The 55537-nt window shown below is 39.3% G+C and overlaps 1 protein-coding gene across 5 annotated transcripts; it reads left to right on the top strand.

Moving 5' to 3' along the window:
- Positions 1-1132: 1132 nt before the first annotated feature.
- Positions 1133-54649, top strand: TMEM241 (transmembrane protein 241). Of its 5 annotated transcripts, none has more exons than XM_079302100.1 (15): positions 1142-1364; positions 4808-4854; positions 6579-6656; positions 11018-11099; positions 14277-14354; positions 15730-15752; positions 17411-17462; positions 18593-18641; positions 20647-20692; positions 21648-21683; positions 26672-26706; positions 27954-28023; positions 30104-30197; positions 50478-50542; positions 53957-54649. In XM_079302100.1, the coding sequence occupies exons 1-15, from the start codon at positions 1293-1295 to the stop codon at positions 54015-54017; spliced, it is 888 nt and encodes a 295-aa protein (XP_079158226.1). In that variant the 5' UTR covers positions 1142-1292; the 3' UTR covers positions 54018-54649. The 5 variants fall into 5 exon arrangements, with proteins under 5 accessions (XP_079158224.1, XP_079158223.1, XP_079158227.1 ...); XM_079302099.1 differs by having other exon boundaries at positions 1144-1364; positions 15727-15752; XM_079302098.1 differs by lacking the exons at positions 50478-50542; positions 53957-54649 and adding an exon at positions 35888-37753 and having other exon boundaries at positions 1133-1364.
- Positions 54650-55537: the final 888 nt, after the last annotated feature.

The following is a 55537-nucleotide window of genomic DNA, read 5'->3' as shown; positions in this document are numbered from 1 at the left end:
GCAGATATTGATGTTGCTCACCCATATCAAGGACCATGGGCAAAATCTCTTTCACTTACTCAACCTTAAGGACTAACTTTGAGGGGTGTCCCCACCAAAAGAAGGAATCTTCACACACACTCCAAGAAGGGATATGTTAGAAGAACCTAACCATATGAAAATGGAGTGGACTTTTACAGTGTAAAGTGACTGAGTGGCGGTCACATATCTCCAGGTCAGCTTAGCAGTTTGTCTGCCAAATCTTTACCTCACTGTCAAGATGTTAATTTGGAGTTGATGTGTTAGACTGGTGTTATCATAATTCAACATCAAAACTAGCTTGATGTCCTCAGTCCACCACTGGACTGATAGCCTTGCAAATAGGGCCTTGTCCAAGTTGCTTTACCACATTCCAGGGCAGAACATCCTGCTAAACCTCTTCAGCTAGATCAGGTTGCTCTGAGCCCCATTCAGCCGGTCCTTGAACACTTCTAGGAATGATGTGCTCACCTCCTGTTCCAGCATCTCACCACCTGCACTGTAAAAAATACCTTCCATGCATCTAGTCTAAATCCAGCCTCTGTTAATAGCTTAAAGCTATTCCCCCTACCACTTCATGCCCATCTAAAAAGTCCCTTTGCAGGTCTCTTGCCGGTCCCCTTAGGTACTAAAAGGCTGGTGTAAGGTGTCTCTGCGGGCTGAACATCCCGAACTCTCCCAGCCTATCTTCACAGGAGAGACGCTCCAGCTCTGTGATGATCTTTGCATCCTCCTCTGGACTCGCTTCAGCAGGTCTTTGCCGTGCCGAGCACCAAGGAGCCGGACGCAGGTCTCGAGGGCAGAGAACGGGCAGTGTGCTCGCTGCCCTGCCGGACAGGGCGCTCCAGGCGGGTCTCTGGAGGCAGAGCAGAGCGGGCAGTGTGCTCGCTGTCCTGCCGGACAGGGCGCTCCAGGCGGGTCTCTGGAGGCAGAGCAGAGCGGGCAGTGTGCTCGCTGTCCTGCCGGACAGGGCGCTCCAGGCGGGTCTCTGGAGGCAGGGGAGAGCGGGCAGTGTCTCGCTGTCCTGCCGGACAGGGCGCTCCAGGCGGGTCTCTGGAGGCAGGGGAGAGCGGGCAGTGTCTCGCTGTCCTGCCGGACAGGGCGCTCCAGGCGGGTCTCTGGAGGCAGGGGAGAGCGGGCAGTGTCTCGCTGCCCTGCCGGGCCCGCACGGCCGCCGGGCGGCAGCAGCGGCCGCGCAGAGGCGGCGCCGCGGAGCCGACGTGTCCCGCCGGGCCGATGGCCGCCGCCCGCCGCGCCGCGCTCCGCGCACACACATGTATTTGAAGAGGCCGGCGGGCGGGCTCGCCTTCTGCCTTTTCTACCTGGCCTCCAGCTTCACCAACAAGGTGGGCGCGGGCGCGGGGAGCCCCGGGCTCGGACGGGCCGGGCGGGGCGCTGGGAGGTGCGGGGGCGCTGGCTGCCGCTCCGCAGCTGCGGGAGCGGGGGGCGAGGGGAGTGCAGCGATCCAGGAGCAGGAGAAAGAGGAGAAGGAGATGGTGGCCTCTGCTTTCCCTGCCCTGCTCAGGGAGAGCCGGAGGACCAGCCCTTCCCGGACAGGAGTATCCCACCAGTGAAGAGTCCGTGTCGCTCCAGCCCGCCGCCCATCCCAGTGCGCTCCCGAAACTGCGGATAGGGCGCCGGTTTCGTTTTGCTCAGTGTGAGACATCTTAGCTTTCCACGGCAGATAAGTTCCATTGTTGTATTGTTTAGGAGAGCAAGGAGGTTGACATCATGTCATTCCGATGAATGAAGTGTTACAGACCCAGAAGTTATGCTGCGCTGAAAGTATCGCTGATGCTGTACACATTTCATTATTGGGTGTCTGGCAACTGCACTCATTCCCAAAAGAAGATCCGTTAACTGGAACAACGATATGAACTGCCCAAGGGAAAAAAAGTGAAATATTCAAAGTATTATTTAAGTTGTGAAACAAATATTAACTTCCACGGCAACTTTGTTCCTTTGACAACTTAATTAACCGAACAATTAAGGACAAGAATTTTGTTTTCCACTGTGTGACAATTTCATATTAGTGTTGCTGAAGTGTCTAAGCAGAAGCAGGCTGAAGAGGGCCACATTGTGAATAAAATTGTATCATTTGAGCATAGTTTGAAAGTAGTTTGTTCACTCCCGGAGGAGAAGATAAGTAACTGCTCTGTGCTATTCTACTTGCCAAGGAGCATGTCTATTTCTGGTGCAGATTTCTGAAAGAAAAATATTGGTGAAACATACAGGGTATGAATATTCTGAGGGAGGAATAGAGAAAAGTAGCATTTCAGAGGTGAAAATCAAATATTTTCTGGGCATTGCCAGCGGTTTCTCTTCTGAGATACATTTGCCATTAAGGATGCCCAGAAGTAGACTGAAGTCCAGACACGAAGCAAAGCTGTAGGGAGAGATAATACACTTGATTTGACAGACTGCTGGCAGCAGGAATTAGTTAAACAGAAAGGGGCTAAAAGAGCTGCCAGGTTGCATCACGGGTTGGGAAGAGTGTTTATTCTGCTTAACTGTGTTTGAGGGGAAGTCATAGAAACATTGACATAGGGCCTCCATTTTCAATCTTGAATGCAGGTTTTAGTGTAATGAAGTTTAAAATAGCCAGTATGTAGACCTTTCAGTTGTTGCAGGTGGTATACAAGTGCAAGCAGGGGTACAGACATGTAGGAAGACTGTCGTGATTTTAAATGCACATGGCAGTTCTGACAGATGTATATGTAAAAGGACCTGTTGTGAATCAACATGCTTTGTCTCTATATACTGATGCCAGCTTCTTAGTGACACCACACAAACCTGAAAAGTGGATCTTGCAGGGTGCTCAGAACTCTTTTCTCTCTGCTGCAAGCTTTCAGCTTCTTCTTTTGCCCTTGACAGCTTCTGCTGGCTCCTGGAAGGAGGCTTTGTTTCATCTGAGAAAGCTTCAATCATTCTTCTTCTTTCAGAAGTGGTATTTATATACTTCATTATGGGAAGTTGTTAGACCTGGAAGACTTTTATTTATGCCTCACATTTGCATATATGTGTATTTAGTGTGAAGAGACACTATCATCCATACATGCAAACTAAAACAATTACACAAATTTTGCTTTTTACCCCCATATATTACATCTGTGATGGGCTTTATGGGCTGCTTAATGTTTTACACAAAATAACGTGTAAGTAGAATGTTAAGTCTGTAAGATATATTAATCATAAGGAGACAATTATGTTAAGATTTATGCTCTTGGTCCTGCCAAAGATTGCCTCTTTGGTACGATATGATTTTAATTGACTGGTGCTTATGGCTTTTTGTTCCTGTTAATCCTTTTCCATCCAGTGTGATGTATGGACTGTGTTCAGAAAATGAAAGTGCAATTCAAATGACAGCCTTCTCCGTTGTTCAGTGTGTCCACTCCATGCCTCATGTACTTTAGTGTCTGTTACCTTCCACAGCGCCTGAGGCAGCATCCAGCAGTTCTGGCATGGGAAGTGTTGTGAATGGGTGTTTCAGGTCACTCAGAGAATCACCAGCAAATGCATGGGCAAAAGCAGATTTTATATTGAAGTGAAATCGTGACAAAGTTTGATGGCAAGGTTCACTCTACTGCCATCAGTGCTACATTATTACATCATTACATCATTATTACATTACTGCATCATTACATCTACAATGTCGTTATTAGATGGTCAAAGCAGACAGAGAATAATCAGAATAAAATTAATAAATCAAGAAATCAATCAACCTAATGTTATCTACATGGAAGTAAGAAGAGGAAAGGGTAAGGATAAAAGGGAATAAGGCACTCAAACTGAATCACAGCATTCATAGTGGACCCGCTTGCCAAACCCCAGATTTGATCAATGGTTTAGTGTAAAGGTTTTAACAGCACTTAAACATAGCAGCTCTTAATCAAAAGCTTAATTTAAACAGTTTAACAAAAGATTCATATAGAATTTAATATGGCATGACAGTGACTCTCAGGCCTATCTTACTTGCAAACCTAACACACTTAACAATCAAAGAGAGCAATATTCATACTGAATTTGCTACAGCAAATCCACATTCGCACACAGACCTAAAGGAACATGTACACGGTGTACCCAGGAAAAATTCCCCTCAAATTCACTGAAGTACTCACTTTGAGTACCTTTGCATCTTCTTCATGGGCAAAGGGTTGAGTTTTGAGGAGTGGATGGTATCAGCCCATGCTCCATCATTGTCCTTCAGAGATATCCAAGTGTAGCACACTCAGGAGTTTGCTGGCTCTGAGAGTTGTCCCACTCAGAGGGAGGTTGCTGTTTGCATCCTGCTGTGGTCTGGGAGAGCTCAAAGGGTCTCACTCATGACTGCTGTTTATAGGGTCACATGAGAGCTGGGTTTAGATGAAATAATCTTCCTTCCTGGCCTCAATGCAAGTCAGTAACTTTATTGGAAGTTCAATAACAAAAATGTTGTTCTACAGGGAAGAAAAAGAAGTCTTCAAAGCTATTTGTTAAAAAGCAGGAGCTCTTTGGGCAACATTAAGTTCCTGAGAGCAGACAGTGTTTCTGATAAGCTCAAGTGGAACTTAGCCCAGATTGTTCATCAAGATTGAGGCCTATCAAGCATTTTAGAGATCATAGTGCAGCCTGATGAAGGAAGAGGAAGGAAACGCACCACAAGTGAAATTGCTAAGTCTTTTTTTTGGTTCTTTCTACCAAAACAAAGCAGAAAGAAAATTTTCTGTGTATGTTTTGTTGCTTGTGATTGTTTGTTGATACTATAAACTGTAGGTGTTTTATGTTCATTAATTTGCTATTTGTTTTCCAGTATGTCCTGTCTGTCCTGCAATTTACCTACCCTACCCTTTTTCAAGGGTAAGTATGGTTTTAAGAATTGTTGTTTGAAAAATGACTTTAGCATCTTGCGGTTCCATGCTGAAGCTAACTTTACTACCTCTTGTCCTTACTGGCTTTTGCTGCCTAGAGATCATGCTTCATGAAGCCTTAATAAAGCATTCATTAAGGTGTCTTTGTTAATTTTTAAGCATCATGGAGGTGATGTAATTGGGATATATAGAATCCATAATTTTTTCCTTAAAGTCCTAAGCTTCAGCATAGAAAAGTAGAAATTACAGTACAACCTCTCTTCTTTGGAAGAGAGGAAAATGTGGAAAATGTGTAGTTAAGGTGCACTCTTTTGCTGTGGTAGAGAAAACCAACCTTAAACCCATCTTTAGGCATTCACAAATACCATGTTGCTTCTTTTCATGCTTAACCTTGGTTGTAATTCTGCATCACAAGTCACTGTCTTAATGAATGTAATGAGAGATTTAATGTTTTAACAAGTGTCCATACATACCATACCAGTACAGTTGATGAGACATTTAGTGAAAATCTTCCCTCTTAAAGCCAAGACTTCCCCTATTTTTGAGATGATGTTAAGACCTGCAAACTCTGGATATCTTTACTTCCTTTTCTGCTGCTTAGCATGACTTACATTTTTGCCTGACTTGCAGTCCCAGGACTGCAATCAACTATAGGAAAAATTACCTTGGAAATCTCTTACTTTGAATGTATTCAGCTCAATTAGATATGCAGTCAGTGCTTTCTTCAGTTCTGGCACACACACAGAGATTGTCTCTTGCACAAGGCTTTTATCATATGGGGAGAGGGTTTTGACTAATTTGTGTAAAATAGATGTGGTAAATCAACAGAAAAGTGTATTTCAATGGCAAACAACTGCCTTACGGCATCTGTGTTACCACAGTTATTTCCTTTTTCTATTATTTGGAAGTGTATTTCAACATCTTAATATTTTTCCATAAATTCTGGCTTTTAAAAGTAACGTTTCCTTGAAATTTTTTAAGTGGCTCAGATGCACTTTCATTTAGACTTATGACAGATGAGCAAAGGGGGATATAATGTGATTTTCAGTTCATGCTGTTACCATTCTATGTCCTTGATTCCCTATAAAATCTAAGACTATATTGCGTAGTCCTAAGCATCTGAAACTGTCACAAACTAATGTTCCTTAAAACCTGAGACAGGAGGAAATTCTTCACAATGAAGTTAATGGGATTTCACCCTGGCTTGGATAGAGTGTAGTCAAACCCGCAGTAAATGTCAGGGAAACATGGCTTTTAACCTCTCATATGGTCTTCATCCAAAAAAAAGTGAAGTGAGCTACAATAGTAACATTGAATATTTACCACATCCACTCTTCTCTGACAGTGTCCAACTGCACTAGTAGTGCACAGAGTGAATATTTGTTTATTTGTGTATGTATGAGAAAGATTTTAAATAATTTCTTAAATGAATTGTAATGAATGGAAATAGTAGATAAACCCACTTCTATACCTATTATGGATGTTAATGTCATTTAACATTGTAATACAATATGTCTGTGCTAGGTGTTCAAGGATTTTCACCCAAGAAACGTGGAACACCTCTCTGAAAACCACTAGCTTAAGGAAAGAGAAAACTGATAACTTATTTTAAAGTCTAAAAGACATCAGTATGCATTAATTGCTACTTATTCCAATTATATGCACATATTCCCTAGGCCTCACATATTATTTCCTAGTGTCATTCTATTTCAGGTGGCAAACATTGGTGGGTGGACTTCTGCTTCACATCTCCTGGAAGCTGGGATGGGTGGAGATAAACTTGTGTTCAAGGTACTGCAGTTTTATTGGTGTCTGCCAAATATTTATTTTCCATATCTAGATTACAACATAGTTAAGTTGGTCATGGATGTTATTAACAGGCTAAAATAGAGTTTAATGTGTGTGAGGGTGTGGGTGTTCTGCTTCACTGATGTAGAAGAGAACTCACATTTTAGTCAAATGGGTGTTCAATGACTCACACTTAAACTAATATAAATTCTACTAATATAAAATTCAATTTAACTACTAATATAAAATTAAATTGGATTTGATTTAACCTTGGTAAGACAACTAAAAAGCCCTTAGTGAAAACAATAAGGATCTTATCCAAACATCTATCCATATCTCTTCCCTGGATTGTTTCCTAGTATTGTAAAAAAATCCTTGGTCATGTTAATTAAGAGCATTTGCACAACCTTCTGCAAAACCCTCAGGGCTGTGAAGTCTGCAAATGTGATCTGCCTTTTTCTGAGAGCTGTGTCTCATAAGTGGGGATCATTCACATTTTCCTAAATGATGTTAACCATGAAACTCCAAATTAAATTGTGCTTTGTAGACAAAGTTCATCTGCTTGAACTGAGTTTGGCATCACAATTCAGAAGAGTCTTCTTGCTGTACTCTGCTCAGGTGGATCCTCCAGCATGAAATACAGCGTATTTTTTATTGTGCAAAATGATATCATTTAGAAGATGTATGCCCACAGCAATCATTGGATCTTCATCTCAGGAGGTACTAAAACCTTCCTGGGCAGTGACCTGAGTAATGTGACTTGACTCTGAAGCTGGGAGAGTTTGGACTAAATGACTACCAGACATCCCTTCTGATGTAACTTTCTCAGTGATTCTGTATTAGCAAGTGACAATTGATGAACTTTCTCTTTGAGATTCAAACAGTTGGCTTGAAAAGTTGAATCTCCTCACTTGGAATGAAATCCTGTGAGTATGTCAGAAAAACCAGGCTGTGTTCTGTTTTCATGTCCATACAAGTGATTACATCACCACGGAAATATAGCTGAGGTTGTAAATGAGAACAGAATTCCGTTTCCTATTTTATAGCTGCAATAAATTGAGGATATTGTAAAAGCTGTCAGTGACTTTGACAGTGGGAGGATTAGGGTCCAAACTTTGCTTTACTGGCAGTTACTGATACAAATATACATTATTATCAAAATTATATTGTTTATGCAGATTTTGTATTCACAAAACAGTCTAGAAATACACAGCCATCAGTAATGTCCTTTTATAGTTCAGCTTTTCATCACTAAAGATTACCTCTGCTTCAAATCAAGAAATTGAAGAAGTTGAATCTTTTTATTTCCCAGCTTTTCAAAACTGGGAAGACATTAAAGAAAATAGAGGACAAGAACTACTCGCTGATGTTGAAGAGGTTGTTCTTATCTAAGAAAGGCTTGGATGAAAAATTAGTTAATATTTTGACCCTGGAGACTTGAGGCCACTAGATGTCAGCACACTGTAGGGAAAGAGGTTGAAATCTCTCTTGAGAAACCTCTTCATTAACATAGTTAATACAGAATACCTGTTCTAGAAGAGACTGAATGGAACAGGCAGAATTAATTTACATGCTTTGGCTATAATTCATCCAGCTATTTAAGCATGAGTTTAAACCTGCCTTTCTCCATAAAGATTAGGCACATGCTTTAAAGCCTTGCAGAGGTGGATTTGTAACCTTTATCTCCTGTATTAAGGAAAAAAACCAATAAACAAATCAAAGTCAAAATGATAAACAGCCTGAAAACCCAAACATAGAAACCCTCTAAACCTCCAAAGCACTACCAACCAAAAAACTCCCCAGCAAACAAACAAACAAACAAACAGAATGTGCAAATGTGATTTTTATGCTACCACTGGGATATGGACATTTCCATCCCCTCTTACAAAATATCTGTCTCTGAACTTGTCAGTTGGTTTGAGGGGAGAGTCTCTGTGTAGGATACTTAGGAATATCATAGCCAGTGTTCAGTCTTGTCATGCTTCAAATAATAAACTGTCATCCATTTGTTTTTTAATGTCCACAAAGTCTCGGTTTTTCTGTCACGTGGACTGATCTCATATTCTTTCTGGGCCACATCAAAGTTATCCCAAAGTGTCTCAGCAGAATTAATTTATTACATAGAAATCATTGCCCTTTTTCTAAAGTCCAGAATACTAACCACATTATAAAGACCAAATAAAAATCTATTATTTAGAGTAATCTCACTCCGGTTTTGTGGATAACCTGCTTTTCGTTTGCTTCCTCCCAGGACATGCTGTAAGGGACTCTCCATCCTTGCCTTTAAACAGCAAGTGTTGACTGTCTGCAAAGCTTTTATCCAAAACAAAGACTCTGTGGAGCACAGAGGAGCATGCAGCATCTGCATGATGCTTCCAATCTGCTGCCCAGCTTCTGCCTAACCCTTGTAGGCACATAAGGCACATAAGTCTGATGTGCTCTGCTTGGCATTTCTTGTAGTGCTGCATTTCCTCCACAGCTGAGCAGCAACTCAGAGCCTTTCTTTAAGTGTTGTTTGGGGGAACCTACCCATTGCCTATTGTGGGATTTGGATTTAGCCCTACAACAACCACATCAGTTCTTTTCCTATTTTGCATATACATCACTGTATTGCCAACATGAGAAGCTGCTAATTGGATTACATACAAGACAGATTGTTGCTGCTGACACGTTATATCAAACATCCGTGCATTCTTTTCCAGTCCTGAAATTCCCACTTGGCAGCATAAAATTCTACCCTTACATCATGGAAAAAGCATCTGAAGTTTTTTTCCACTGCACTTTGCAGAATTGCATTGGAGATGAGGACATATTTGGGATTCCTACAATTTAGTGGTGGGGAACATCAAAGAGTGATATTTTTATGTTCTAAATTAAAATTTGGTTTTCATCATGTGTTGCTTTTATCTTCCCAGACCCACTTTCTTTTCCTCCCTCCCCTTTTCTTCAATTTGTTGCAGTTCCAATAGTGTGGGGATATTTTTGTTGGTGTCTGATGTGAATTCATTGGTAATGAGGTGTGACAGTATTGAATCTTGGTCTTGATGAAATTCCAGTTGAAGTCAATAACCTCAAAAGAAACAGTATTTTCATGAAAATTTATGGTGACTAGTCAAGAAAACCCAGAGCAAATATTTATACCAGTGAAGGAATCTAAAGATTATTTTTATGACTCTGGGTTTTTGATTACCTTGGAAAATTATATCTATATAACAGAGGAAATGTGATATTTATGGTTTTTCTCTTGTCTGTGATTACATAAATCTTTCTGCATGTTTTATCTTCATTCATACTGTTCCAATTTCATTATTTAGTGATCTGTTTTCTTGTGTCCCATGAAATGTGGTGGTTGTGTACCACTATCTATAACTGCATTTCAAGTCTTACATATTAATTGGAAGTGTAATGCAAACTAAGGAACCAGAAACACTCTGGTTTTGTTTTGAGAACCAGCACTGCCCACTAATGTTTTGTCCACTTTAATTCAAGGCTTGGGAAGAGTGAATGGGGCAGTCATGTCTTCAGTCCTGGGAGGGCCTTGATTCAGGCCTTTATCTCACAACTATTTGTTTCTTCCCTTGCCAAAAATTTTACATTATTCTCTCTGAAGTTTACCACCTACCTGATCCCCTTTTTGCCTTCAGTAACAGGATCAAAAATAGGAAAAGTGTAAGTTCTGAAGCCGCTGCTCAGAACTGAAACCTGACTCTACTGCAGGAACCATGGCTAAAAAAAAATTAATCAAATCAATCTGATGACTTCATTCCTCCATTAGTTGTCAAATTGCCTCTAGGAGTTTGGCTTAGTCAAAAGAATATCATTAGGAAATCTCAAGAGATAGGCTCCCACAGAGACAATCTGATCTTTAGGAAGAATCTCTTTGTAAATCTGGCTGAGAAATGAATGTGTGGGTGGCCAAGTGTATTTGTACATAGTGAAAATTTGTGCTGTTTGCTCAGGTGAGCCATTTTCTGCCTTCATTTGTTAGGTTTCTTTCCTGTCACAGAACATCAAGGAAATTAGTTGAAATGTCTCTCCTTTAAAACCAATGGGAATAATTTCTAAGGGAGAGAAAAACACCAAACCCCCACGATTTTGGAGGGAGAGGAGCCAGGGAAAGAGTAAAACAAAACAAAACAAAAAATCTACAGTTAGTTCCTCTCTTGGATTAGACAGAAAGAATAATTTCTGACTTGGACTCCTTAGTAAATGAAAGGAATACTGAGCAATCAGATACTGATGTTAATATGCATGTTTGAAATTAATATAATCTATACATATTATTACATTCCTTGCAAGCAACTGTTGCTTTCTGCATCCGAACAGAATGTGGTGCAATAATGGGGTTTTAATTGTTTTCACAGGTCTGAAATCCTGTCATGGCTTCCTGCATCAGTACTTTTTGTGGGCATTATTTATTCTGGCTCCAGGGCACTGTCCAGATTGGTAAGAAATGAACCAGTAGAAATCAGTTCTTTATTATCTCTACTTAGTAAACAAAGACCATTCCCTTCATACATGATGTGTAATACTGTTCCTGGGTTGAGGGAGAAGGAGGGAGAAGGGATTTAAATAATAGATCCAATGTTAATGGAGGTGATGCAGCAGTCCAAACCTACTTAGTATCAAAAAGCATCTCTGTGACAGTCTGAAGCACTCAGCATCTCTACAGAGTACTCAGTGTTTTGCTGAACAGATCCTCAGTGGTCTGAATTGTACAGGTAGGGATGAAGCTGCAGAAATCAGTAGCTGTAACTTCACAAAAGAAGGAATGGGGTTGTGAGATCTGTGGGAAACCCTTCCAGGAAACTGATGAAGACCATTTCAATGACAAATTTTGATTCTTTGAAGAATTTGAAAAAATAAATAGAAACTTGGAAGAGATTATGGGAAGGGTTAGATTACTCCATTTTATGATTCATTTGCATCACAGTAATTTACCAGAATTTTACAGAATGTCAAATCTGCTTCCACGAAGCTTGAAGGCTTTATGCTTAAATTATATAGCCTTCCTTAAAAAAGTAAAATAAATTAGTGGCATTTATTTTTAAAAAATAACAATATTTTGCTGCTGTTGTGCAGTCTGCAAGCTCAGATCCTGCACTAGTTCCCTTCTGCATTCTGTCAATGCATCTTAATGTAACCCCAGAGCCAGCTTGCTTGTCACCTCCTCAGCCCTAAGGAGGATCAAAAAGGACTTTTTTTCCAAATTCTGATTGTAGTCATCCCTTGAAAATCCCATTAGAGATAAAGAGCAGAAAAGAACAGGAGGTCTCTGTTCTCCTAAGCAAGGTTGGGGGCCTTATCTCAGACATAAATGATCTTGGGAAAGCACAGGCATGTGCTCAGAAGCCTCATGCTCCCAGATCAGTTCTGTCTCTGTGTGATTACATTTGCTTCCTCTTGCTTCCTTGTCAAAGGAAGTTCCACTGGGCTTCTTTGGTGTGAGGCAAGCAAAGTCCCCTAAGGAAAGCCCTGTCTGGAAGCACCAATAAAGCCTTGGCAGCAGCATCCTTTCTGCTTGCTCACCTGGGTGGTGGAGGAGCTAAGAATCTCATCTTCTCTGTTATTTCTTCTCACCTTCTGGTCATCCTGAAAGTTGCTGTATTTACCTCCTGTTCCTGCTCTGGTCATTCATCAGTGAACTGCACTGGAGTGGCTGAAGGGCTGTGAAGAGTTTTGATTTGTATCCCAAATCTTTCTTAAGGTGCATCTCACATTTCTTAATGGCTTTTGTTGTACATGAATGGGGATTTGGAGATCTAATTCTGTGGCCATTTTACAAGGCAAGACAAAAGGACAAGAGGTCTTAGGCCATAATTATTATGTGCTGCCTTGCACTGGAGCTAAATGCAATCCTACGTAGAAGCTTTACTTATAATAACTTTGTGTACAATAATTTTATGACATAGAATGAAACTGGACTCTCCCAAACTCAACAGCTCAACAGCATATTTTAATTAAGTGGGTTTATTCCTAAAGCAGAAATTCTGTGTACTTTTATTACCAAATCCAAGGGGACCCACTTTCCAACACTCCTGTATACTGGCACAACTACAGCTTTAATCTCTGTTTGTGGCTCTTCCCAGAGGTGCTGGCAATCTCCCCAGACCAAGGATTCAGGGCTAGAACTGGAGGAGGACTGCTTAGCTCTGGACTGTGATGATTAAAAAAAAGTATGCAGAGCCATGAGGGGAGATTAGTGCAGAGTCTATTCACCCTGCTGCCCAAACAGTAAACCTTTATTTTCATGAGCATTAAGCCCACTCACAAATTTAAGAAATACTTGCATCAAAGGCAATAGACATATGGAGAAGGTTAAGTGGGCTAGGCAAACTGGAGCCATTGTTGGCTCCAAAACATATTTGGAAGTGCCAAAAGCAGAAGACAGGAAAGAAAACCCTAAAATATTGGCTTTCACAAAGGGAAGAATGTAAATTCTGCTGTCAACTTGTTTATGGGTATTTCTTGTATTTCCCATTACTGTGTCAAGCTCAGAGTACTTTCATGTTAAATACTTCTGAGGTTATGTTCTCAGATATCTAGCAACAGGGTTGGGAATTGGTATTCAGTACCAGTGAAGCTGGGTCCAACAACCTCATACCAGTTGTGTTTCTGTGATTTTCATTCTTATTTTGGTGCAACTCTTGTGGCTGTGGATCCACCCCAGTTGTAATTATGACTTCAAATGTTTAATGAGCAATGCATATCTGGCTTTATGTTAAAGAAAAGAAAATTGCAGAAAATCTGTGAAGTCACATATGAGAGATATTTCCTGCTTATATTACCTGATACTTAAAAGTTTGGACATCACTGAGAAATTAATTAATTCTCTGCTACTATGATTTAAATACCATACATGAGGAGGGAAATACTGCTTCCTAAAATGGCTTAGTCTTTAGATTATCTTAATCAGAGCAGAGAATTGCTTCTGTTTCAGCTGTCTGAGAGACCATGGATCTGATTTGGAGGAAGTACTATGAACCACTATTTCTGGTTGGGTTTGCCTGGGGCAATGGGTGTTTGATTCATTATTATTATCATTGGGGTTTATTTCTTAATGATTTCATGTTGGGATGGTGTCCAGATATCTCAGTGGGTATAATTTCAACATCATTTGTGTATGAATGATTGCAATTCTATCCTAATTTTGGGCAGCTCTTCCTAGCAGCAACTGAAAGCAATCACCTAAAATTGTCTTGCCCACAATTCTGTTGCTAGGAGTCACATTTTATTCTTAGTACCAACAGAGAGAGGTGGGACAATAAATGAGAACTGTTTACTGTGGAAATTGAAGATTCTGGATCAGAGTGGGGTAACTAGAGGCATAAACCTGGAGCAAACCTCATTGGGGTAGCTGAGTACAAACAAACTGACTGAGCACTCAGCAGTAGGAGAGAGATACAGCAAACAGCTCTGCAGCAGGGTCTGCATTTAAAGATGCCTGTGCTCATGTGCCAGTGATTGGAATGGGTTAAGTCTCTTTTGGGTGATGTGGCATGGGTTTCCAGCTTCAAAAACAAAACCCCAAACCACAGGCATGTGTCTTTAGGAGGAGTGCCCCTTGCTATGTGTGTGACAGCTCTGGGGTGATTTGGGTTTTTTGTTCTCTCCCCATGGCAGCCAATCCCGGTGTTCCTCACTGTGCACAATGCAGCAGAAGTCATAACCTGTGGTTTCCAGAAGTTTGTGCAGAAAGAGGTAATTGATCTATCAATCAAGGTAACTCCTGTGGTAGAATTGCCCCAGAGCAAGATACCTAATTTCTCTTAGTACAGGCATTTGTGCCATGTGCTTTTCTAGACTCACTGTAATAGCTACTCATTAATGAGACCCAGAGAGAGTTTTTGCTGTTCACAAGTATCTATACTGATGTTTCCTTTTCACCTTTAGTTGATGAAACACTGAAAATACATATCACCTGCCTGATCTGCATTTTTAAGACTGGCTTGGCCCTGCTTGTTTTTTCCTTTTGAAAATTAATATTCCTTTTCTCTCATGATCCACATAAAAAGCTCATTGTTTTAGCTGGGAGGAACGAGGACTATGTCCTTAGATCTAATCAGTATAATAGGTTTTGTGTATTCTATGATTGCAGATAGATCACATAAAATGCAGGAGGAATGGTGCATTTTTGAATTTGTTTTGAATACCTAAGATTCTGCCCCTATGAAAGTCATGAGAATAACTCCTGTACCCTTTTGTAAGAGCTAGGGGGTTTTTTCTCACAAACTGCATAGTGAGCCTTTTTTTTACACTTTTTTTTTTTTTAATTATTTTTCTAACTGATTACAGTGTTGCTGTGTGAGCTAACACTGGGAAATCATTTATCACAAAGTTTTTTCTACAGTGGCCTCTGGCTTGCTGTGAAAGGCATCTTCCATTCATTATAACTGTTCTCTGTGTAGAAGACAGATAAATGAGTGTTTACTTCATCTAACAAACAGAAGAGATCACTAAGGTTATGCCTAAGGGACATAGAAGTGTGTACCATGGCATATCCCTGTGTCATTGTCCTCTGATTAGTCTCTCTGTCAAACTGTTTCATATTTTTCTTCTATGTCACAAGTTTAAAACTCCTCTTTTTAAAAACAAAAGCACTACAGACAAGGATAATGCAAACACAGGTCTAACTGGAAGCTTCCCAGGAATAATTTCATATCAAAGAACTGGGAAAATTTAATGAGTTTAGATCAAGACTGATTTGTATGAAGTAGTACCTAATTAAGAAAACTCAATATTTAAGTACTTCTGTTACATAGTTTTGGTGTCATTCAAGTCAAGTTTAAAGAGCAGGTATAAAGTTCATGTCTGGTTTTAGGTTTACTTCCTGGTAAGTAATCTGAAAATATAAATCAGGGTGAAATAGGCTGATCAATAATCCTGATTATTCTTTATCAAATAAAATTTGCTAAGCAGTGCTCAAATTTTGAATGCTGCTTGTTGAAGTTTTAGTGTGTGTGGTGCAGTAAGATCAGCTGTCATCACTTTCCAGTTTTTGAAAGGAGAAAACACTATTTAACCATTTTAATAATTAAATTTTAATGTTTTAATCATACTTTCTTTTTTACAGCAGACCTCTCATCTGAAAGTCTGTAGGTAAGCTTTTAAAACTACTCAGATTCCGATTCAGACATGTTTTGGCTCCAGCTTCTGTATTTGCTTCAGATAATGCACACCAAAACAGTGAAGAATGTAAGGCACATTCCTGTGGGTGGTGAGCCTAAATTGCAACATAGGACTAATTAAATTTTTTTTTTTTAACAATTGCTTGAATAGTTTGATATGTTTTTTCTCCTTACAAAAATGAAATTAATGAAAACCAGTACTCATAACAATGCTTTTGAAAAGGTTTGGAACTTCCAGAGGGTAATTGTAAACAGTAAGAGAGAGATAATTAGTGTGTTAGAAAGTTACAGAAAATTCCTTTCCTTAGAAATGAAAGGTACATGCGATCCATTTCTGTTAGAACCATTCATAGTGAGGTGGGGGAGAATCTCTTCTGCCATCTCTCAAATGAAGGGACAAGAGGTAGTGGCCTTTAATAGCATCAGGGGAGATTCAGATTGGATATTAGGAAAAAAAGACACTACAAGAAGTGGTTTGACATTAGAATAAATTGCCCAGGGCTGTGGTGAAGTCACCATCTCTGGAAGTGTTCAGGAGTTGTCTGGATGTACAACTGGGGATATGGTTTAGGGTGATTATGGTTGACAGCTGGACAGATGATCTTGAAGGTCTCTTCCAGCCTTCATAATTTAGTGATTCTGTGATATTAAACTGCACAACTACCAACTCTTGTTGGTTAATTAGGCTTTAAAAAGGAGATGGAAAGGGACAAAGAGTAGTCAACCAGTTGTGTAAAAAATTTGATTCTATGCCCCCACATCCCCTTGAAGAATGGATATTTGTTGTCTTCCACTTCCTGTAAGCAGTACTTCAGAATGGATAATGTTGGGTTATTACTTAGTGTACTTAGAGGAATTATCTTCCTAATTTATTCCTGTTTTTTCCATTATCTGACTTACTGTGGCCTTGTCTTCACCACTGGGTTATTGTCAAGGATACACATTTTTTATAATCTTTATTCTGTCTTTTCCCATGCCCTTACAGAGTAGGAAAATAAGCTGCAAAACCAAGTATGTGTTAATGTTAATAATGACAGTCCACAGAAATTCCACATCAGTGCATTCCATGTCACTTGAAGAAATACTGACCCAGCCACAGGTTAAGAATTTATTTAGCCTAAGTCAGTGGTCTAGCAGAGGATTGTGCTGTCCTTAAAACATTTCTAGTGTAACAACAGTCACTTCCACCTTGCTCTGTGCTCTGGAGTAACAGTGTCACTTGTAATGGAGACACATCTGCTGGAATTGCTGTAACAGGCAATTCATCTTAGTGAAAAAAGTTTTTGGTAGCCATTCAGATAAAAATGGGAGATCCTGACTTTCTGGAAAAGCCTATGGAAGCCAGATGGCTAGTGGAGAAAAATGTTCTATACCAAAACAAATTGTATTTGTCACTTCTGAGGTGTTTTGTGCTTCTTCTCTTCTCACAAAATTTTGCTGTGTACAACTTGTGAAGAATGCATAATGTAGAAGTGTTGATGACAGAAATTACTTTTTAAATATGGAATAAGAAAATTAAACAAGTGAAGTGTCAGTGTAATATTGACTAAATTGCCTCTCCTTTGCTGAGAGTACAAATCCAGGTGGAAAACTTTTGATCTTGGTCTTTTCTCTTTCTTTTCTCCACAGTGTGCTGTTCCTCCTGGCAGCAGCAGTGTGCCTTCCTTTGTGTGACTCACAGGTGAGCTCTGCTTTGTAAAGCAGCTCTAGCTAGGCCTTGATGCTTGACATCTTGTTAGCATATGAGGGATGCAGCTTTTACTGGTAAGCTAGAGTAGGATTCCTGCAAGGGAATTGTAAATGTTTCCTCTTGCTGTGTTGTAGTCTTGCTGGGTTTACTGTGTTTGCATCATGGTAAAACCTCTGAGCAGTGTGGACACACAGCTCTTTGGTGAAGGTGGTGGCTGGGGAAACCACAATTTTACTTCCTAAGAGGGCTTACAGCAAATCACTTAGGTTTGAATTAATTGTGTGTACTTTCAGGAATTTACTGAATTAGTTTTGTATTCACTGTACACACTTTCTGTAGCTACCTGAGAAGGAAAGGAGGCACCTCCAGAGAGTGCTCCATCTAGCAAAGATCTATTCATTGGAGATTCTCTTTTGGAGACTTAGGAAAGCTGCTTCCTTGCTTTAGATACCTCAGTTAATATCAGAAGTCAGATGAGTCTGGAACTTGTCTGGACACATCTGGACAAACGTGGCCATTGGAAGTGTTGCACCTGCACTGCTCTTGTCATGGTCCATGGTGCAGAGCAGGATCTCCTGGTGCATAATTCATCTCACCTGAAAGCAGACATCTAAAATGTGACAGGTGAATTCCACAAAAATGTTCGGTTTTCCCTATTGATTGGGAAGGGGACCTACTTTACTCAGATAAATGTCTGTTTGAAGCCCTCTTTTGGATACTCTGTTTAGCTGGAGCCTTGGGGAGAGGCTGCTGAGTGGCTGCAGAGGCTCAGGGGGGAAAGGAGACAAGACAAAAACCCTTGTGATGGTTCTCTGATTGTCTTGCCCATCCCTGATTGCCAATACAACACTAGATAGGCTGGGGTCCATATGCTCAGACTGCTTAAATTGTTGTACACATCTGAAATAGAATTTTCCTTTCTGAGAGCCTGCATAATTGGCATATGCCAGGTTTCTGAGTGTGACAGGAATAATTTCAGTCTTCCTAGTCTTCTTTAGTCATTTTCCTTTTAGCACAGCTCCCACTCACTGTACTTGCTTTGCACAGTTAACTGCAGGGAAATTGCAATATGCATGTTTACATGGTGGTGCTTTTATTTATGTAGACGTTCTTTATTGCAGTTTGATCCAAATGGATACTTATGGGCTCTAATTCATTTGATCTGTGTTGGTAAGTAATTTTCTTCTAGAAAAAGAATTAGGAAGAGTAAATGTGTTGGAGAAACCAGCTTTATTATGAAGTTACTGATATTTGAGACTTTATATGTAAGAAGCACTTGAAAAGAATGAAGATCAGAAAATATAAGTGCATTCCTTATAAAGCTTTTATGCTGAAAACAGGAACAGAACAAACTGCATATTGTGGTCTGTTAACAGTGCATGAGAAAATGCACAGACAATTTTAATCAGCATTAAGCTTTTCTGGTTGTTTTTTGATGGTTGCCTACTAAGAGACACTTCTTTCTGAAAAAAAAAAAGCAATGAATAAACAAGCAATAATTTGTACTTGGAGCTCTATTGCACACACAGATTTTATTTAAAAACTGAGAAAAATATACTAAAATATCATGGACTATGGTCCCAGAGGAAGGATGTTGAAATGTTGGGGTTTTTAGACAATTATATGAAATTAAAAAAAAAAAATTAACAATGAGTTGCATAACCTATCAGGTTTCTTTTGTTTTTTTTTTCAGACCAAATGTTGATTTGGATAAATTATAGTTGTTCTCTGAAAAGCTAGAAACAGACCAGAAAATCTGAAGAAAACAAGAGTAGTAATATATAACTAAGAGATTTTTGTCTTTTGGAGTATTTTGGTGGGTAATAAGGGACTTGTATTAGATTCTTATCTCTCCTATATACTTAGTGAGTGACTCATTCATATGTTAAGTCTTGTCTGCAGATTAGGGAAGATTCCTTCTTTATTTCTTCTTTTCATGCTGTAAAACTTTCAGGGCAGAGATAATATGCTTATATGTATTCGTGTCTAAGGAGGTCTAGAGATCCCCATCTGAAATGTTGTTAACATACAGATAAGAAATAGTTTTGGTGGTTTTTTGAGAAATATTATATGGTAAGCATTTGCTCATTTTTATAAAAGTAAAAGCTATGCATTTTCCACTTCAAATACTTTTTTTGCTGTGATAAGAGATGTTCTTGTTTCTCAAAGCCAAGGAGTCCCATTTGTAAAGCAATGCTTGGCCATGGTGGTGGAAAATTGCTTAAAGAGTCTTCAGAATGCTTCATTTGTGTGTTTGAAATGTGTAGGAAGTGCCAACATAATGTTTATGCTCAAAATATAGCTGCCTTCCATTTCTCTTGGTTTCAGGGGTTGTTGATATTGCTATTGGGAGTTATTTGTGTAATTAGATTTCCTATAAACTGAAATGAAGGTGCCAGAGAAAGGGCAAACAGATGAATTTACTGCATAGTAAATCAAGGCAGAGCATTACAGAAAGGATGTGTGTTCTACCCTTCAGCTTGTGTATTGGAGGCAGAATTAAGGATATCTGTTCCATAGAGTTCTACTTTTCATATTCTGGTTTTCTCTGTCAATCAAAAACATTAACCCAAAGTCTTGAAGAAAGGATCTTAAAAAATAGAGCCTGAAGATGTGTCATTTCTTCCTTGAGTGCTCAAATCTTTACCCAGGATGGAAATTGAAGCTAACAACAGGTGGATGGACAGGTCAACAATCAAAAGGGCCTGGAGACCCTAGAGCTGAGAGAACTTTGAATAAGAAAGATGGCACAGAGCCAACAGCTCTATGTAGATGAACATATATATCGTAGAACTTACCCCCAAAATGGTGTGGGCTGAAAAAACCATTCTGTGACACTTTTCTGTATGTATTTACCCACAAAACCATGTACACATACACACACACACACACACACACACACAAAATCTCTCCTTTGTTGTTGCTGTGAGCTAGAACATGCCTCGTCCTCAGAAGGGCAAACAGAACCAAAAAGCATGACTGTGCTCAGAGCTGATAGCACTTTGAAAACCATTAATGTGAAGCAATAGGTTCATTTTACTCATGGTTTAGGAATCCTTTGTGCTGTGTTGCTAAACTGTAGTTCAGAGGGATTCCATGTCTGCTAGTACCATGGCCAAACATATTTGTCAGAATGATTGCACTATATGGTAATTACACGTCATCTCAATTACAGGGGCTTACAAAATATTTCACAAGTTGTGGAAACCTGGATCTTTAAGGTAATGTGTTTTCTTATTCTTTTATCAAGAGAGATGACTGTGATGCAGAGAGCTCTGCATGATCAGCAGGAGATGGGCCACTCCTGGTTAATCATTAATGACTTATCTTGAAAAATGAGCCTTATTTATTGTTGGTAACAACAGCATGTGGTTACTGATAGTTATACTGCTAACTAGAACATTGAATTAGTGTTAAACAGTGTATTATCCCAGGGTGATGACTCAGCCCTGGAAAAAGAACCCTTAATTACTGACACAGGTGTTAAGAGGAAATGTTAGTCTGTGTTCCCGTAGAAAGCTGTATGGTGTGAATCTGCCAGTATCTCCCTTTGTGACACAGTCTCAAAAGTGCTCAGCAGCTGGTGATTTACCACAGGATGGGAATGGCTGAGTACCTTAAACATCTTGAAACCTTGCACTAATTCCATGTGCGTGTTAGAACTGCAGCCACAAAATAGAAGTCTTGGAATCAGGTGGCATTTCATGTTCACAGTGTCTATAATCTGCAGTTTTCTTTATGGATGGAGACATACATCACTACATATGATATATAATATACATGCATGGATGAGTTTATTTATTTCAAAACCATTTTCCATCTCTGGTTAAAAGGTCGAAATTTTAATCAGTCTCACTTTGTCTTCACTTTAAATAAAACTCCTGTTGACAGTAACAACAGAAATAATGTGTGGATCCTGTGCAAATTAATATATTAGTTAGTTGATAATTTATTGGTGTTGATAAAAATATTATGTATTATGTTTATAATGTATATAATTATAATTATAATATAATGTCAGTATTACCCAATATTAACCTTACTATATATATATATAAATTAATATAATGTAATATTAAAGCCTTACTGTATATTACTGCTTAGTATACTCATCTGTTACACCAAATGAAGTGCATTGCTAAAAATAACACCTTTTTTCTTTCCCTCCTCTCCCAGTGATCTGGACCAACAGTACATCAACTATGTATTCAGGTAAAATGAATAAGTCTTTGATACACCATAGCTGGTTTTATGTGGTATATGTTTTCGTTTTCAACCATGCCTTGTTGAAGAAACAGCTACCACTACTTAAATGTATTTATTTAGCAGGACATTCACTGAAAGAACATTGCTAAGCTGAATGTCTTAGCAGCTGAATTTTTTTGGCTCCAGTTGTAGATGGACATGCCAATATACACCTGAAGAGGCAACGAGGTGTTAATTATGAATTTTTAAATCACCACGTGCACAACAGATCTATCACTTCCAGAAATAATATTTACAGAGTAACTCCCTGACAATACCCACTTCAGAAAATAAAACTTGTACAAAATTGCCAGAAGAGGAGGTAGTGATTACAGAAGTACTGTGTAGAAAGAACATGAGCAGTAACTGATTGTTCAGAGCACTATTAGTGGGATTGAGTAATTCTGACTTTCAGTTGTTTTTTTGATATGGAGATATAAGTGTGGTTTGTTATTTTGTAGCTAGTGGAAGAGTCTGAGTCACTGACCAGATTCCCATACTTTTTAAACCCAGTCCTTTCTTCAAAGAGCTGCAAACCAGGACATTCAGGGTACATGGCTTCTGCTGGGTTTTTGTGAGACTTTATTTCAAGTAAGGCATCTAGATACTTGATTCAATTCTCTTCCATCCTTGATCACATCTAATATATGTTGGCCTCTTTTCTTGGGTTCACACCTAAAGTCATTTGGGAACACTATGAATATGTATAAGTATGAATAATAACTTCAAAGAAAATCCTTCTGTGGTCAGAAGGAATGAAAGAAGGAGCAGAAGTTGGGAATAAGCATAACAAAAATTAAGATGTGCTAGTCTATTTGGTTAGATGGATATATGCTCTTTCTGACCATATGAAAGATCAGGGACACCAATGTAGGACAGTTGGTTTCCTTCAATTCCCAGTTATCTTGTGAACATTGTCAATAAGATAACACTGTGCATCCTCTTCTCTCTTAGTTCAGTCGAATCTCTTATTTACATAAATAAGTAATGCAGCCCTCTGCTTTTGCTTTTATGATTCACCAGGGTCCCATTAATGGACAATATCTGAATGGGTATCAGTTTGCTGGAAGTAGGCTCTTGTTTAAGTCAGTTGTTATTTTCCATCTACTGTTAAGTGCAAAGCAAATCAATTTTACACAAAGAAGGTAGGTGTGTTTATTGAAAATTTGGAAGCATTAGTAATGGAATTTACAAATATGCTGCCATATATATATACACAGAAATAACTTATGAAGTCTGGAATGGGATGTAGCTACTTCTCTGTATTGAGGGGAAATCGTGAACCAAGCAGCAAAAAGAATCGATTTTTTGTTTGGCAGCTGCCTGTCTGTCTCTCAGTTGTCCTTTTAGTTGAAGATTGCATCTTGGCCTGAACATTTAAATTCAGATTTTGGCAGAAAGTCTTAATTTTTCATCTTTGATTGAAAAATCAGGGCTGGGTTGCTTCTCTGTTAGTTCATGATCTTGTTCCTTTGAAGTCTGTGAACTTGTGTCCAGCAGAGAGCAGGAGTCCCACATTACATGGAAAGTATGATAATTTATTTGGAAGCTTTTAAAAGGGAGAAACTTCTCACTAAGGAACTGTGAAGTGCAGTGGTGTGTGTATCTTAGAACTGTTCTTTTTGCAGACTAGCAAACAATCCAACAATGGATTTGTGCAAATTGGAAGATGACTGTTTTCAACATCTGTTTAAGAGCAAAAGTTTGTAGGGAAAGCTTCCACAGTTTTTCCCCAAGAAGTGGCTTGAAGGTCAGCATAGCTCACAAGATGATGGTGCAAAGGGACTTGCTGGAAAACAGATGGCTTAAGGGAGGTGGCAAACTGGCTACTTGTTTGTTTGGCTTGGATCTGTGTATATCTATATGTCTTTGTGTCTGTGTGTCTATATATTTCTATGTTAGAGGAGCTCACAATCCACAGCATTTGGATCTCATCTTCCCTAGGGAAAATAAGCAGTACCATGGACAATGGGATAAGTGACATCTGAATTATTTTAGAGTTTTGTTTTGTCAAAACAGCTTGTGTTGTTTGAAAGGGTGCAAAATCTGGCAGAAATTCTCTGCTCATCCTTGTGGCACCATGATGTGCCACCTCAGTGTCTAATGGGGCTAAAATCCTTCTGCTGCAGGAGGCAGTGGCAGGGTTTGTCTCTATGTGAGACCTCTGCCCATGTAGTTGTTTCAGAGACCACTGCCACTTCCCAAACCCAGATGAAGCTGTTCAGTGTGTTAGAGAGCTCTGTGGAGCTGTACACACAGCTTTACTGTACAAACTTAATTTCTGTAGAAAACAATCAAAATTACTTTTGCGATGTTCTCTGGATGAGCACTAACTCCTCATGCAGCTCTGGGTCAGCATTACTGCAGACATGGATTATCTCTGTCAGAGGGTGCCCAGCACTAACTTTTGTGATTTAGAAGGTGTTAAGTTATATGCTGTTTCCTCTTTTCAGGCCTTTTCAAGGACTGTTCTGACCATGACAGGATCCCAGGACAGGACAGTATAATGTGTACTGGAGGCCTTGTCCATACAAGCATGATTGTATGTTTCTACAATTTATGAAGAAATTTGCTTGTGTGGTTTCAGTGCCACGTTCTCCTTTTAATACTATTATCAATAGGTCTTTAAAGCTCCTTATTTCTAACTTGGATCAGACAGCTGACATGCAGCTGTGTGGGCATACACTGCCCTGGGAAACCTATTCCAATGCTTGATTCCAAAGCCTTTTAGTAAAGAATTTTTTCCTAATACATAAGAAAAATGCATAGGATTATTGTAATAGAGGTTGTTCAAAGTGTTTCTCAGTTCAGTATGAAAGCACAGTTGTATTCTACTGAATATAGAGACTGCCTGCATGGAGCAGATGAAAAGATCTGCCACAAATTACTGGATTTTAGAATCTCCCAATATGTTTTAGTACAAATAAATATATATATATTTATATATATATATATAAAAGAAGGCTCTGTTGGATGCTGCCAGAAGTGCAACTGAAATGAGCAGTCTCCTAACATATGCTGTCCTTACACACCATGCACTGTTTCTTGTTTTAAAATCTGGAACAGTTTGGGAGAAAAGAGCACCCTAAGTAAATGTACATGAATGGGAACTTTCCAGAATCAAATAGATCTGAAGAAATATTTGCTGATGTTGAAAGTCTGGCGTTCTTCTCACTTCATCACTTCCAATATGGTTATTCAATGGCTTTTAAAAAAGGGAGGCAGGCCAGGAACAAGTGTAGGAGGGAAAGCAGAGCTGTGCTATGCAGAGGAGGGAGGGGTCATGTTGCTTCTCAGTGCCCAGCCCCATCCAGTTCATGCCTCTCCCTTGTGTTTAAGCATCTGGGGCAGGGAGGAAGAGAAGAGGGTCAAGATCCTGCCTCTAATCCTCCAATCCTCTTGATCCCACCCCCTTTTTTAAACTGCACTGTGTATTTCTCTGTACTCTGACTTCTGCATTAGTGTTCTACTTCCTAGTGGGTTCTTTTTCTTGTAATCTTACATTTTCTTTTATCCCTTTCTGTTGCCCCACTTTTTAATCTAAGGAGGAGCCAGATTTCTCCCCCTTAGCTGGTAAGGGGTAGCATGAGGGGAGGGGTAGTAATGCGTGCCTGGCATAGTGAGGGAAACATAAATGTCTTAGAAACAGGTTGTAGCTTGTCTTGGGCTTTCTCCTATGCTGAGGCAGGCAGAGATTTTTTACTTCTTGTGAAGAATATGCAAGAAAATTTTGGTACATCCCAATATCTGTCCCTGTCTGAAATTTGTTCACAAAGGCATGCCTAGATGGTCTAGCAGTAAGGAGAAAACAGATACAGAAGAATTTTAAATGGTGAATAAATGGCACTGACAAAGGTATGAGGTAAAGGCTCTACTCTATGCAGCAAAACTACATCTGGCTTCTGGAAGAGCTGCTAATCTGTCACTTTTGTGAACTAAAAATGCTGCAGTCGATTTTCTGCAATAGGGGAGGGCAGCTTTGCAGGCATAAATTGCTGTTCTTGCTGACAAAACCTCTTTTGAGCCAGAAAGGAAACCACCAGTGACCAAGCCCTCAGTATTGAGTACAGGGGGAGAAAGAGAGGAGCAGAGAAATCCTGCAGAGGGAATTTGTTTTTGCTGCAGCCTCATATCCAGGCTGTCCTGCTAGAAACCTCTGAATCCCTAATCTGGTTTTACAGCATCATCGTGCCTTTTTTACTGATGCTTCATTCAGAGCAGAGCTACAGAGCAGCTGTAATGCCATCTAATCCATTTGCCTTAACCTGCCCTGCACTTCACAATTTAGGTTTTGTTTTCTGTTGTTTTGCTTGGACAAAAACCTGGAGTGTCTATTAGGGTTATCAATTCCTCTTGGTTACAGAAGGAAGTTTCTCTCTGTCTATTTCCCAGTCTCAGTGGGTTTTTGTTTAAAATACAATAATTCAACAGGAAAATGGAGAAACATGGTTTAACCCTACTTCTCATCACTGATGATGCAGTTTCACTTGCCCTGTCTCCTGTTTTCTCTGTTATTCTGTCAAAAGCAGTAGATCTTTGCTTCCTTTTCTCTCTTTACCAGGAAACTGAGGAACAGGGACTGTTTATTGTGAATTACTCTTGGCATCCCTTTACAGGGAAGGCATCCATGTGTGAGGAGGAGTGGTAGGGCAAATTACCTATTGTAAGTGACCTGCTTTGCCCTGTTTAATACCTTTGTGGCAATAACATCTTTTAAAAACATGTATAAATATTGAGAATGTGAACATACTGTACCATGTGACCATGAGGTGACCCCAGACATTCCTTTCCAATCAACTTTTGTTTTCTTTTAATTGGTATTTGTGTCTCAGTTATTCTACTTAACTGGAATAAGTTTTACTATGAAAAAACAAACACAAACTTGTCCATTTGTAGTCTTCAGCCCATGTCACAGATTCTGTAGTATCAAATAATTTTTATTTTTTATTTTTTAGTGTAGTGCTGTTGGCCTCTGCATCCCATCCAGCAGGTAAAGTGAACTGATTTCTTCCTTTTTTAGGTTTCCCTGTTGTTTTTGATTTCTGTGTATGATTTTAGAGACCAAACTCTTAGGATTTTAGCCCTGAATGTGACCAATAATACATTATCATGTAGGAAGAGGAGAGAAGGGTATATAACTTAGTGCATGTTGCATGATGTTTTCCAATACCATTCTTAGATGTCCTTTGCAAGCAAGCAGTATGGGACTGACAACAAAGAATAGTTTTTGAGGTGTTGCATGGTAAAGGACAAGGATTCCCTAAGTCAACGTGTCCTCTTCAGAGCAATGTCCCTTCAGTCAGTATAGAACTGAGTTTCTTTCTCTGCATTGTCCTCACTGCTATGCAGAGGTTTTTCTTTGGTTGCTCTCATAACACAGATCGCTTTGCTTGGGCCCATGACAGGATTTGAAGTAGCAGCACATTAGGTGGTAGAAATGGAGAAATTTAATATTTTATGGTGGCTAATATTTGTAACTTCTGGTGTGTTCATAATTTGGAGGGTAAAGATGATAATTCATTGCTTTCATTAGACATTTGTTCAGCCAAAAAAAACAAAGAAGGAAGCATTGAAAGAAACATAAACTCCCTCTTTCCTGGTGGTGCAGATTGTGTATATAGGAAAACCCCACCAGGATAGACATGCATGTTAAGCCAAACAGTCCTGCCTTTCAAAAAGGGAAAGATGAAGCTTCATGCAAATCTGTACAGCTGAAGCCCAGGGAACTCCTGGAATTGCCACAACAGCAGCCAAGGCCCAGGTTCCTGGAAATGTACTCGAGAGCTCTACTTAGAGCTAGGAGAACTATTTAAACCTCTCAACATGCTCTGTGTCACTGAGTTCAAATGCCAGAGGGGGAAGCAGCCACTGTATGTCTGTGTTTCCTGTTGTTTCAGCAGGAGCTATCACATGCTGTGTAATAAAATAAGTGGATAGGATACATGTCTGTCCACTGGCAACTCTTGTCTTAATCAGGGCCTTCTGAATAATGGCAAAGAACATCTTAGGTATCCTTTTTCCCTTTTTCAACCAAAGGCAAGAGCTGGCTAGAAGCAAGGTCAGAGAGAAATCATTAAACTCACCAGAAATGTGGAAAGCATCATAAATGAAAAGTCAGCCAGCTGTAAAGGCTCAAAAGAATGTTAAACTAGTAATGTTCATGTAATTGCTGTTCCATTGCTTGTAACAGTGGGTAGTTTTTTTCCCACCTACTGAATGTATTGCTTTGTCCCTCAGGTGATCTCCTCAGTGCCTTGGATTTTCCATTCCTGTACTTCTACAGGTTTCATAGCAGCTGCTGTGCCAGGTAACCTTTCAATAACAGGCCATGCAAACGTTTTCAAAATAGGAGATTCAATTGACTTCCAGCTTATACTCTCAGTTAAAAAATTTGTAGCATGTAACACCTTACTTATACTAGTTTCTGCTGCCATAAGACACCAGAACTGCAAAGAAAAATCTTTACATCTCTGTGGATATGCAATGGGTGGCCCGAGATTCAAATGTGCTGAAAGTATATGTGTTTCCTTGAGTGAATGCATTCTGATCACCAGAGTTCCCAGTCACCAATAAAATAATGTTTACCCAATGTAGCAAAGCTTTGATACATAGCATCTCCAAATGAAGTTAGATTAGCCCAAACTTGCTGTTTGCAGCAATTACTAGGTGTTAGTCTTCAGCAGTATATGAGTGTACATGGATTTATTTGCCTGCACATCTTGTTATTTGGCAGAATGCTGTTTTGGATAAAAAGGAAAAGCTTTAACAAGCATTTTATTATTTTCAGTAGCAAAAGTCCACTGCATATTGGCATAATTCTCACAGGACAACATAAATACATTTCCCACATATATTAATGTAAAAACAAAATCCTGTCTTGTCCCCCCAAGTCTTTTACCAAGTTAAAACATCTTTTTTAAGAAGGGGAAAATATATTTTCATGCTAACTAATGACAAAAATATTTCCTGATAGGGATTTTTAGATTTGTATCTGGATTTTCTGTTGAAAGGGGATATTGAGAATGATTGTTAAATAATTTCCAATGTACATCAGTTTTTGTTATGTTTTTCTAAGTGTGGTCTATCCACACTGCAAGTAACCTGCAATTAAGTATTCTGTAGATAGGTGAAATCTATTTTTCTTTAAATTGAGGTCTAACTGCATACACTAATGGATATCTGTCTAACCCAGATATTCTTCTCATTCCCTTCATTAGAACTTTACCTCCATGGTAGCTTGCCACTTCTGTTTCCATTGGCCCACTTTCAGTACATGTGTAGTAGATAGCACTGTGCACTACAGGAAGGGGAAGGGAATGGTTAGATGGAGAAACAAACATCTCAGTTGCTCTCCTACATTTTATAATCTAGTGTCCTAGTAGATATGAGGGATTTGGAGGAAAATCTGTGCAATGTAAGGTAAGGGCAATTCATGCAACTGAATGTCTGAAGCATCAGAAGTGAGGTGCAAAGTGCTCCATTTATTTAATGAAATAAATTGGTGTTAATTGTGGCATCAATATTTTAGATATTATAATTCACTGTTTCACTTGTTTCATTTCCCACAGCACTTTGTAATCTCTTATGCCTCACAGTAATTTGTGCCTTACAGGTTTTAAAGTCCCTTTCTGTTCCCTGCTTGCTGGTTTACACTGCCCCACTGGTTCACAATCAGTGGGTTGTACATACGTCATAAGTGAAACAAAATCCAGAGCCAAACCTCATAAACTCCATAAAGTCTGGTGAGATGTGGAACAGAATTTCCTCAAGGGTAGTCTTGGCTACAGGAGTGCTGGGGACTGCTGTCCTTTAAGACTTAAGAATCAAAATTCTCTTAATTGTCAGCAGAAAACTTTGGAGTATCCTGTTCCCAGCACTACTGAGCCATCTATTTGTTATACAGTAAAGATGTATTTGACTTCTTAATTGGAATTTAGGCTTCATGAAGTTTAAACAGCTTGAGAGCTTCAGGCAGAAACTTTCCAGTGGTTATTTTTTCAGTTCAAGGCTCTGTGGAGGTTGAAGCGAGTTAGTTGCCAAATATGTGTGGTTCCTGCTGAAATTAGCATTGCTGCTATTCAGAGCCATTTCAATGCCTGAAGTTAATATTTCACCTCATGTTTTCAATAATCTCTACTTTTCTGATTACACAAGTGCATTAGAGACCAGCCATAAGAGTGGCAGACTTATTTTATTCAGATTTTAGTCACTGACTGAACAAAACCCTAGATGTGCTGGACATAATGTAAGCTTCTTGTCCACCAGCTTTCCTTTTACAAATGGGCTTAACACTGCAGATCTTCATTAGGAAAACCAAGGTGCCTGTAAGAGGTTGTTTAGTTGAAATGAAGAGATTTTTATTAACAAGCTTTTCCCATCCCTTGCAGTGGACTGTTGGGATTCTTTCTAATGTTGCACACAGTGAAGCTAAAAAGCAGCACAACCTCAGGGCAATATGCAGCCTGGAGTTTCCTTGCAAAGGTAAGAGAAAGACCCTCACAGGAGCACAGTGGATCTGTGCATCTCCCAGGAGAACTGAGGAATTTCTCCATCTCTCTAGTTTCTCTTGCTATTCCTCCTTGATGTTTTCTTGGTCCTGTATGTACAACTTGCACATACATCTAAGGCAACAAATATCAGGTGTGTAATATCCCAGGATCATTATCTGAGATGAAATACTGTGTATAAACTGAGTCTAATAGAACTGGGATGATTATTGCAGCTAAGGATTTGGAGTACTGAATCTCAGTAATACAAACCTATATTTTTCTAAGGCGAATACTCCTTCTGTGAGTGTGTGCACCAGCCATTGTTTACAGTGTGTCTTTCCTGAGCCAAGAGTTACAACTAATTCCCTGAAGTTCAATACCAGAACTCTCACTATTTTTGTTGCAGGAGAGAGCTAAGGATGTAATTTGCCTTGACATTACCATGTTTTTTGATGGTATGTCCAACAATATTATTATATAGAAATTAGAGTACTAGAGTCTGGATGGGCACAGACCTAGATGGGTAAAAAAATGGTTGGAGAATCAGGTTCAGAAGGTAGAGGTTAATGATTCCTACTCTAACTGGAGTCTTGTGACAAGTGGAGTGGCACAGGGATCTGTCCTGGGTCCTTTCCTATTTATTATCTCCACTGAAGAATGAGAAGAGAGTGCACTCACATTTCCAAGGGACACCAGATTGGAAGGATAGGCCTGTCCTCCAGAGGGATCTGGACAGGCTGGAGGAATGGGCCAACAGAAATCTCAGAAAATTCATCAAGGGCAGCTGTGAAGCCCTGCACATGGGAAGGAAAAGTCAGTGGCAATAATAGAGCCTGAGGACTGCACAGTTGGGAAGCAACTCTGTGGAAAAAGAAACCCTGAGAATTTAGTAGTCAGCAAGCAGGACATAAAGCAGCAGTGTGCCCTAGCAGCTAAAAAAACCCAAAGTATCCTGGGCTGTATTTATAATAGGATAGACAGTAAAGTAGTGGAAGTGATCATGACCCTCTCCTCAGAATTTCTTAGTCAACATCTGGAATAGGGAGCCTTGTTTTAGGCACCTCAGTACAGGGAAGATGTTGATAAACTGGAATGAGTTTGGCAGAGGGTTTCCAGGAAAGTCAGGGGATTGGATTGTTTGCATTCTGGGGAGTGGCTGCTGGACCACCAGGCTTGTTCAGCCTGGAAGAGGGACATCTTTGGGAGCACGTAAGAAACAGCAGCCACCCAGTAGCTATGGAGAAATCATCCAGAAGACAGATCCAGGCTATTCACAGTGCTGTGTAGGGGTGTGTAAAGTAAACAGAGAGGTTCATATTAGGTACAAGGGAAAATTTTTTCACCCCAAGGACAAGTCAGGCAAGGGCAGAGGTTGCCCAGGAAGGCTGTGCTGTTTCCTTCTTTGAAGGTTTACAAGACCCAACTGCTTAAAGCCTTAAGCAACTCAGTCTGACCTCCTGAGGTCCATTCCTTCTGGAATTATCCTGTGATCTGTTGATCTAGGGTCTGGCTGTACTTGATTTAAGCTATTAACAACTCAGTTTTTGAACTGACAGTGGTGAAAGCAGTCAAAAGAGCTTGTCAGACTCCTTTTCCCTGGTTAGATTTTACTTTGTCTCATCACTTTCAGCTAGGTTGTCTGAAAACCACAAGCTTCTGATGTGGTTTGTGATCTCACCTTTCCTACCACAGTGAATGAAGCTGTTACATTGTCAATCCCCCAAACCATAGATTTGCATAGTATGCTTCTTTTGAAACTGTAGTCCAATCAGTCTGTTTTTTATTGGGATAACAGGAATGGAGTGATATGAATTGGTTTGTGCTTTGTAAGCTGTTCCTCATTGTACAAGTCCTGTGATGTTTCTCACTAGTTTGAGTTTCTTCCAAACGTTCTGATTGTGCAGATTTTAGTACTTTAGCTTTCTTACTGCTCCTTGGTAGCAAAGTCAACTGATCTAAAATTTGTTCTTGATTATTTTGTTAATTTTTTGTTGTTTTGGTTTTGTTTAACATTCTGAATTGGAGATTGGAATAGCTGACTCTGTTAGTAGGTGTTGTGAATGAGGGTAAATGGTTTTATATGTGGTATTTGTGACCTACTGGAAAAAAATGCAGGCAAAGATGTGTTGTGAAATATATTTTAAGCAGTTTTGGGCCCATCCCAGCTGAGGTGGATCAGAGCCATAAAGTCTGGACTGGATCAAATTTTCCCAGAGTTCAAGGATTTCTAGATTTGTGGGGGTTTGGCCATCTCTAGACATACGTGATACAAACTTCGTTCTAGCCACTGTTGTCAATGATAATTTGTGCCTTCATAGCAACTAAAAACTTGTTCCTGTGTCATTGGGAGAATTTAATCTGTTCTTTAGTCTCAAAAGTGTGTGTTTTTTAATGTACATGGTTTAATTATCTTGCTTGGAAGGATTTTGTAACAGAGCAATTAGTCCTTTTCCTGTTATAGCTTCTAACCCAGTGCTCAAATTATATGTCTTATCTTGAGTTTGAAGAGGGCAATAATAATGAAGACATGAGATCTTTCTGTAGCACTAGTAATTTTATCAACACTAGCAGTGTTTCTATTATCTTCCACTAATGTTTTAAAGCTTGCTATGTGACTTTAGAGTTCCACCATACCCATCTAAGGATGCATGAGGAGCATGGAGGAACTGCTGCTCCAAGTGCTGAAATGCAGCTGATTTGGGGTTAGAAGTCAGTGAATGCTTGAAAAGTTTGGAAGCACTGTACATCAGTTTTAGAACAGGGATCAAAGCAAAGACAGACACAGACAGGCAGAGAGCTGAATTGGAGCTTGCCTTACCTTGTATCTACAAGGAACTATAGATTGATGTACTGTGTAGTTAAGATTTTAGTTCCATCTGTCTGATCATTAATTCTGCTTCCTGCAGGTGCTTGAAAATGTTAAAACTATGTACTGATCCAGCTCAGCATTGCCCAGGTTTGAGGGCTGTGTCAGTCACATCTTAAATCATTGTAAGTGCAGAAAAGCAGCGCTTAACTAGCACTGTAAAGTCTAAGTGCTGGCTCCCTTAAAAAAAAAAAAAAAAGAAAAGGAAGGAAGTTAATGTGGATAAAGAATAAAGATAGAAAGTATTTGTATCTGGACTTGCAGAATAGGATCCAGTGAAAAAAAAAAAAGCCTCTGGTCACAACAACAGCTTTGCGCTCCCACATGAGCATTTTTCTTGGATTGAGTAGTGCCCTAGATCATCCTCTTAATCTCTCAGACTGACTGGAGTTTTCACCAGCAGTTGGAAAGGAGCAGCGTTTGAGGCCAGAATATGTTTATCTTGCAAATGAGCCAAGAAAGGAGAATGCTGTACTCCTCAGACAGCAGCACAGGCCTCTGGGGAGGTGCAGGGAATCGGAAAATCTGTTTTCCATTTGGATGCTTTGTACCTATATGTGACTGATGAGCTGGGGCTGAGATTGTTGTCACAGCTTCATTTCCATTAAATTAACCATGAGATCTGATCTGCTCTGCTTTGCACGTCCAAGGACACATTCTTTGTGAAGCTCACATATCTGGCCTCCCTGCCCTCTAATTTTTCATTCACTTAAAAACTGGAGCTGGGTTGTAACTTGTTGTTATGATCTTCACTTTGGCTGTGGCAACTAAATCAATGCATGAGGTTTTAAAATTCTTCCCTGTAATGATTCTGACAGCTTTCATGTCAGAGCATTGCTTTGTAGAGAGAGAGAGATAAGCACAGGTTTCATCTGTGTATAAAGTCCTGTGTGATAATTATAGTGCCAAATGCTCTCTGCACTTTTTCTGTGAAAGCAAGTAGTGTATGTGTTAGTCCTATCTGTATAAGTTCCTGAGAAATTAAAAAAAATCAGTCATCTGTATTTAAAAGAAGTTTTTAAGAGGTCCAAAAATATGAAATGCTTTGTCATAGCCTTGCACAGATTTAATCCCCAGAAGAGCAAGGATTTGAAGCTGTACTGAGATTTCTTGTTTTAATTTGAAAGCTGTGCTAGTATCATGGGTCTTGTACTGGAAAGAAAAAACTGGAGATGCTCATATATCCAGACAGAAGCATCTGGTGAGAATGCTAATGAGCTCTAACAGTGCTGTCAGTGAGTTTGTTTTGATTAAGGTTGCCAATCTATATCTGGTGAGGAAGTCTGTTAGGGTCTCTAAAAGTTAAGCAGCAGAAATAATTTAGATCATTAATAGAATGGAAGCATTCAGCAAGATATTGGTTACTTATGAATTCATATTCCCATATCGTGTTTGGTGTTATAAACTTGTAATAAATGAATAAATTTGTAGCAGGCAATTCAGCTTGTTTCCAGTGGGAACCTATTGAAGCAGCTTGTTATAAACAGGAAAAAAAAAATGGGAAGGTCAGTGGATTTTGAATTATTTTTCTTCCTCCCTTACCTGAAGAAAGGAAATTGAATAACTGAAATTAAGTTGCATTGAGGTTTACGCTGATTTTCCTATGCATGGGTTGGAAGGAAATATAGAATAATCGGATCAGGAGTATGCAACTATTTTCTGTATAAACATCCCAGGCACTATTATGTAATCTATAATTTATCTAAGCAGTGTTGGAGGCTCCCTAATACATAAAAGCATCCTCTGACAGCTGCTTTGGTTCCTTGTTTGTTAACTTTAGATGTGTATGCCCCAGGTCATCCTGTGTTTAATGCTGGCTGCCAGACATTGCGAAAGCAGCTTTGCAGAAGTGTCTGGAAGCATCTCTTATCTGTGGGTTCTGTGCACCAAGTGTACTTACACCCCAGCAGGTTTAATCTTCCCCCCAAATATATAGGGTCTATTTAGAATCTCTCCTGCTATTCAGAATGATTCCTGTAGGCTTGGATTTTGTATTTTGTGTCTGTGGTTTTGCTTCTTTGCTCCCCATGGTGTCTTGAAGAGAATGTATAGACTACATCCCTCTTCATGTCAGTGCAAAAATAATTGATGATATCCATCTTAATGGCTGGGAAAGTACTGATGTTTTTATTAAAGCAGAAAATCTCTTTTTTTCTGCTTCTCATAAAATGGAGAGGCCAAAACTGAAGGTCTTCTGGGGCTCTTAGCCTGGTTGTGCTCACTGCACCTCTCTTCACATATAGCATTTCACATGAGAATTTCATCTGCTGTATTTCCAGGGGCAAACCAACCAAGAGAAATAAAATGAACTCATGCTTTTCACATTGTTGCAATGTTAAAGCCTCTGCCAAAACATGTGCTTCAATTTGTATACCTCTTAATTCCTCTCTCACTGCTGTTTAGCGTGCAAGTGCTAGAAAATATTCTGCTGGAAGCTATTTACTTGCAGAAAATTTATAAAGGAGTCCTGCCATGGGTATCTCTGAAGTAAATGTCTCTCCCTTGTTCTTCTTTATTCATTCATTATGTCTCTCTTAATGGAGCAGGATTCTGGAATCAAAAAGTCTGTTTAAAATTTTTATATGTATATCATAACTAGAAAAAGAATGTGTTTGGTTTTCTGGAACTTGCCACTTGGTTATATTATAGATTGTAGTGTCTTCTTTCCGGGCTGCTGGCTCAGGCAAAAGTGTCAGTGAGATTCTTGGCTGAAAATCCCATTGCTTTCTTGGCTTATACCTCATAAAGCTTTAGGCAAAAATGTCATAAACTCCCACTGAAGTTCCATAAACACGGTGTGTTTTCATTCGGCAAAGATCCTGCACTTCATGCAAGACTGTCTCAAGATCTCTGCTCACCCAACCTGGAAAAACTGTGCAGCTGCAAGCCAAAACCCTGGGCTAGAGAGGGAGATTTGTGTCCTAGACCCATCTGGACTCTACTGGCAGGAGCTCTTTGTGGCACCCGATGGTTAGAAGTGCATCTCTAATCTGAGAGAGGGAAGTTCCGTGACCTTGAAGTTTTCAAGGATTTCAAAAATGGGTTCATGAAAGTAGAATTGCACTTGCTCCATCTATATACCTTGTGCACTGTCCCGCACGTGGATGTGCACACATACATGGATGAAGACAATTAAAAATGGTAAAAATCCTTATTGCTTTGTGATTGGTCTTCTCTGTATGAAATACATACATTTATTCTTGCTACAAATAGTTGACTCATGTGAGTCACCACGGGGACTATGCAAATACCTTGGAAAAGAAAATGTGTTTCTCAGCTGAGCTTCAAGCAGAGAAGGCAGACAATGTGAACTTCAATGCATTGTAAGGGTCTGTAAAACACTAGCTGCTGAAGCCTTAAAAATACCGGGTTTTGGGTAGTTTCCATGGAGACAGCTTCATAGTTATGTTGTAGCAGCCAACACTAATTGCACCATATAATTGCTGGGGAGACATCAGTCTCCATAACAACTTCATTGTGTGCTGCATGGCCACTAAGCTGAGTGACACAGGCTCCCTGGGGCACTGTTGCAATTTAAGGAAGCTGTCTGGTAAGAACAGCTGAGACTTGTTGGAGATTTTGAATCACCAGGTAATGGAAAATTTTAATATTGTGAGACTAATGTAAATGGCTGAAATTGTGTATCCACTGAAAAGGCCAGTTTTTTGGGCATGACATGGTCACACAAAGTTATGTATTGTGACTTGGGGAGCAGTACTGCAGCACAATTTTCAGCTGTGCTTAATATAATAAACAGTCTCAGCAGACATTAACTTTGAGCCCTAAGAGATGCTCTGAAATAATTTGTTTCCTTTAATTTATTATGATATTCATTTGAAGTGTATGTTTGGTACTGGCATATTCTTTAATGTAAATGATGTTAATGTAAATGTAAAGGCAGAACCATGAGCTTGGAGTGTGTCTTTGGAAGATACTTTTTAATTCCTAGCCTTGACAAAGTATCTCTATATGTACAGTACAAAACAACAATTCAAAAGTAAATTTTTTCGAATCTAACAGAATTTTGAGTTGCAGAGAATGCAGGTTTATTTGTTCCTCTGCATAATAGATTCCTAGTCTTCCATGTTTTTATTTAATCTCCTGGAGCTGCTAGCATATGGAGAGCTGAGGCTGGGAGATGAATCATTATTGTGACAAAGAGAAGTCAAAAGAATGAGAACTGTTTTGGAAGTAATTTCCGTTGCTAATGCACTGATGTAAATGCCAAAATTACATGGGAGAACTGTGCACTCTGTAACAAACTAATGTAGAAGATTCCATAGCTAGCTAAGGCTGAGTTTCCAAAATGAAGAAAGATATAGCCACATTCTTCTGCTTTGCTGGTTGTCTGTTCTTTTCAGAATGTGCCCTGTTGATTTTTAAATACCTTCATGGGTGAAATGTCTCCAGGCTGTCTCACAGATCTTGAGCCCTGACCTCAGTGATAGGCACTGAGTGTCACACTTCAAGTGGCTTCCTTCAGAAATTTAAACTGCTGCTCTCTCAAACACGTCTCTGTGTCTTTCTCCTCCTCCCCAGCTCATACCAACTCTTTGCCAAACCTCAAGTGCATTTATTTCTCAGTCCAACTCTGTTCACCTGTGTAAGGATCAGATTTTGACTTTCAACAAAAGTCAGCAAACAGCCATAGAGCTCTAGGGGAAGCAGACTAAATGGATTATGTTCTGTTCCTGAAATATGTGGTACTCAGGGAAGTCACATAGGCTTCAGACAACCTCAGGAGATGACTGTGGGCTGCTCTTGACCTATACACAGCAAGCATAGAGAGGAAGAGGACAGAGTTTGGGTTTCTGTCCATGCATGTTGCTGTGGATGGCTGCTCTAAGGGGACAGGAGGGAATGGGTCTGCCTTGGAGAGGCTTTCCCAACTCTTTTTGGAGGAAATGGGAGGCCAAGAGTGTAGTCAGCTATAGTCACTTTTGCCCCATGCATGGGACACACAGAGACTGCTGAGGTCACAGTGTGTAACCTTGTGACATTGCTCATAAAAGGCATTGCTCAAAACTGATCAACTGTACAAATGTTTTTAAAAAGAAATTTTTTCAAGTATCACATTTTTTAACGTTTCTGATGGAATATTTTGACCTTTTGTAACATTTAATGGTTAGAAAGCCCTGGAAAGGCTGTCATTTTAAATGGAAAAATAAAACCTAGGAAGCCAATTCTTCCTTGCAGTCCTTAGCATAATAATAGTAATAATAGCATGTCACTTTCTTTCCATTACATCATGACTAAAACAGCATAAACACACCAAAGAATGGCAATGCAGAGACTGTGCCTGTTATTATTGTTGAGTAGTATGGAAAGGGGTCAATAGGGAGATTTAGTTATCTTCTCTGGGAATTGTTTGTTTATGAATTAGGTTTTCCCAAAGGAGCTGTGAGATGGGAAATACAATAGGAAATGGACTCAATACATGCATAGAAATACCAAAACTCTAAGTGTCATCTGGGAGAGAGGTTGATGGAAACTTGCTATTTTTGCTAACAGATTTTTTAAAAAACCTTGATTACGCATTCCAAAGTTTCCTATGCTATTTTGATACTGCTGATATCCTCCACAGAGCTCTGAATTAGTCATGACAGAAAAATGTTTAACATCTGATAATGTTAACAAGGAACATAGGCACTTCAGGTGTGTCTATGGATTTTAACAATAGAAAATTGCATTGCATTTCTTTTCACTAAAATATTCCCCATATGCTGGGCATCCTTGTTGGTTCTCACAGCCCCCAGGAGCCCTTTCAGCAGCACTTGGGCTTTCCAAATACATAAGAAAAGCAGCATGCACAAGGTCTGTTTTCACAGCAGTGACACTGGGGGCAAGGAGGGGTTTGAAGATGCACTCAAGAAAGACACAGATCTTGAACTGACAACAGCCTCAGTCTGCAGTGTTCAGCATGAGACCTTCAGGCAATCCAGCATGGGAAGAGCAATCCTTGAGGATGTGTGCAGCATCCCACTGAACACCCCCCTGTACAGCAAAGTGCTCCAGATGTGATCAGTCTTGGGCTAGTCCCCACCTGGATCTTTGGGCAGTGACTTGAGAATGCACAGCTGGGTGGGTGTTCACCCAGGCCAAGGTGGAAGAGTTTGCAGCTGGATTCCCAGCTTGCTCAGAGGGCATTTACTGCTCTCAGGCTCCTGGTCTGTTTTGTGAAGGTGTTATCTGCCTACCTCTGTCTGCTGGAACCAGCTTTTTCTTTTCTCCTGGATGCCAGTTGAGCCTCTGCTGTGCTGCTGCTGTGGAGGTCATGGTTCACCTGTGAGGAGCTTGGAAGTGCATCCTCTCCTGCAAGGCAGTTATAATAAACCATTCCTGACTGGTGCCCACTCATGGGCATCCAGCACTTGGGAAGAAGATAAGCATAGGCAGATGCTGAGCTCATTCCTTCCCAAGGAGCCAGCTCCTTTCTTGCCAGATATACATAGCAAACTGTCAGTTTGCCTGTTAAATTCACCACTTAAGTGTGACAATGAAAATCATGGTTGTTTCATCTGAGTTATTTTCATGATCTCATGAGATGAAGAATAACCTGAGTACCAGAAGGCTAGCTCTTGCTGAGTTTAACATAAAATGAAGTGTATTTTATTGTGGTATTTTGCAACAGCAGAGCAGCTGACTGCTGCCCAAAACTGAAAATCAATACTTCTCAAAACAGACAGAAAAAGTAATTTTTTTGCACAGTGTACCATATTACTGATAAGTAAAATTCAGTGTCTCAAACAGAGGATAATACCAAGACTGAGTAAAAGTAAAGAGAGGTATATATTTTTTACAGTCTTGGAACTACTTAAAAGGTTCCAGGAACTGAACATTTTCAGAAATAGTAGACATTATATGGAAAATTTTCTAGGACAAAAAGGGAAATATTAATAAGCTGCAGGCCCTGAGATATACATTTTTTATCAACCAAGGTCAAAATACAAATACCTCCTTTTCTCTGATGTGCACATTGATGCCAGACTTGCTGCATTAGGGCAGAATAATAAATTCTCCTAAATTCTCTGCCATCATCCAGTACTTGATTAAAGTTTATCATAGTCCAATCCAGTTTTTGTCTGTGATCCTAGTATGTGGAACGTTTTACAGTTGTTGTTGTTGTTGCTGCTTTGAAATGCTTATTCCATTACACAAATATTTAATAATTCATTAATTATGAACCAGATGATGAATCACATTGCCCTGTCAGCTTCTGAACTTAGAGGTTTCAGGGGAGAAGCTAAATGTCAGGAGCCAGTAAAGGCCTTTGCAGTAATGAGGCAGTATATAAGCAAAAGAGATTCCTTGGCAGGCTGAAAAGACACAGGAAAAGTACAGCATCATAATGCATGAAGCATCCACAGGAAACAGGGTGTGTTGGGCCTTAAGTTTGGTGAAGCAGCAAGAATGGGCAAAATGCTTCTTTGCAAATTCGAAGAAAATCAAATTTATTTGGTATCAAGGAGCCTTCTTGTGTCCCCCATTAAATGACTTTTGTTGTCCTTACTTGACAAAGCTTCAGCTTCCTGGATGGTTCCTCTTTGTTTGCAAAACTGTCCTGAACAGATGCTGTTAGTCTGGTGCATGTGCACACACCTGTTTGAATCATGATTGATTGTGTTTCCATACCAGCAAAGCATGCTTAGGGACAGTGATTACAAGAATTGTGCAGGCTGTTCCCTTTGTGTCCTTAGAACTGGAACTCTGGAAGTAATAACAGTATCTGGATTACAGATGGGTGCATTTAAGAGAAATATTAAAATATGAGCAGAGGTCCTGTTAAATTTGGGTTCTGTACTATAGCCACTGTATAGGCTGAAGATTGGTATCACTGCTCTAGCTCTTAGTTTTAGAAGGGATAATGGATGTTTTGGCTATCATCTCCAAGAGTAGAAGGCAAATGATTCTTCTTTTGGCTTTGTCTTTGATCAGAAAATCTGACCTTTATGCCTGAGTGAAGGTAGTATAAAGTGGCTACTTGATGTTCAGAAAGAAATCGCTACCATAATTTTCAACCCAATGTGGTATTTTCCAAGGAGCAAAGAGTTTTGATTTTCTTTAAATATCTTACTTTTTTTGAGGAAAACAGAATAAGTTATAATGTGCTTGCAAAAGTTCAGTCCAATCTCATCAGTCATGTATGTTTATGTATTTCTGTGGTGTGTATATATATAATACATGTTTATATATTAATGCATTTAGAGATACATGTTTGTACATTGGTAGTTGTAGGTCTTGCTGAAAAGGAAGAATCTTGTCTTGTCTTGTTCTTCTTTGATCATTGTAAATATGATATCCTGTTTCTCCTAAGAGGAGAATTTTCTTACATAGATTCTCTTAATTACACTGCATAATGCACATATCCTTTTTTCCTTACTGTACTTTAACATTGTAAAATGTTTCTGCACATAAAATAATGATCATATCTTTGTGGTAGCTGTTGTAAAGTTTAAAAAAGAGACCAGCAGTGGAGAGACAAGAAAATTAAGGCCAAGAGTCAAATGGCTCTCTGAGAGCTATACTTAAAGTCTTGGAATGGCTGAGAGCTGTGAGACAGGTGTCACATACCTCAAAGAGATGAAGGCAGAGGACCCTCTAGAAGTGATTCAAAGGCAAGAAATTCAACCTTAATGCTCCATTTTCTCCTGCAGCCAAACTGCTGATGAGATGTTGTGCAAGCACAACAGCTTGGCCACTTTTGTCTTATATAGAATTAAAAAATTATGAAGTTAGACAGAGGTTCAGCAGTTCTTTTGATATTCACGTGATGCTCAGGATTAAAAACCAGTTACTGTAGCATATTAATCTGAAAGGATTGTACATTAATCATGTATTAATGTGGTAAGACAAGATGCTCAATGACTTTAAGGAAGCTTTAAGGATGCAACCACCTGTTGGTCCCACCTTGCATGTGCAGAATCAGCATCATGGTTTTATTGGCTATCAAATCCTGGAAGCAAAAAGAACTTACAGAAAACAGCACTGAAAAACATCTTCATAAATGTGATAGAAAGTAGAGGATGCATACCTAATTCTTTAAATACTGCAAGTGTATATATGTACCTAGCCACAGAAATGCAGAGAACTATCTTCCCTCTAAACACATACTAGGGCCAATTAAGAAATCTACTTTCTCATAGCAGTCAAAAAGCTAATATATATAAATACTCATCTGCAGTACAGAGATTATTGGTTTAGGTATTTGCAATGTAAAAAAGAGAAACCATCCTAAAATATCTGATTATTTTTCTAGAGGCAAGCATTTGTTCTGCTTTTGTTGTGAAAATATTTTTGAAGGCATGTTGCTGATTGTGTGTCATTTGATCTACCCTCTCCATCTGATTTTAGTATGTTCTACATTTTAAATGTAACATGTAGGTGATTTTAAACTTCGTCAGTATCTGCTATGAAAAACAGATAGACTCATTTGCACTAGAACTAAGTTTTATCATTATCATTAGGCATTTTACTGCTAAGGCATGTTGAAACTCTGCTTTTGTGTCACAGTACATTGAATTAATTGTGTTCTTAATCCCTGGAATTTACCATTGCTGTTACAATGCTAAAAAAAAAAAAAAAAAAAAAAAAAAAAGAAGAAAGATAAAATAAAATAAAAAAGAAAGGGGCAGAAGAGAGTAACCAATACCTCCTTTGAGAAAAAAAGGAGCTCTAGAGAAGATGGAGATGAGTGCAGGCATTTAGGCAAATATGAAATAAACATTCTCAAAGAAATTCATAGCAGCTGAAGAAACTTCTGTGTGGCTGGATCAAAGCTGTGTGGATCATGAAGCCACTGACTGTCCCTGTTGCCATGGTGCCACTGTTGCCATGGTGCCAGCATCACCAGGTTGTCCTTTACGGAGCAGCTTGTATTTCAGAAGGGTTAAAGGGTTTTCTTCTTTCACAAGAGCTGAGCAGAGCCCTCCTAGGAGCAATGTGCACCTAGGTATGCTGTAATGCACAAACTCCTTGTGTTGTCTGCTGCTCTCACAGACTGACAGGCTCCAGTGAAGTCTGCCAGGGGATGAAATCCCTCAGGGCACGTCTGCCCTTCGGTCAGGTGAGGGTAACACAGCAGATGTGCTTGAGGTAGTGTTAAGCTAATGGGGAGAATTGAGAGCAAAGCCTGTTTTGCTTTCCCCCTTTCTCCAATCTATTTAACTTTGAATTGTTTCTTTCCCTTGTTTGGGCTCCTCAGCTTTCCAGGCAGGATCACAGCATTGCTGTTTCTTTTGGGAAGAGCCATTATTTTAGCAGTTCAAGGTTATAGCTTCATCATCTTTCCTTGGAAAAAGTTGTGTGGCTGACTGTCAGTGGGTTTATTAGTAGTGCTTCAGGGGCCACATTATCACCTGAAGCCCTTACATTAAGCAGCAAATTTTGTCTTGCCTTTTGATTGATAACAACAGACTCTCAGAACAAAGCTGAAGTCTCAGACTTTGTTTCATTGTATTGATCTATACAACTAAATTATTATCTAGGGAGAGGAGACTTTAAAGGAGAGCTGGTCAGAGGAATGTTGCCTGAATTTGCTGTATTTTTTTTAATCAGAGATTGACCTTGCCATTGTAAAAATGATTTGCAAGGAGCCTTTGAGCTTCTAATGATTTCACTGAAACTTTTGTCATTGCAATAGGCAACAAAATTGAAAGCTTCCAGGGAAGTTTTTATTTCTGTGGTAGATCATCCCCAAAGCTGACCTAAAATTACATAATGAATGCTGCTTTGATTTTGGTCTGTTTCTGCATGCAGGATTCATTCAGATGCTTAATTCTGCTCATGATGGAGGACATGAACTGTGCACAGCATCTGCAGCTGTTAAAGGTGCTTTATTTTGTTTGATGACCTTAGGGAAAAAATAGGGCTTTTTCCTACACATTTTGTATTTGTTTTTTCCCTGTCCTAGTTGCCAGTAACCCAGTCAGACTTGACATTAGTTCTAGCCCTCTCCTCTCTTTCTTGTGAGGGAGAATATGTACTGTGTTTGTCATCTTTAGAAGGGATTTTTGCTGCCAACTAATGGCAGATTTCCAGTGACAGCACCAGCCTTGCACAATCAGTGAGCTTACAGGTGGTCATTGGTGCCTCTCCTTGCTCATTGCTGACTTTATGCAGTTTGAAACCTCACAGTCAGCACCTGCTCTATAAAATCTCCCAAGTCTGGGTTACTTCAAAAAGACTTGTCAGTATGTGCTGGACCACTTCAATCGGGGTTTGGGCAGCAGAGATCCCAGTCCCTCAGTGTTCTTCCATCTATTTGGCTGTCCCAGTCAATGCCTTCATCTGTGCATCTGGTTCTGTAGCTGCTGCATGTCTGTGAATGAAAGTATTCTTGCTAAGGTGGAGAGAATGTACCCATCTGGCAATGTTCCATTGTCTTAAATTTGGATGAAGGAAAGCAGAGGAGAGTGAGAAGGAAATGGTTTGCAGACCACCTGAGATGGAAAATGTATCTGAACAAAGACAAATGGTATTAAAAGCTTATAAAATTCATGTGAATTAATGAATACAGAGGATAGCATTAAAATATTGGTTGTTCTTTTATTCTGTTGTGAAGATTTTTGGGGTTTTTGGACATATTTCTATCCTGGCATAAGATTTTGTATGCACATGTAACATATGCTTACTCTGAAGGAAACATAGCTACAAAAGAGATGCAACTCTGAAATACAGGAAATTATTTCAGTGGCTCTCCCTCAAGAAAAAAAGTATGTGTTCTTATTGATCTTTGCCTGCTGTAACTTTTATCTTTTTGGTAGTACTGTATTATCTTGATGTCGCTGTTTTCAGTGGCCCTAACAATGATCCATTTCCCTGGTGATTTTTGATGATTATCTTAGCAGCTGGTTAAACCATGCAGAAGAGGGACAAAACAAATATTATGTCTATAAAAAGCTTGATATTGCTTCAATTCCAACAGTAGAATGAAAACAAAGGTTACATACACCAGAATCTTTTTCCTGATGTTTTGAGAAGATGACCCGATGGTAAATAGAATGATTTATTTTGAACAGTGAGTGAACTTGATGAGCTGTTTCAAAACACTCTCTTTGGAAAAAATACGCTTTTCTGTAAGGACAGAGGTTTTGGCAGTTTGGGGGAGTGAAGTTACAAGGATTGGCTCTGTGTACACAAACTGAAGAAAACTTTTGTAAAGTATTCTGTGTTCACTTCACAGTGAGAACTATGACATTTAACTTCTTAGCAGTTTAAAAGTTTCAGAGAAAACAGTTTTATATGGAATGTACAAGTAGAGTTGTAATATTAACAAATCATGGTCATGTGAGGACCAAATCCCCACCATATCTTTCCATTCCAGATAGAAAGATTAAATCAGAATCTAAATTTTGAAAATGTCCTCATCTCTGTTCTTGGCTATATAAACAACATGTTCCTGAACAACTCAGAAATGCTAGATATTCAAAATCTGCAGCCAGCTTCTGCAGCCTGAAAATATTTTTCTGAAGTGATTGTAAAGTCATGGATGAAGGAGATCCATGGTAGCTTGGTCAAGAACGACACAATTATCTGGTCAGTGATGTCTGGTTTGAACTGATTGAGATTGGACACTTCAGAGGCTGTGGTATAACCACAGCTTGGAGAAGGCAAGGCAGCAAAGAATGCAGAGTTCCACATTCCTCCATCTCCCAGGATCCAAATTTGTGCATTGCCAGGGACCAGGAGCCCTTAGGATGCCATCTCCTGTTTTCGAGCCACATATCAGACTTATCAGAGTTTTCTCATTTATATGCTCAAGAAAAGCACCTAACAGGGAAGCTCAATAGTTATCTTGCCTGTTCTTAGGGTCTACAGCAAGAAAAGTTCCAGTCTTTATTTTTTATTTTGTAGTTTAAACTAAATTAATTTCTTATTCAAAAATAAATCCCTTTCCACCCTCCCCCCCCCGCCCCCCATTTTCTTAGAACACTTATGGGGCAAATTTTACTTTCTCTGTGGAAATTGTTTCTTATCTGACCATCAAGTGATAGGGAGTAAAGGGGAAGTCATTCATGTCATGAGTTGTGCAGTGGTCTCTCTATCAAAGGTACTTGGGAACCCTTTAAAGCTAGTGCTAATTGTGTCTCCCTCCACTAGGGAATCACTAAAGCAGATTTAGAAAAAGTGGATGCATCGGAGAACATTTTTTCCTGGGCCTACTTTTTTCCTGTGGAAAGGTGATTTTGTGTGCTGAATCTGTCCCTAATGTGCAACAGCTTCTCCCATACATTGGGATATTTCTGCTTCATGGATGTTAGTCTGTTACCCAGCATTTCAATGATGCCATTGTTTTTCTAGTTGCCAGTGATTCAGCCTGGTAAGGGACAAACTCTGGAGCTCTGGAATTGAATTAATCTCTTTGGATCCCGGAGTTGAGTGCTGTGTTGTCCTTGATAGGAGCTTGTTAAATGTAAATGGCAATGTAAGTAGTGTGTGGAATGTTTTATGGCACCTGAGCCTGTCTCTGGTTCCCAGAATAATGGGGATGCCTGAAGTTTTCTCCTTTTATGTGGGAACCTGAATTTGGGAATCTCCTGTAACCAATAAGTTTGAAACCTCTAACTGGCTGAGTTGCTGTTTTTTCTCCTGGTTCCTGTTCAGGCCTTGTACTGGAGTATTTATGTGAAAAATACCAGAGTATTTGTGTGTTTTGTTTCCTGACTATTCGAGCCAAATCTCCTGTGTGAAGAAGATCAGCCCACTCTACTCAGACCTCATCCCAGATAAGTATCCATTGCAAGGATACATGTATTTCCTGCCATGCTGATACACATTGTAAAGAGCTAGAACTGGTTTTGGTTGAGGTACCAAGCACAGATTGAAATGCCAAGATTTTTGATAATTTTTTAAAACTATTTGTGAATAACTCAGTGTTTGGAACTACAGAAATAGCTGGAATCAAGGAAGATAGATGTTCATAAAGTGTTCTTTTAAAATGGGTCTTGTTTTCACTGTACAATGGAATGACATGATAAACTTAGACTGATGTATTTTAAGTAACAATCTTGGGGGGAGGTTGTTTTGATTTGTTTTGTTTTGATTTGATTTGATTTTTCATGCACGAAAGAGTTTGAAATTATTTCTCAGGAAAAATTTCAGCTCACATGGAAATGTTTTGTAAAGTTATGCCACGTTTGAATTTTTTTCCTAGTCATGGAAAGCTGTGTCAGAATTTTGTAAGAAAATTTTAGGGTATGAATGTTTTTAAAGTAGCTTTTGCAATACTGACTGGTCATAGTTCCTTTAAAAGTAGTCAGAGTCCATGGAGATATTCATGTTTCCAGAATAGTTGGTGTTCAACTTTTCAGCCTGTATAATTTGATAAAATTAGTGACTGCATGTCAAAATCTTGGGGAGCTTTGTTCAAAATAGGCATATTATAGCTAATTAAAATTTTTCCTTTCTGCCTCTTAGTTTTAAAGATTCAGCATCAAAATATATTTGGAAATCATTAACTTTAGTTTGCCCTTTAATTTGCTTTCTTTTGTCTTGAAAGCTCATTCCTTTTACTAAAGCATCTGCATGTCTAGGAGGACAACTGTGACCTTTAAAGTGAAGAAAGAGAGATGACTGCACTTAGCTTGTTGTGAATTTATTTTGTTGAGTTTTTTTGGTTTTTTTTAAAGCCATTCAGAACATCAGTGTAGGTGGGTTTTTTTTTTTTTTTTCAAAGTAAATGTGCACTTAAAACACTTCAGATAACACTGAAATGTACTTAAAGGAAAATTACCTTCTCTCCTGTGTACCTAGGATTTAGATTCTTCCCCTGGAACAAATTACATTGTTAGCTTCTCTGAAAACGTGTTTTTCATGTTTAAACATATTCTTCTTTTAGATAAACCATCAAAGGTAGACATTTTAGCAACGTGTTTTTCTTTTGGTTTGTTTGTGATTTGTTTTTTCTTTCCTTACACACACTTACTTCATGTGCTCTTCCAACCCACATTTTGTTTGTCTTTGGCACTGAGAGACTCTTACATAATTTCTCAAAAATACAACTGTGTTCAGCTATAATAGTCCAAAAGGCTAGAGCCTGCATTTTTGCAGAGGTTTGGGATGATCACAGCAGAATGGTGTATTGTTTCTGATAGGGCCTGTTTTTGGAGGTTTCTTGAATGCCTGTTTCTCTGCTCTTGGCCTCTTCTCAAGTTTCTAATAAACAGGACTCAACAAGGGAGTGGGTGACACAAGTTTAGCTTGTGCCACTTCTGAAATACAGCACTTCAGCTTCTTTGAGGAGTCGAGCTTAAGGAAAAGAACGCTCTGTACGTACCACAGCTGCCATCCTTCCTTAGTTTCTGTTTACATGGTCAGTAATTGGTACTGTATATTTTTGTGTAAGAAGTTAGCATTAACCTAAAATAAGCTCAGTACAGTTAATTCCACAAGCATTCACACCACAGTAAATGAGAAATGGTTCCTTGTAGGTCAGTGCATCTGCTGCACTGCTTGTAAGGGAAGAGCCCAGCACACCAGAAGAAGATGCAAATTAATTTTACAGCACTGTTTTTGAACTAATGGATATTTGAAGCTGGTTTTTAGGTAAAGTGCATGAAAGATTCAGCTTCTGAATAGTTAACTTTCACTGCTTGGAGTAGGTGTCAGCTCTCTCTGGCTGCAAATGACTATGAGACAGGCCACTGAACATGCATAGTTCCAATATTATCTTGAGTTTTGAAGCATAACTCTCTGCTTGTGACTTGTCCTTGTCCTGTCAGTCTCTTTTGGGAACATATGTTAAGTTGTATGTTTGCTTACATGTATAGATACAAGGCTACAGGAGTAGATACATATCTTTGATTTTCCCTAGGAGTAGGAGTTCACTTTTCTGTTGGCTTAGAGCTGCACAGCTGCCTGTGTTATAAAATGCTGTGGCTGCCAGTGTGAAAACACTTAAGTCAGATGAAGTTTGTATCAGGAAGTGTGTCTGTGGGTATTGGTACCAGCAATTTGGTTGCTGAGCAGGGATGGATTGGGTCTGCAGTCATGTGTTATCCTGCCTGGATCAAGCCCATCTCCTGCCTCATTGCCTCTGACAGGGGCCTGGGCTATAGGCACATGAGAACAGTCATGGTGTGAGTTATGGGAATGTCTAGGAAGAAAGAAGCCACATGCACATCTGAATCTCCCTAAAGAAAACATCCCCAAAGAGGCCAGAGGAGGTACTTCTTGTGTAGTCCCCACTGAACACCTTTGCTCCTGTGCCATTGCAGAGTCCCACTGTTGCATTAAGATTGTTGCCCCCTCTCCACCCAACTCATAGAGGGGGTTGGAGAGAGGACACACAGCCTTCTCTTCTTCACCTGCCACTCCTGCATGTGATCCTGCACTGATTGCAGGCAGATTCAGAGCCTGCCTTTTAAAATGTGGCTATAACAAATACAGCAGGTATTGACTAGCACCCTCTAAGTCCAAGCTGTGCTGCACAGAATCCACTCTGAAACAGCATTTGCTTCCCTACTGCACATGTAGTAATGCTTTAATGAGTAATAGATTACAGAATGAAGTTTCTGCTGTCTCCCCTGGGAATCAACTAGGCAAACAATAATTAGGAAATCTTAGCTGATAATTGTTTAAATGTTTTATTTCTTAATTTCATCTTTTTCCTTGGGCAATTTGTATGAACCGAAATAGTTCCTTTCATTCCTCAGTGCTTGTGTTTCCCAAGTTTTTGTAAACCACTACCAAGTCTTCTTTCCCACAGGCATTGCTTATCCTAACTGTTGACTGAAAATCAATCCCCTCATCTAATGACTGTCACTGTTCTTTGAACTCTTTCCATTTTACATTATCCATCTGGCAGCAAAGCATCCCAAACTGCACGCAGGCTGCAGATGTGGTAGCTCCGTGGCTGCTGAGGCAGGGATCTGTTACAAACCATTGTATGTCAGGATCTAGCTGTTTCTGGCATCAGTACTTGGAAAGTATAAAATCATTTGTCTCTTGTTTCTCTGCCCAGGACACCTGGGGGTAATGAGAGATTTGTAGCATAAACCTACTGAGATTATGTTGTTTTTCTTAACCCTATACCCTGTTCATTTTTGCCTGGTTTTTATACACCTATAAACACATTTAAAGCTCCTGTTGTCCTCAGAAATATAGGACTTTTCAAACCTGGGATCCAACTGATCTCCCAGTCTGATATTGGCAAGTAAGAGCCAGCAGGCTTCTAGGTCAGGCCAACTGGGGTATGTGACAAAGGATCCCCTGCTCTGGTTCCCCTCTCTGCCTCTCTGTGTCCTTTGGAGTCAAAATCAAAGTGTGGTGTGTGACTATCATACTATCTTCTCCAACTAAAAGAAGATATCACTGCACACATGGAAATTAAATTTCAGCAAAAGTATTTTAGTGATTGGTGATATCACCAGTTCACAAGGTGTTTTTTCCTTCTTTTCAATTTAACAGGTTATCACTGCTGGCCTATCGCCGTTCTTCTTTGTCATGACTGCCAATGTACTAACAATTTCTTGGTAAGTGCCTACATGAGCTTTTTTGCTCAACAGTAAGGATGAATTTTCACACAGTGCTTCATATGGAAATACTTTAAAATGTCAAGTTCTATTCCTGTCAGTATTTTTTTGTATGTAAGGAGAACCAGGTGTGCAATGATGGATGCAGTACAGCAATAGAAAAGTATTTCTTCTGCCTCTGTGGGAGAACATGGACATTTTAGACATTAAGTCTCACCACAATTCACTTGGCATGTTTTACAGTGAGGCAAATGGATCCAATAGGCAAATAAATGAACCATTCAAAGTCATGCTGCAATTTAGTAGCAGAACTAGAAGTAAAACACAGGACTCAAGGTTTGCTGACAGTATCTTTTTAACCAGGAGCGTGCATTCAAGTTTCTCTAACATACCGTGCACTGTGGATGCATAAAATTAAACGGAAGAAAAATAATAATAATAAATGTTTTCCAGAGCTGTATCTGGACTTTGTAAGATGTGGCCACACATTACAAATCACCTAACCTGAATTTTTTTAGCTAGTAATATAAAGGACTGGAGTGCAAACTCCTTTGGTCAAGTGCAGTGTTTTTGATCTATGTTTATATAGCACACAGTGAAGAGCATGGCTGATGCTCCTAAATACTTCTGCTATGCAAATGACTTTTCAATATGGGGTTAGGCATGTGTCTCTGAGGACAGATTTGTTAATGGAAATAAAAATCTTCTTACTTTTGAAAAGCTTTAAGCTTGCTTTTTCCTCTTGATTCATGATTCATTCAGTTTGATTGCCATCCTAAAGATACAGCTTTGCACTGAATGGAATTAGCATATCCTTTCCTCAGGTGTGATAAGAGCCTTATAGAAAGAAGAATCTCCATTTCAGACTGGCCTCATTTACTTATGTGTGAATATGCCTTCCTATCTGTATTTTAGGCACATGCAATCTCAAATGCTAAAGTAAGTTCTGATTTTTTTTTAGCTCTATGAAATATGTGCTGCCTGTGCATGTCAGAGATTTAACCAGTATCAATGCACCTACAACACTCCTAGTCTAGGCTATCAACTTGCTGCTCTTCACCATGTTTTACATGTGTTTGTGCAGGTCTGTCATGTGTGTGCTGGAGGCAGGCTTTGATTAGACATCTGTATGCACTGACATGTGCACTAAAAATGAATGTAGACCTTGTTAATATGAGCACATGAACCCATATAGTAGCACACATGCCACCTGCTCTATATGGACTGCAACTTTCATACATGATGAACACATCTGTATGTTTAAAAGAAAATTTGGGTCACTGTCACACTTTGATTGTCATAGTTAAAAAAGAAAACTATTTGTCATAATTAAAAAAGAAAACTATTTATTTTATTTATTTATTTTTAAAATTTTAATTCTGTTAGTGCTTGTGCATTGGCATTGGCAGTGCCTTGACTTATCAGCAAAGCTCTGGAAATAGTTTGTTGGATGTTAGCAGCTGCAAAGCACTCATGAGAACATTAATCACTGAGGATTTTAGTGCTGCTCCAGTGTGGTCATGGACAATATCATATGTTAAATTTTGAGCTATGGGCAAGTGTAGTTAGCTGTCACCCCACTGTAAACAGAAGCTGAAGGATTTGCCAGATGGGAAAATGAAGGTAAAAATCAGGGGCTGGCATTTAGACATGGTCTTTGCTCTGCTTCATCTTGATGATATAACAATGGTTTCCATTTGCCTACTAATTTGGACTGCATGGGCATGTGAATCCCACGATTTCAAATCCTTCAGAAAGGGATTCTTCTTCTCTGATGTAAGACATAGGATATTAAAGAACAGCTAGGTGCAGGCATCTTTTTAGAGCAAGGATGAGCAGTTTATTAACTTTTGCATGCAATTGCCAGTATAATTTTTGAAATGGTATGTCAGAGATAGATTTATTTTTAATGTCTCTGTTAAAAATTTAGAAGAAAACACAGCTATAGAAACAGGAAAAAAAATTCTAAGGCTCTTTCAATTTTAGGTCCTCCATATGTAGTGTTTTGGGTGTGGTTTTTTTTTAGGATAAAGAATATATTATCCAACCTTAGCTTCCAAAGGAATTAATAAATAGGGTATGCTTATAACTGAAGCAGAAATAAGACATGGGGGTTAACCCTCTCCAGAAAAAAAGCACTCAGAAGTTGTTACAAATTGCAGATGACCAGACTCAGTGATTTAGACCTTTTTTGAAAAGCTTGCAGCCCTTGCAGCCTTTTGCTCCTTGTCAGTAATTCCACACCAAAGCTATTCTGTCTCACCAGTGCACCTTCACAGACTGTCTGTAGCACCTACTTTCCAGGGCTGCTTACTGTGTAATTGTAAGATGTTGTGCTGTGGTTATACAATATTTTTTTCCTCTCTGGAACAAGGGCAATTATGTGGTTTTTAAAGCAGCTCACCAAAGCTAAGATTTAACTGAATGTAATGCTATTAGACCAAAGAGCCTTCAGCTTTATGCGCTTTTTTTTTTTTCCAAGAAAAAAAAAAAAGAGTACTCTTAGAAACGAACTTAACAGAAGTTTGTTTTGTTTATAAAGTTCAGTAAGGAGCTTTTCTGTTTCATAAGCTAATTAAGCCATGGGGCTAAGATGAAAGGTCAGTACACTTAGCTTTGCACTGTTATAAAAGGGGAGAAGAGTCAGCATCCAGGCATATTCCTGTCAGTTGTGAGAGATAAGAAAGGACACTTGGAGATTATTAACTATTGCATGCAGTGAGTGGGTTGATAGCATATTTCAGTGAAGGTTTTTCAAAACCATTCATCCAGACTTGCAGCCCTGCTCCTAGGCTGATTCTTGGGAGCAGCCTTAGTGCCACAGCTGTGCTGTGAGCAGCACAGGAAAGAATTGCTTGGGTCCATGTGCCTTTTTGGCTGGGGCAGCTCCTTTCACCTCACCAGGAGAGGCAAACACAGGAACTTCTACTGGTGTCACTATGCCAATGTGATCACCCCAGCACTAAAGGATTTTCCCACATTTCACCTTGCCCACAAAACCTAAGCTTTACATCTCCTCCTGATGTTGTCAAATGGCAAATTTTCAGGACAGAGCAGAAACTGCAAGAGGGAAATCATTAGGCTAATAAGGTGCAAACTCTCTTGCCTTCCTGTCCTATTTTTGCTAGTGTAGGGGTCTGTAGGTTCTTTTAACTTGGGGCAACCTTCTCCATTTAGATTCCCATCCATGCATTTTTACTGAATACCACCAGCCCTAAAACACAGAAAAGGTAGTTTCTATTGAGATAATTTATGTAACATATTTTGGGATTCAGCATTTTTTTAACAAGAAAAATAAAAAAATCACCTGGGTTACTGTCTCTAGGTTGGAATGTGTTTAGATAAAAGAATAGCTTTTTGTATCAAGTCAGAGGACTTGCATGATGCTAAATTTGTGATTTACTTTGTTTACAGCCTTGTGATTGGTGGAGTTGGAGAAGCATTGCTTGTTTACACGGAAAGGACAGGCACATAAAGAGGAACCAGCTGGAGAAGAGCTAACTTGCAGCCTAGAGACACTACCATGAAAAAAAAGCAGCAGCAGGAATGAAGAAGTGCAACCAAACATGAGGAAAGGGATCTATTTTTTTTTTTTTTTTAATTAAGAAAAGAACCTATGCTATTAATAGTGCTGGTAAGGGAGAAGTGTAGTTGGCAAAGATGGTAAGGAGCCTTTGCCTCAAAGCACAAGACAAACTATACCAGATTGATGTGGTAAAGGGAAAACTGCACTGTCTCATGCTGATGGCTCCATGTGAGCACCACTCAGTAGCAGCTTCCTGCACAGGGAACTAAACTCAGGAAAAGCAGCATTCCCCACTGGATGCCCCCACTCTTTTTCTTATTTTTTGTTTGAAGCAGACAGCAGGTCATACCAAACAATGTCAGACCTTAGATCCTGCCATAAATTCAGGATCTGGAAGGATGGATTTTGCCTCCAACTGTTCTGTAAGCAGCAAGCTGCCACACACAGGTCTCTAGTCATGTTGTCTGAACTGGCACAGGGACTGAGGCCAAGGGGCTTGTGGAGATAATCCCCTTCTGGAACTGTGGCAGTTTGACAGCTTTGCAGAAAGGGAAAATCAGCAATAAATCTCAATATCTGTAGTGATTGCTCTTTGTGAATTTTTTTTCTGTCCCATTCACTGAGGTTTCTCTTGAACTCTGCCAATTTTTGTCAGCTGGAGGGGGTGGAGGGACATGTACTGTTCCCAGCAGTGGTTTGTCTCTTAAATTACTGCAAGAGGAAACAAAGAACATGAACCTTGAATGAATGTCATAAAGAGTGCAAGGAAATTAATCTCAAGAGTTCTTAAAATAATTTCACTTCTGGTTGCTTAATGGCTGTTAGAAATTAGTCTTGATATATTAAAACCTTCAATCTATGTGAAAGTAATATCAAATGATGAGTTTATGTTGTGGGAAAGTTAATGGTAAAAGGAATTTCATAATCTTCAATGAGGAAAGGGACTTAATCTCACATGATGTTAAGTATGTAAAGTGTAGTCCTTAATTTGACCAAGTTTCCTTCATATTGAAGGGAAAGAGGGTTGCCCTCACAGAGATGATCTTCCTTGAATGGGTTGCTGGGTTAGGAAGTGGATATCTCTCTGTAGATAGAAACTGGGTGACTAGTCTAAACAAGGCACTTGGTTTCTATAAGGCTACAGTTACCAGAGGCATATCTGCTTCAATCTAACAAGTTCCACCAGGTGGGTTTAAAAATAGGGTTACATCTTAATTCAAATAAAACACTATAGGTCAACAAAGAAGGTAAATTTTACAAATGTTTGCAGTCAGTTTCTATGACTGGAGAATTTTAGATAGAGATTAGTTGGTTTTCAGGAAAAAAAAAAGCGCTGCAAAGAGAAGATAAATATATATATAAATAAATATATAAGATAAATAAATATATAAGATAAATACTCTGGTCTATATTGTGCCTAAGCTTATCTCAGTTTATCACAAAAGGGCATGTTGTCTCTGTATGTTGGG

The sequence above is a fragment of the Erithacus rubecula genome (assembly GCF_903797595.1).
Source record: "Erithacus rubecula genome assembly, chromosome: 3".
In the NCBI taxonomy this organism is placed as follows: domain Eukaryota; kingdom Metazoa; phylum Chordata; class Aves; order Passeriformes; family Muscicapidae; genus Erithacus; species Erithacus rubecula.
This window is presented reverse-complemented; position numbering and strand designations above follow the sequence as displayed.

Excerpts from the sequence above, each read along its gene's own strand:
- TMEM241 (XM_079302097.1), top strand. The coding sequence starts at position 1,293 with ATGTATTTGAAGAGGCCGGCGGGCGGGCTCGCCTTCTGCCTTTTCTAC. Across the intron at positions 17,463-18,592 it reads TTCCTTTGTGTGACTCACAG|TTTGATCCAAATGGATACTT; the intron begins GTGAGCTCTGCT and ends TCTTTATTGCAG. Across the intron at positions 30,198-35,887 it reads CCTGGAGTTTCCTTGCAAAG|ATCCTGCACTTCATGCAAGA; the intron begins GTAAGAGAAAGA and ends CATTCGGCAAAG.